At 38.1% G+C, this 67,925-nt stretch overlaps 3 protein-coding genes across 9 annotated transcripts; 1 reads left to right on the top strand and 2 right to left on the bottom strand.

Annotated features, from left to right (window-relative positions):
* Positions 1–7,309: 7,309 nt before the first annotated feature.
* Positions 7,310–22,396, bottom strand: IDH2_1 (NAD-dependent isocitrate dehydrogenase). Of its 3 annotated transcripts, XM_051210044.1 has the most exons (8): positions 22,300–22,396; positions 22,158–22,264; positions 21,764–22,122; positions 15,804–15,947; positions 13,119–13,255; positions 11,927–12,078; positions 10,057–10,267; positions 7,310–7,906 (listed from the first exon to the last, which is right to left on the bottom strand). In XM_051210044.1, exons 3-8 carry the CDS (start codon positions 21,905–21,907, stop codon positions 7,729–7,731), a joined length of 966 nt encoding a protein of 321 aa, XP_051075530.1. In that variant the 5' UTR covers positions 21,908–22,122; positions 22,158–22,264; positions 22,300–22,396; the 3' UTR covers positions 7,310–7,728. The 3 variants fall into 3 exon arrangements, with proteins under 3 accessions (XP_051075530.1, XP_051075529.1, XP_051075531.1); XM_051210043.1 differs by having other exon boundaries at positions 7,310–10,267; positions 21,764–21,924; positions 21,957–22,264; XM_051210045.1 differs by having other exon boundaries at positions 11,888–12,078; positions 21,764–22,264; positions 22,300–22,386.
* Positions 22,397–30,791: 8,395 nt separating this feature from the next.
* Positions 30,792–53,291, top strand: TRAM2_1 (Translocating chain-associated membrane protein 2). 2 transcript variants are annotated; one of them, XM_051210041.1, is made up of 11 exons: positions 30,792–31,201; positions 31,240–31,297; positions 31,333–31,445; positions 31,481–31,687; positions 31,718–31,771; positions 31,807–31,877; positions 31,917–32,024; positions 32,056–32,127; positions 32,161–32,232; positions 42,468–42,631; positions 51,415–53,291. In XM_051210041.1, exons 1-11 carry the CDS (start codon positions 31,073–31,075, stop codon positions 51,516–51,518), a joined length of 1,152 nt encoding a protein of 383 aa, XP_051075527.1. In that variant the 5' UTR covers positions 30,792–31,072; the 3' UTR covers positions 51,519–53,291. The 2 variants fall into 2 exon arrangements, with proteins under 2 accessions (XP_051075527.1, XP_051075528.1); XM_051210042.1 differs by having other exon boundaries at positions 31,481–31,771; positions 31,917–32,127; positions 51,415–51,873.
* Positions 53,292–53,301: 10 nt separating this feature from the next.
* On the bottom strand, positions 53,302–65,732 carry STT3A_1 (Dolichyl-diphosphooligosaccharide--protein glycosyltransferase subunit stt3a). 4 transcript variants are annotated; one of them, XM_051210037.1, is made up of 15 exons: positions 65,565–65,732; positions 64,968–65,055; positions 64,752–64,934; positions 64,618–64,720; positions 64,347–64,587; positions 64,202–64,312; positions 64,087–64,167; positions 63,897–64,050; positions 62,633–62,788; positions 62,493–62,575; positions 58,876–59,106; positions 55,607–55,795; positions 55,178–55,397; positions 53,748–53,936; positions 53,302–53,493 (listed from the first exon to the last, which is right to left on the bottom strand). In XM_051210037.1, the coding sequence occupies exons 2-15, from the start codon at positions 65,053–65,055 to the stop codon at positions 53,345–53,347; spliced, it is 2,178 nt and encodes a 725-aa protein (XP_051075523.1). In that variant the 5' UTR covers positions 65,565–65,732; the 3' UTR covers positions 53,302–53,344. The 4 variants fall into 4 exon arrangements, with proteins under 4 accessions (XP_051075523.1, XP_051075526.1, XP_051075525.1 ...); XM_051210040.1 differs by having other exon boundaries at positions 64,347–64,720; positions 64,752–65,055; positions 65,565–65,728; XM_051210039.1 differs by having other exon boundaries at positions 63,897–64,167; positions 64,347–64,720; positions 64,752–65,055; positions 65,565–65,731.
* Positions 65,733–67,925: the final 2,193 nt, after the last annotated feature.

Genomic DNA, 67,925 nt, shown 5'->3' with positions numbered 1-67,925 from the left:
ACAATAGTCACACGGACCGCAATCAAGTAGTCTGCATCTCCCAATATGGCTCAGACTAGAAGTTAGTGACTTCATGGGTTGGTGCCACGTTTTGATTTGGCTGCTCCTAACTTTCTTCCAACCATCTCCAACACCGGTTAGCATTGTAGGTCGTGGTAATCGGTGTTCAGGCATACGTAACACGTAGCCCAACCATCTCAGTTGATGAAGATTCACAACCTCATCAACTAATTGACCATCATTACCTAATACCCTCCGCCTAACCTCACTATTACTTACCCGGTGATCCCAGCAGACGCCAGAAATATTTCTAAGGAATCTGTGGTCAAATACTAGTAGCTTACGAGTGTTTTCTACTCTTAATGGCCATGTTTCGCTGCGGTAAATTAAAACAGAACGAACTGCCGCGCAGTATACTCGTCCTTTTATTGATAGACGGATACCTCGCCTTTGCTATAGGTGACTTAAGTTGGTGAAAGCCAAACAGGCTTTTCGAATCCGTGCTGAGATTTCGTCAGACACCAACCCATTAGGGCTGATCAGACTTCCAAGATAAGTGAAGTTGTCAACGCGTTCGACTACTTCACTCTCTATCCTGAGTTCAGGTGTTGACGCAGACCAGTAATATAATAGTATTATTAGTGTCAAAATTATTATCAAGGAATTTGAATCATTTTAATATACTAAATCTAGTAGAGCATTTAACCTCAATCTCCATATGATATGGGAATTTTAGCGAAACCAAAGTTACATGACTTGGAGAAGAATATTTTACTACTTGTTGTCTAGTGTCTAATTCTGGATCACACCATCGAAAGCACAATCAAATAAACACTATATCTTTCAAATAATGCATTTGGAATCGAATTACAACATCAAGTATGGACCCTAATATAGTAGCGGTGTACACATGAAAAACCTTTGGAAAGTGCTTCAGTCAATAGTAGGAATGAATATTGAAATAAAAGTACAAATGAATTTTGAGATGGTGGAGAAGATTTGCAGCTCAGGTGGATAATTATCGTGGAGTTTCGTTCTCTCGGCTTAGATTGTAGATGAATGGCACAAGTGGCTCATTGTGAAAGAATCTATTAGCCATATGTATGCAAGTGGTTGAAAATAAATCAAACTACTGTAAACTATAAAGTAGTGTCGAGTAAAATACAACAAAGTTGAGCAAACAATAACCAAAATCAAAAGAGGAAACTGATTCATCAGGATAATCTTTATACCATAAAATGGTTACATGAAAAATTCATCCTCCGCACAAGCTAATCGGACGAATTCATGGCATTTTTCATGAGACGTTTAGTAACATACAGTGAACAAATCAAAAGTGAACGTACTATTGAAGGATAAATATATGACAAATCAGTAAACCAAAACGGATGAATTGCAGGAAATGAGATGAGTCTTTGTGTAGAATTCAAGCGTGATACAATATGATTAAACGGTCACATTGCCTATAACAATGGGTGATGATAATCCCCATAGAAATGATAGGGAAAGAAGAAAGATGTTACCAACCAATCAAACGATAACCTTTCAACTAAACACACTGTCTGACCCGAAATAAATTCAGTTTTAGGCAAAAAGCAATGAATCTTATTTAAGACATGATTGTACTAACTAGATGGCTGATAAGTCTTACGGATTGAACGCTATATTCGTCTCCTAAGCTATTCGTTAACTCCCGAGCTAGAACTATACAGCGACCTGAACATGAGAGAGAAGACGCAAAGTATGCTAGTAGTTTACTCTAAGGTTCCTTTCAACACAGAAAATACAGAGTTTTAATAATATTTTAAATGTCCTTGGGTTGCTAGAGTATTCTGGAATGCTACTAAACATAGTAGCAGTGTAGCAATCAGTCAATCAGAACCTCTGCATGTGACGTTTCGCTTCCTTGATATTTTTGGCTAAGACTTCAAGTGAACGCTGATTGGATGAAACGCTTCTTAGTGTTTCCTGATACTTGCTTGTCTTTTGCAAGCAATTTTCTGGATCACCCCAACAATAGCTAATTTAGTTTTTTTCACTAAGATCAACTTCACTTTATTTACTCCCAGTAGAATCCACGTTTAAGTGAATTCCGTACTGAAACATATTGCTCCCTTGGTAAGCCTCTTAACGCCTACCCAATAACAACTGAAAAGGATTACCCAGGACAGAGTTCGATGGAAAATGCTGATAGGCGGTCTATGTTCCTCCACGAAGGGTAACAAATGTAATTAAGGAAATATATGCCCCTATGACTCATACTACTTATGTCGGCAGACGTAAGTAGTATGGAACACCGGTCAGAAGTGTATTGCCCGTCAAAAGAAGTTTGAGACTGAACTGTACAAAACAGAAAGACAAAGGAATTGAGGAATGGCAAAATCATGAAAGATGTAAAGGACAATTGATGGGAGATTTGCAAATAAAGTAATTTATTATGTGGATTTCACATTTGACGAAAGATTTTTGTAGTTTTGCATTAAATAATAAATTAGTCTTCCCTATTTGAGTTTTCGTTCACTACACACCATCTTCTAATGCAGAAAACCACCCGTCGAACTGTGATTATTTAGCTTCAGTGTCTGTACATCTCGGATTCGGTTATGTTTTGGTAAGCCCAACCCTAGCAACAGTTTTCCGGAAAATACCAGTCCCATCAAGATTTATAAGGCATGTGTATGGATAACCTAAAGATAGTTCTTTTCGACTTACTATCACTATGCCACGACAGGTTAATAAGAACTCTGACTGTTACAAAATTAGCAAAACATCACAATTTACTACAGCTTTACTCACGAGCATAATATCAACTATAGAGATAGGTTTCCAAAGGCTTGAAATTTTTACAATAGCTCGCTCCCCCAACCTAACGGAATCTCTGCTTACAGAATCGTTGAAGAGATTTCAGATTGGCAGTATCGAATCTTGGTAAACATCATCGCGATTGTCCGAAATGTCTATTTCAAGTAGTGAAGCTGATGATATTTTCAAAGAGATGTTGTTGGCACAGGAACTCTGAAGCTTATGTGAATGAGACTTTTCGTTATTTTGTAATACGAAGTCATCAAAACCCAAATTAGTATACAGAGTGAAGGTTCGTTTTCAGAGATTGAATTTTCAAATGACACGAAGGTTGTAAATGTGAATTTAATGCATTTATGAGGCTGATAGAAAGCTCTCATAAAGTACCTAGATGGTTAATGTTTCATAATCAAGAGTTGCTGTGTTTTGCTGATGAGAAAGACCCTCGTCTTTTGTTTTTCGGCTCACCCGAAGAGTACTATTCGGCTTTTATTGATTTCCGGAGAAACAACTTTTATTGTCATCATTTTTCTGTATGAAACCTACAGAAAGAAAATGGTTACCCAAGACACTGTCTATGTGCGAAAAAGTCTATTTGAAAAGTCGGAACTTACTGGTGGGTTTGAATTATACTATGCACTTTACTTGGTAAGTGATTTTGAAACGTTAGTTGCATATATCATCAATCTTGGGGGTGCAGATATACTGAAATGTAAACGGTAATCTAGAGTGCTAACTTTTTTCAACACAAGATTAGAAAAATGTAGCACGTCGATTCTCGGATGTCGTAGGCATTGATGTCATCCTTAATTTAATATGATGAAATGTCAGTAGTCATACGCATGGTGGTGGTGTGAGTGATGAGATCAATGCACGTATAGTGAAAGCCAGAGCGGCTTATGCCAATCTGGGGCATCTTTGGCGCCATCGTGATGTTAGTCTGGCTGTAAAAGGTCGGATCTACAACACATCGGTGAGAGCAGTTCTGCTTTATGCTTGTGAAACCTGGCCTCTCCGAGTTGAGGATGTGTGGTGGTTGAATTAATTAATGATATCTTTGTACTTGTTGAATGCTCGTTTTCGAATTCCAAATGCAATACATTCGTTTGTGCTTGTGTCGTAGTTCTTGATTCAATTGCGTTAATTCTGGGGTTCCTAGTTCATATGATAATTCAAATACTTTCAAACATTATAGGATCTTAGACGACTCTGTGTTTGGTCATCGCTGTCTCCGAAGGATTGCTGACATCCGGTGGCAACACCATGTTATTAATGCAGAGGTTCGGCATCGTGTGTTCGGGCACAGAGACGATAATTCAATTGGTGTCACCATCCTGAAACATCGACTTCGGTGGCTTGGATATGTTCTCCGAATGTCGTCCCAGAGAATTCCACGTCGTCCATTCTTTGCCGACTCTGGGACTGGTTGGAAGAAGCGGAGAGGTGGTCAGTATATGACATGGTGTCGTGGTATGAAGGAAAGCTGCAAAGGACTGGCTTCTGTCGGTCCTTCTCGACTTCCTGACTGGGGTCCTAGTGATGGTGCGACACAGTGGCTAGAGACGTTATTAGATATGGCTCAGAATAGAAACCAGTGGCGATCCTGCTGTAACCTTCTTTTACTTTCTTCATAAAAAGTGGTTGTAATTTCCTTAACTGAGAGAATTCTTTCTGGTTGTACCTTACCGTCCCCCCCCCATTATTATTATTACACCACCATACACTAATCTGTGGTCGTTATTGTTTTTTGTCTCTTATACGCGCCTTACTTTCTTTTTCTTTTCCCATTCTCTTTGTTATTGTGTGGCACATATATATCTGATGCCCACTTGAACCAATATTTATGTGTTCAAAGAAATAAATGAAGTCATACGATGAAGCAAACTATCCGGAGTATATAAGAATGATTAATATACGTAACTTCCTAAACTACCAGACTAGGTCAACTGAAATAAAGCGGCTACATTGTCCTAATGAACTTTTGTCACGTAAATATGAGGGCATATCTGGAGCTTTGAGTTACTTGACACTGACAATGGTTAATTAACTGACATTTCGTACATTGTCTATTCATCCATTATAAAACCAAGTATTTTGTCTCTAATTATCATGTGAAGAGTGATTTGAAAATTAAGTAACTGCAAAGATGATGAATAGATTGTCCGAATGTCACAAATGTAAACAGCAAGAAATGCAAGCCTGTTGACGAGAAGGTAAAAGGTTACATTTTTTTACAAATAACACAAGTATACGTTAGTTCATTCGCATATAGGTATATTTATCCACTGTTTAATCTAAGGTCGATAGACCTTATGGAATGACAACCGGAATTTAGCTGACGTGACCATATATCAAACTTCCATTCTCTTTGTTAAGTATTTAGTTGAAGAAAAAACGAAGAGTGAAGACGGTTATCAATTAGAAATCCTGGATCTAGGTTTCGGCATTAAGCACTTGAGATGAACGACATTAGTGACTGCTCAGTAACTAATCAATCGTTAATACATCTCAATGCTATAAGAACTCAGATGCCCTCTGGATAGGTATGTGAAGCCAGATGATATGGAATGGAACCCTTCAGAAAGCAACAGTCCTCTCAAGATCGCAGGTACCACTTACTAATGATTGCCAGTAGCACGAAACCCAAGTGCAGAATTTTATCTCGACTACCTCCAACCACCGCTGTATATACCCAAACAGTTAATTTAGGCTTTATATTTTCTGAGACAAATCATGGTAAACACCGATTCTTTTCCTATTGGTGAGTGTCAATTAATGCATCTTCGTAATTTTTGTGTCAAGAAAGTGGATACTTAGTTTATTTTTCATCATAAAATTACACAGAACTGCTGGATGACATTTGCAGAAAGTAATTCAAATTACATTTATTATCATAAAACGAGTTATATGGACAACGATAAAACTAATTTTCTATGTATCATTATAGAAGAGAATTCAAGTACTTAAGGAAAACATACAAAGACCACGACATGTCTAAGATATTTTAGCAATCCATCCACAGCAAAACATTGACCAGTTTCTAAAACGGTAAATCCTCACCATTTCAAGTTCAATATATATTTGTGTTATATATGACTTAATGATCTATGTTGCATACAACACATGGAGGTTATTTGGTTTTAAAATCAAATAAATAGAATTGAAGGAAAAAATTAATTCATATCAGAAGGGTTTTTGTGGATATAATAGTAATTTCAATGGTTGACATGAGTCAATGTAAAGCCTGGACAGCCGTTTTCAATTGACTCATGATCTCAACCACTGAAAAAACTAATTTCGATGGTTAAGATCATGAGTCAGTTGAAGCTAGACCACCATGGAGAACCTGGAAGCACTGGACAGCCGTTTCTTCCTATTGTGAGACTCCTCAGAAGTGCGCATCCACGACCTCGACCACTGCGAGATCCGAACCCAGGACCTACTGGTTTTGCGCGCGAGCAGTTAACCACTAGACCACTGAGTCGGCATTGTTTAGAATAACTAAAACACGTAAAATTTTAATGCTAGATAATCATATCAACATGTTTTGTTTTACGGTTTTTCCAGTCTGCCACTAATATCAAGCTTTCTATACTTGAGGCCAAACTAGTTATTTAATTGAAAAAACCAATAATGAGAAGATTTATTGACTAGGGGAACTGATTCTAGAATATATGTACAGTCATTCATGAATACATATCTCCCACCTTGAGAAAATAAAGTTACATTTTGCAATCAATCATTTTCATCGCTTTCCCTAGAAAATAGAGTCAAATCTTGGCGAGTAAATTACGCTCATCTATTGGTCTAATTTTGATTGATCACTACTAGTTTTCCATGAGGTAATCGAATATTCCAGTAATAACGATGATTCGACTAATACATGAGTTTATGTCAAATATTTGAAGTAGTATATAAATCCATTGTGTATCTATTCCTTTTAACATCAAACCGCACTTTACTGGATAGTAATGATGGTCATTATCATTTGATATATTATGTGATTTTCGAAAAAACTATCATTGATAATTAAAAATAGACAAGAAATGTTTTATATGTATCGAAATGATAGGTCATTATTATTTGTTCCAGACATAGGTTAAATGAAAATCTAGACAAGGTTAAGGTTAGTCTAAAGTGTAGACTGACACAGTCAAACAAAGAAATAATTCATAGCTTTTCTCAATGATATCAGATAGGTAGGTAATTGTTCACCTTTGTATCGATTATTTAAATATTTGAAAAGTATTGAAAACAATATATAAGAACTCCTTTTCTTCGTGGATTGGTTGAGGTTAGACACTAACACCATTGGATGCCGGCTCAGTGGTCTGGTTGTTTAAGCGCCTGGCGCGAGACCGATAGGTCCTGGGTTCGAACGCCGCGGGGTGCGGGATCGTGGATGCGCACTGCTGAAGATTCCCATATTAGGACGAAACGGCCGTCCAGTGCTTCCAGGTTCTCCATGGTGATCTAGCTTCAATTGACTCATGATTTTAACAAGTGTATTACATTCGCTAACTAATGGATCAGTTCCCTAAATATTAGAATGATAAGTATATATAAATATCCGTGCATTTCATTCGGTAGTCCTTTACACTTCCATTCTCACTCTTGTGTTCTCGTTTAAGTAGTCAGTTTGGAGATTAACACATATAACACACCGTATATCAGTATCTGATTTTGGACACCATAGGCCATCACAACAAAAATCTTTTGAGATGATGAAAATATTCTTTATTTGATATGAATTACAAAAAAATAATAATAATAATAATAACGAAGTACAAACTTATCAATAGTATTAAACAATCAAAAAAAATTCACCATGACAGAAGAAGTGTTTACATTGATCAATTTTTGTCATTAAAACTTAGTAGGAAATGAGGGAGGGAGGAAGGAAACAAACCCAGTAAAATAAATAAACTATTTCAAATTGATTTGTTTTTTAAATCGATCAACAATTGCATCTAAGAAATCCATCGTTGTTAAATAATGTTCTAATTTCACATTTTTACTACCATAGATACAAATAGCTAAATCTTTTGTCATTCTACCTGATTCTACAGTATTAATACAAGCTTTTTCTAGATGATGACAAAATCTGTGAATCAAATGAAAATAAATAAATACAAATTTTAGAAAGAATAATTTACAATAATTTTAATTTGGAATCAAATTGAAAACATGATCAGTATATATTTGATTATAATAAAATTCTATAGTCCGCTACAACGTAGGATCAGGTACATATATGCATCGATCCAAGTTGCCATACCTCATAAACACAACAAGATGAACACCGAATTCATAGAAGTAGTTAAATCAGTGGTCGTAATATATAGAAGAAAGAATGCATATAAAGACAGTACAGGAAGAAAGAATTGGTTTGTAGAAATAAAGATATGAAGCGAATTTAATCTCATAGTTTAAGGGAAGACAGAGAGTGTATACACCCACACCATTGTGATCGATTCTAAGCCATGTCACCAAGAGTCTACAACCATTGATTACGATAGTCACACGGACCCCAACCAAGTAGTCCAGTAGTATCTAACAACATAGCTCAGACTAGAAGTTAGTGACTTCAAGTATTGATGCCACGTTTTGGTTTGACCGCCACTAACTTTCCTCCAACCATCTCCAACACTAGTCAGCATCACGCGTTGTGGTAATCGGTGTTCAAGTATATGCAACACGTGTCTCAACCATCTCAGTCGATAAAAATTCACAATTTCATCAACTGATTTACCATCATTCCCTAATACCCTGTGTCTAACCTCACTATTCTATAGTAGAAATATTCCATCAATCTTTTAACAATCAGAACCAACTAATTGTCTATCTAGAGCATTTAATCAATTTCGTTCGAAATACTAAGTAATGTCGAGCATCAAAATTACACTAACAATAACTGTAAGACGACTAAGAATTAATTTTAATCTGAAGAAAGCTACTGTCAACTATTCGCATTATTTCATTCATGACCAACAAGTTCATATGAACCATTTAAATTATATCAAAATGTCCTACTCATAAATTCAAGTTTCACACTAAAACTACTGTACATATTTGTTGAACGTGTTTTAGCCAGCCCATTAATTTGATGATAGAATTCACTTTTGATTGCTATTTAGGACCCAATAGGTTACGATGCAACTACTACGATTTAATTACAGTGAATATTTTTACTTAAGTAATACAAAGAAGAATATTAATGCAGACTCAATCGAGTTTGTTCAATGTAAATGTGGAGCTTAGTGCAACACTACTTAGGACCGATGTCAGCGATAAATGAACGAGCGTAAAATATTTTTTGAATTACCGTTCGAACAGATACTTCTATGCTGACTACTGTTGGAAATTGTTGGAAGAAAGTTAGGGGTGGCCAAACCAAAACGTGACACCAGTCCATAAAAGCACTACCTCCTAGTCTGAACCATGTCGATAGATGCAGACTACTCGGTTGGGGTCCGCGTAACTATAGTAACCAGTGGTTGGAGACTCTGGGTGACATGGCTCAAAATCGATCACAATGGGGTAAGTGTATACAGTGCTTGTCTTCTTTTAAACCATGAAATTGAAATTGCTTTATACCTTTATTTCTACAAACTAATTATTTCTTCCTTAAATAAAATCTTTCTTTTATATATTACTACCATTGAAGTGACTACTTCTATGAATTTGGTGTTCATCTTGTTGTGCTAACGCGGTATGACAATTTGGATCGACGCATATATGTACCTGCTTCTACGGTATAGATGACTGACTGATAATAAAGCAAAAACATGTGTTCCCAAAGTTTTCGATAACAGTTAATCTCTACCTTGTATCACTAGTTTAATATCGTGAAGTTATCTCTTGATTATACTCTATCGTTTCATCTACTGATCGGTACTCTATACACTCCTTGTAATAATCCTCAAAACAATGGTTTAATTTCCAAATTCCTAATGTATAAAATTGATTCATTGCTTCAAAGTTCGTCAGCTTATTTACAGTATTATTTTAGAACAACCATACAACAGTATTCTTCTCAACCTCATCCATGTCAGATTGTTCGAAAACATACATTAATCCAGAAATCATCTCACATAACAATAGCATATTTTTTACCTACATGATTTCATAATCTAAGTATTACATAATGAACAAGTCAATAGTTTGACTAAGTCACTATATTACGAATGATTAATAAAAACATAACAGAGATTTTTCATTAGGTTACTTTTTATACAAATAAATAAAACTTACTCAATTAACTGATTATTTCCATCTAATTTGCCTCTATGTTCCAAACCCCTAGTCCATGCAAATATAGAAGCAATTGGATTTGTACTAGTTGGAAGACCTTTTTGATGCTCTCTATAATGACGTGTAACAGTTCCATGAGCTGCTTCAGATTCAATAGTTTTTCCATCAGGACACATTAATACAGATGTCATAAGACCTAATGATCCATAACCTTAAAAATATACAATTTTATATGAAACAAATATCATATACAATTTGAGACTCATTTTAGATTGATAATTTTGTCATTAAAAAACAACTACATGACTGTAGAATTTAAACCACAATAGTATATCCTTTCACATTAAACTATAGACTACTTAGAAGAGCATAAACTTGTTCATTAACAGAGATGGGATAAAAATGACAGACACTTTGTTATTATTAAAAAGGTAGCACAACTAAAATGATTTAGCAAGTATGGTACCACTAAAAATCAATGGCAATCCTTCTTAATTGTAATTTGATTTGTTCAAAAACAAGTAGCTGAAACTATGAGCATAAGAAAAGTTAAAGACTCTATTGAAAGGATTGAAAATCAATATTTCTGACGAATATTAAACTAATAGAAATACTAAATTGCTAAATAAAATACATTTTTGAAGAAATAAATTTTCAAATTCACATACTGACCCAAAGTATGTTCTGTTATTGATTAAGATCACTAACCGATTGATGTTAGACCACCTTTGGAAACCTGGAAGTACTGGGCGGCCGCTTCGTTCTATTGTGGGACTCCTCAGCAGTGCGCATTCACGGTCCCGCTTGCGGGCTTCAAACTCAGGGCCTTCAGTTTCTCGCGCGCGAACGCTTAATCTACTGGACCCCTGAGCCGGCATCCAAAGGTGATAGTGTCCAACACCAACCAATCCACGAAATTGCGCGACCATCTTCTGATGTACTGAGGTGGATACCTGTCTCTACCCGACATGGATTAGCTCCACTGGTCACAGCTTCTCACTGTACTGTTAATTGACTTTCAGTGCATTTCATTCGTATTAATTTATTGAGTACAAAGTTAGGTTATTTGATTTCTAGTAGATTTTCGCTGTATTTATTAGCTTATCATGATCTAGCGTTGGTGGATATGGAAGATTGACCTAGGGGAGTTGGAAAACCCTGATTCCAAACCAGTTAGTTGTGCACATGGGCTCCAGGATCCTGAAGGAACAAATGGCTACCATGAGACTGCATCTCCTGACGTTGATTCACTGCCCGGTGGATCAGACTTTTAGGTCCAATGCTCCGGGTGTGTTCCCCTAAGAAAACCACCTGATTCGGTCTGGGCACCCTGTCAGTATTACAACCCACACACAAATCAAGTGACTTGTGTGACGCATACGTATTCGGTGCTCCTTTGTACTAATATTAATCTGTTCAAATAAATAATAATAAATAAATAAGTAATTTAAAGAGAAAATCCACATTTCATAATAGGTTAATGGAGATTTTTCAAAATTCCGAGTTATGTCAGGATGCAGATAATAAATGACTAGACCAGACCGATTACGTATCGATTAAACTAGTTTGTTGATCACAGTAAAATACTGGACCTTTCGACAATCAAATTTCAGATTATTTGGTAAAGCATTAGGCCAATTATCGCAAAAAATCCATTGATTCAGATCTGTTTGTGACATTAATATTTTGCCAATTTCAAATCTAATCAAATTTAAGGATATTTTGGGCCTTAATGACAAAGGTACATCAGCTACTGATTTTCATGCAGTCTGTGATTGAAAACATGTAAACTGTAAGTCAATATAGATCAGACAGAAATCAATTATCTTACTTGTACTCTAAAAATCATAGTTAAGAAGGTTGAAATTACCCTGAGCAATAACATCACTTTGAACATCACCATCATAATTTTTACAAGCCCAAACAAAACCGCCATCTGATTTAAGTGTTTGTGCCACCATATCATCAATTAATCGATGTTCATACCAGATTTTATTATTTTCAAACTTCTTTTGATAATCCCTTATAAGATAGATATATAAAGAAAATGATAATAGCGCACTGAACATCTACCTAAGAATTTTTTATGTACGACCTAATTGTTGAAAGGGGTATGTATTACTATAAACGAGATGTATTGAAATACTATCAAATGCATATGGACAGTCATCAATTCCTGATTGCCAAACCGTTGAACGATACTTCTTCCTTAAGTGAATAGGTTAGCAGTGAACTTGGTGACCACTTACCCAATATTCAAACATGAACTATATAAAATAATTCCACGGAAATGGTAGGAAAGAATAAATGAATAAGATGGAGAGTTAAAGTAAAACAACTATTTCGACATTTGACAATTTACTCATTGAAAGAAATATATAACACTTCTGCCTTCTGTAAGTCACAAAAAGAAAAAGTTTGCTAGATTAGTGCTAAGTGGCAGCCTACAACTTCCTGGTCGGAGTCCGAAAAATTGTGCAACCCAGTAGATTTTACCACATATGGCTGTAGTCTTATGTCGTATTATTGGTAAACCGTAAGACCTAACTTTAAGCTGAATGAAATCACTTGAGTTCTTGTTTGAAATTTATCTTTTTAATGTTTCATATTGCCTTTAATATTATCACTAACATTACTGACTTTTTCCTTTTGTTTTTCTAACAGAAGATTCTCATTATAAAAGGTTTAGAAGTTCCCGTCGTTAATATTTAGAACTGGAATTCATCACTTTCTATTGTTATATGTGTATTAAAAGCGGAAAGTGCTGGGTTCAAGTCTCAATGTGAACATCAACGCTAATATGCAAGTACATTTAGTAAATAAATCTTATATAGGACGGAATAGACATCTTGGATTCCCCTATTAACCATACACCACAATACACTAAAGTAACGTTATTATATTTAGTATAGTGCTTTTGTCTGTCCTTGATCGTGCTATAGACTACGTCACAATTAAATAATTAAAAAATTTGATAATCATCACTTCGATTGTACATACATTTATAAAATAGTTGAAGAAAGTATATTACTAATAAATGAGTTAAAAATCAAGTTTCTTACTGGCTATACACCTCTTGAAATATATCTTTGAATCTACCATCATATTGTTTCAAGATAGTGTTCTTAGTACTCAAATATAAAGGCCAATTTTTATTTAATGCATATTCGAAACAGCTACGTGCAAAACCATAAATACTCTAAATAAATAAATAAAAACTTTAATATTGAAAAATTATCAGGATAAAGGAAACTAGTATGTTTAATAAATTATCATTATTTATTTGAACAGATTAATATTAGTACAAAGGAGCACCGAATACGTATGCGTCACACAAGTCACCTGATTTGTGTGTGGGTTGTGATACTGACAGGGTGCCCAGACCGAATCAGGTGGTTTTCTTAGGAGACCACACTCGGAGCATTGGACCTAAAAGTCTGATTCACCGGGCAGTGAATCAACGTCAGGAGATGCAGTCTCATGGTAGCCATTTGTTCCTTCAGGATCCTGGAGCCCATGTGCACAACTAACTGGTTTGGAATCAGGGTTTTCCAACTCCCCTAGGTCAATCTTCCATACCCACCAACCCGATTAAAGCGATGGACATTCGCTATCAAGTTCGTAAACGACACCGCTGCCTTGAGAAGCCAATGAGTAGGACTTGCCTGGCAGTGGCTGTATACGCGTGGCCATATGAGAGCATTTCGAGAGGGAGAGCAGACTCTCCCTACCCTCGGTTGTATCAGGGCAGTTGCGGGCTTATTATGGTATAAGCTGTGCATAAAATTACTAAATGAGCAAATAACTATGGAAAAGTCTATGAAATTTAGTAACTATTTAATAATTAATATAAAAAGAGAAACTAAAAGTACAATGAGTTTGACAGGTTGAAATTAGTCATAATGAGAATAATAATTTAACATTATGAGTGGAAACATTTTTTTTCAATGAAACAAAAATGTATGGACACTATGTAAAGATCAAGTAAAATAAAATTAGATAAATAGAGATACATCATTAAATATTCTGTATACAACTTATGCCTTAAACTATAGGTAATTAAAGCTTCTGAATTGTGAAGCAGGTTTGAGCCTAGACCTCTAAGAATTGTTGGATGGATCTTGTGGGTGATAAAAACAGAAGGATTTGAAGTTGAATATCATGATTATACTAAATACTTTGTTACTATTCACTACAATATATTGACAGATGTGCTCACATGTGAAGAATAGTTTGATATCGAAGCTTAGAGAGCACATTTTAAAACTTTCAGCTGTGGTAACTTTTGCTTTATCCAAAAAAATGACTATGGTTTGCTATCAGGTGGTTTGGCAAACAAAATGTATTTTGAATCAACCAATTCAACAGAGCTTCCAAAAGTATAACACACAACATGTCTCTTAATTTCAAGGTTGGATGGAAATATGGAAATAAGATAAGCATAATTTGTAAATAAATTTCATTAATGCTTCCCTTCTATTCAATTCAATTTAATTTCTACGTCTTTCAGTACTGATTGTAAAAATCTGATGTGAATACATTTCGTGAATTGGTTATCACTTTTAAGTATACCGTAATTATTAATCCACTCTTCGCTCTCAAATAAACTTTTAACCGTCTACTAGGCATGTGTTAGCGCTTAAACTAATGATATTTAATGAAGTAGTTCAGTGTATTGCCCTCTTAACTTGAGAGTCGCATCAGTCCTGATAGACAGGTGTCTGACAAAATTTCGGCACGATTGGCTTCTACCGACTTTCGTCATTTGTGGAATGAACTCGTTCAGAAGTACTTTTTGACTGATCCCACCTAATATTCTTGTGTTGTTCCTTTTTAGTATTTAAACTTGGATTAATTTTGATTAGGTTATTTATTCTCTGAAGAAGTGGTTTACACTGAGTCACAAAACGTCAGAAAATCTAATTTTTCTATTCATAAGGGATATGATAAATATATTATTTAATTTATAGTCATTATATTTGAAATCACCTTGGAACTATGAATTTGTGAAGTCTGGATCGTTCCAATCAGAATCAAATCAAAACTCTTAAGTAACTGTTTGCTATAAATATTTACTTTTAATATAGTTATGATACTTGATTATATATTCTTTAATGGTATATAACCTAGAAATTTAACCAATTATTCACCCAATTTGATTTTCAACACATAATCTCTTAACTGATTCGGTTTGGGTACCTGGGCAGTATCACAGCCCTCACACATATCAAATGAGGTCTGTATGACGCATATGTATTTGGTGCCTCCTTGGACCAATATCTATATGTTAAAATAAATTAATTAATAAACTGTCCCACCATTTTTGATTAGTCAATCATCAAGAAATGGAATTTCAGAGTGAAATATTGTAAACTTGAATGATTAGTGGTAAATATGGAAATAAGATTATTTGCATATCATACTTCATGTTGAACATGACAAATGTGTTGAAGGAATTTAATATAAAGTTGGTTTATCAATCCTTGAATTGAGATTGCAACAGACTTTATAACTATGACTCACCATGTTTTATTTGTTTACGACAGACAATTTGTTCTTAAACCATAGATAAACTTGGCGGCACAAATTCACCACTTAAGCTAAAATGACTTACTGAATATATGTGAACCAAAATAGGATTTCGCGGAACGTAATTGGAACATTAGACGTTGTTTTTTTTAAACATAATATAGAGGTAAATGACAAACATTAATCAAACCATAAAGTAAAAACCGCTATTTACATACTTCATCTGTATTGTACATACTAAGGCCTATTCCACCTCCGTTGAAGTCGAAAACTTTCACACGTTTTTCAAGTCCAGACGATTTGGGTGTAAATACAAGTTCCAAAACACCTTGTTCTTTAATGACCATATCTGTAGCTTTGTACTTGTAAAATCAAATTGAAATATACGGATCATCAATTATATAATACTCATACAGGAAAATAATTAAGACAATGGAAAGCGTGAAAAAAATGAAGTTAATTAGTAACCACTACATAAGTGAGAGAATAAGATAGATAAATGAGGATAGAAATGTAGGGCAAACAGTATATACCCGTATGAATTCTCACGATCTACAATACGATGCATCAACTATAAAACAATGCATGGGTAAGCAGTGTAATTGCTCTTTCGTATAAATCTCACTTGTGCCAAATGTGGAGAAAGTAAACAAAAGCAAGACATTTTTATGAATGTGCCGAAATTTTGTGAACAGGTATCAAGTGACAAAATAATACATAGTAAAAACACTATTCCCCACTATGAAGCGCATATCATAGGCAGTGAGATTTTTGAAATAGAACAGTGTGATATTGCAAAGGTAAGAAACAAATAAGAGTTTAAAAAAGATAACTTAGTGAGGGAATTATGAATCAATAAAAGCTAGAGTTAAGGAAGAATTTTAGTCAGTGGCACATGGTTACTCAGATCGCAGGCGCACACATATTTATGTAACCCGGGAATAATGTGTGTACTAATTATATTGACATAATTAGTATATGATGTTAGTTGTGAACAGAATGTCTGGCAGCATATAGACAAGAAGATCGAACAGTGAAGAATGAAAACAGAATGCAATTTGTATGAAAATGAAAGAACAATGAAGTCTGAGTCATTATGAGACAATTGATGGACATTTTGCAAATTATGTATTTACTATTTGATTATTAGATTTTATTAACAAGTCCTGTAATTTTGTGTTAAATACATTCGATTGTCCCCACTGGTGTTCTTGTTCACTACAAAAACACTGAAAAATCTGTACTACACACGATATTCGGGTATCACAATTATAACAATGGTGAATACGCAGAAAACACAAACCATCTGATTTTCTAATCTTTATGGAGTTAGTCGGCAAACTACCTTACTTCTCACCATAATGAATGTGATGTCCAGTTACATAGACTAGTGCCCATATTGCAACTTGATCAGTAACATTCGATCGACACTAAGGATTCGAAAAATAGAACACTAGTCACTACTAAGTGATTAGTCAATTGTAAACTTCCTTATTTCGAATTTTTTTATCAACTTAGTGGCATTTTTACTAATTACGTACTTACTCCTCGTGGAGGAGCATAGGCTGCCCATTAACATTCTCTATCCAATCCAATCCTTGACTAACCGTTCCAATTGCTATTCATCCTTTTGATGTCTGTTCCCAATACTTGACGTATTGTGTTCTTTGGTCTGTCATTTTTTCGTTTCCCATCACGATTCAAAGTTAGCGCTTGCTTCGTGATGCAAATTGATGATTTCCGCAATATATATATCTTATTAATTTCCAAGGTCTAATTTCTAATTTCCTCTTCAGATGGAAGCTGCTTTGTTCTCTCCTACAGTAAGCTGTGGCTGATAGTATCCGGCCAACGGACACTGAGTATCTTGTATAGAAAATTGTCTAGAAATACTTGTACGTTTTGACGATGGTTGTGGAAGTTCTCCAAGTTTCAGTCTCATACAGTAGAACTGTCTTGACGTTCGTATTGAAGATTCTGACTTTGGTATTGGTTGAAAGTTGTTTTTAGTTCCATATGTTCTTCAATTGTAGGAATGCGGCCCTTGCTTTACCAATCCTCGCCTTTACGTCTGCATCCAAATCCTTCTCGTTTATCGATGATGCTTCCCAGGTATGTGAAGGATTCTACATATTCCAGAGTTTCGCCACTAAGTGTGATTGGATTGCTTTTCTCCGTGTTGTATTTCAAGACTTTGGTTTTCCCCTTGTGTATGTTGAGACCTACTGATGCAGAGACTGCTGCTACACTTGCTATCTTTATCTGCACTTGTTCGTGTGTATGCAATAGGAGGGCTAGGTCATCTGCGAAGTCCAAATCGTCTAATTGATTCTGAGCTGTTCATTGTATTCCGTGTTTTCCTTCAGATGTCAAGGTCTTCATAATCCAGTCAACCACCAGAAGAAAGAGAAAGAGGGAGAGTAAGCAGCCTTGTCTTACTCCGGTCCTTACCTGGAACGCATCTGTCAGTTGTCCTCCATTCACGACTTGTAGTGTAATCCATCGCATGAATTCCGTGTGATGTTGACGATTTTCTCAGCTACTCATAAAAGTGTCCAAGAAGGTTCCATAAGTTCCTCCTATACACACTGTGGTATCGAAGTAATTTGAAAATCTCTGACTGATGACTCGGAAATGCAAAAGAAGCAACCGTCAACACTCAGGCTGTGGATACCCTGTGGAGTAGCGTGCAGCGCAATGAGGGCAAATAATAGTACCACAAAGTTTGCACGAATCTAACGCCTGCTGCTTTCAAACGATTTGGTAAAAATGGATGCTGCTCGGATGCAAACAACTTGCAATGGTGAACGCTGCTTAACGGCATATTAGCAAGCGCAACCGAAATGGATGTAATGATGTTCTATCTGTCGATACACAATCGGTGTGCACTCGTCCCAAACAGGTTCAGAGTTGATTGAACTACATGGCCCAACGCAGGAAGAACTGAATTCAAAGTGGTCTGTTGGGGACGAAAATTCAAGAAAGGAGGTTCATTATGTGTCCCGCCCTATTGTAGATCTCATATTGACCCACAGTAAATCCTGTCTTCAAAATGGGTACAAAACACAAGACTGGGGACTATCGACCCATAAGCCTAACCAGCGTAGTTGCTAAATTTAAAAAAACATTATTCGGAATTATTTCGACGAAAACTGGATTCATTTTGAAAAGCAGAACGGCTTTAAAACAAGTTATTCATGTCTCATAATCTTATTAGTAGCTCATGAGAGTTGGTGCACTCTCAAAGATCAAAATTTATCGACAGATGTAGCCTACATTGAATTTAGTAAGGCTTTCAACAAAGTTCCTCACAACCAGCTGTCCTCTAAGTTAAGCAATATCGAGATTGGAGGCGATTTATTTAAGTGTACGGGTTAACTACGAGCTGTCTAGCTGGGAAACTGTGCTTAGCGAGGTATCTCAAAGCACAGTTTTGGGGCCAATGTTGTTCCTCCTGTTTGTATATAAACTTCCTAGTCTCTTACCACCAGTGCTGAAGATATCAAGATATGGAGAGCGATAAAAAGTAAAAGTGATAGTTTAGAGCTTCAAAACGACCTAGATAAGACATATGAATAGTCTAGAATTTGGCAGTTGCAGATGAATGCTTTCAAGTTCATTGTGATTAATATTGGTCACCAAGGTACAGATACATACACGGTAAATAACACAGAGATGCCCGTTGTTCAGACAAAATGACCTGAAACTCATCGTTAGCCAAGACATAAAAACTACTACACACTACCGTGTGATAGCCAAAAAAAGTATCAAAACCCCATGGCCTATACGTAAAGCCATCAGCCATGTCGATGCTAAAAATCTTTTTGACTTTGTATACAGTGTTCGTTCAAAGAACCACAACTAAGTTAATTCCCGGAATTTCAAAGCTCCGGTATAATGGCGAACTGGCTAAACCAAACCTACTTCCTTTGTCACATTGAAGGGCCAGATGTGACTTGATTGCAGTTTTTTAATTACTTAATGATAAATTAACATCCGATATGTCCTGTATTCTCCTCTTGCAAAACAGAGAATTTACGGAGATATCATAAAATGGTCTACAATCCCAGAACAAATTACTTGTCAGCTGTCAGTCAGCTACAACGTGTGACCAGGCACATATGTGTATCAGTCCAAGTTACCATACCTCATTAGCACAACAAGATGAACACCGGATTCATAGAAGTAGTTAATTCAGTGGTGGTAATTTATAAGAGAAAGATTGCGTATAAAGGCATGGTACAGGAAGAAAGAATTAGTACGTAGAAAGTTTAAGAGAGGACAGAGAATGTACACACCTACGCCATTGTGATCGATTCTGAGCCATGACACCCAGTCTCAAACTATTGGTTACGATTGTCACGCGGACCCCAACCTAGTAGTCTGCATCTACCAACATGGCTCAGACTAGAAGTTAGTGACTTCAGGCACTGATGCCACGTTTTGGTTTGGCCGCCCCTAACTTTCTTCCAACCATCCTCAACACTAGTCAGCATTGTGCTTTGTGGTAATCGGTGTTCAAGTATACGTAACACGTGTTTCAACCATCTCAGTCCATAAAAATTCACAACCTCATCAACTGATTTACCATCATTCCCTAATACCCTGTCTGACCTCACTATTACTTACCCCGTGATCCCAGAAGATACAAGCAATATTTCTAAGACATCTGTGATCAAGTAGTAGTAACTTACGAGTATTTTCTACTCTTAATGGCCACGTTTCGCAGCCGTACAGTAGAACAGAACCGGCTTCGTTTTGGGCACCTGGGCAGTATAACAGTCCACACACAAATCAAGTGACTTAGGTGGCGCATATGTATTCGGTGCTCCTTTGTACCAATATTAGTGTTCAGATAAATAAATAATTTCACCAAACAGAACTATGTCATCTGCGTATTCTAAGTGGACCTCCTGGAAGGAGACCAATGTCCGAGAATTCAGTCGACGAGAACGTTATTTCCATCATTATGTCTATGATGAGGTTGGAAAAAAATGGAGATATTGGACAACCTTGACGGACACCACTGAAGGTTGCAAATTCAGGTGACAGTTCGCCATAAGCTCTGGCTCAACTAGTAGCGTTCGAGTAAAGAGCCTTAACTTGTCAGCTAACTATCGACTTTCCAATCGCATCATCAACGAATGGAATTCATTACTTCAAAACGTGACTGAAGCTCCATCCGTTAATCCATTCGATGGTTAGGTCAACTGGAAGATTACTATTGTCATGACTAACACAGGCCACTCAGCCTCCTTTTCTTTCCAAACTCAAGCTGAAACTTTCCAAACCTATCTAGTTCACTAGTATTGTTACAAGTTGGGACAGTGAACAGACAGGTTTAGTCGTCTCAACAATACATTTGAATTGACATTGTGTGCCCTAACAACAGTAAATGAAGTTATGAAGTAATATTTAAAAACTAACAATTCTTATCTGGAACTGTAGGCGGTTTCACATTCTGTGCAAAGTTATGAAAATATAGTGTTTGACAAAATAACAAGCGACACTATGTCATCAAAGACAGGATGCCTTATGCAGAATAAGATTACGTAAATCATGAACAGAAACTATGATAAAGCAATCAAACTGCAAGTACCGATGTCAGCTAACGAAAGGAAGTTCATTTTTGAATAATAACCCTTTTAATTGTAATAGAAATTGATTTTCATCGTCTGAAGAACCTACCCACAGACGAATGAGAACACGAAAATATGGTGTCACAGGAATAAACGGAAACTCACAAGTTTGTTACTCGGATACCTTGGGTTTTCAATAACAATAATGAGTTTAAAATGTATGAAAACAATGGAAGTGTTAGTCATATATGGCGCACATGAAAATGAGCAATGAAACATTGGTTCTATTATAAACAATGTTAGGCGAAAACGTTACTACTGTAAGAGACAAATTTCCATTGGTTTACATAATGACAGTCATAGTGATTCGAAACAAAAATAATAAGATAAACTTAAAAATCAAGATCACAAGACGAGGAGTGAATACATGAATACAGGGTGAGACGAACGCGGCTAGGGCAAAGCGAAGTCAGTCGTAAACCTAGGCCTAAGTATTCCACCCTCATATATTTCTGATCTTAATAAACGCAGTATTTTATAATATTTGACTTTCGGCTAAGAATTATATCGTTTATTTGCATTTAAACAAGTTAAGTTACTTGATCTCCATGAGCATGACGGCCAATCACAATCGGTTTTGTCCATCCAGGAACAAGTCGAGGAACGTTTGCACATAAAATAGGTTCGCGGAAAACAGTACCACCAAGGATATTACGAATAGTCCCGTTTGGAGACAGCCACATCTCTTTTAAATTAAACTCTGAAAATCACCGATGATCCAAAATAACAAACCTTTTACACGTTCTTCATCAGGAGTTATGGTCGCACACTTGATCCCCACATTATATTGTTTAATAGCATGTGCTGCCTCAATCGTTACTTGATCATTAGTTCGGTCACGATTGGGAAGTCCCAGGTCGTAATATTTACACTCAACGTCCACGAACGGAAATATAAGCTACTATGTATCCGATAAATATCATTTTTAGTTACAGTGGATTTGATTTTATCCCAGATTATATGAGTCATTTCGTCTCCATCCAAATCAACAACTGGATTCGCTACTCTGATTCGCGCGTGATGTAGACACCTAACTACACCTTAGCGCAAGTGAAAAAACAAACGACTAACGTACTTCCAGAACTCAAGCTAAGAGTCTTCTTAAAATATGACAAAAGATGGGACGTACCAACCATCTTACAGTCAGGATTTTCGAAAATCTGCTGAACTACATAGCGTAACTCTTGTTGATGAATTCAAACAACAAATACAGTATAATTTCACATTTGTGTAGTAGGAACGGAAGGTATTCAGCTTATGTTATTCGTTTTCTAGTAGGCTTCTGAGAGTGTCTGGTCTCTTCTTAAATGAGTCAATTGAAGGTACGATCACAGCGTGTAACAGGTTCCAAGAACTTGTGGTGTTAGTCATTAGTTTTAGCCCATAATATATCTTATTCTAGTTTCCGGACATTCCATTCCATTCATTCTACTTGAGTCATATTTTGACCTTGTTAATTATTCGCTTATTAGCCTTGACTGTTTTCATATGAGCGTATATGTGTGTACACTTCATGTCCCATGACTCATCACATGTCTGTAGTTTATTTTGTCTGCCTATAAATATTGAGTAATGCCCGGCTTGAAATGGAGTTGGCTTTCCAGCCATTTTCCCTGCGTGTCATTTTGCTTTGCTGTTTCATTCTCTTCATGTACAAAATATATGTATTCACAATTCCATTCTCGTTATTCGACTTATTTAATTCCGTTATTGGATAACGCGATTTAAGTCGACGATGATATACGAGAATAGGCGATAACAAACATTTATACGATCTTGGAGTCAGATCCTCGGGCCACCAAAAACTGACGACTCTCTATGAAAACCTGAATGCAACTGGTATTTTGTTCATTTCTGGTTCTTCTGCTTGTCTTATATGTCCTCTGAGTTGTTTTAATATGCTAGGAAGAAAAATTGAGGTTATCTCAGGTCCAATATCATTTCATAGTATTTCATACATTGAAATCAGATCTACGGTAATACATAGTTAAGTGGTTAACCACTCTTTATACAATAAACCTCGGAATCCTGGATCTACACGAGTATTTGATCTTTGTACTTCCTCCAGGATATCCGAATCGCCTTTTAAACAGGGTTTTGCAGCCTTAGTTTTCAATTTTAAACCTCACTAAATGTCTATTTTAAAGTCCAAGAGGTTTTACACCCTTTTGCTGTGATCTCACGGCAATGAGTCATGGTCCTAAAGTTTCTTTCTTCAGCAGAAGAAAAAGTAACTTTTAAGGGGTAGCTCTCCAGAGTACTTTCAGAATCTCTCTCTTGTTTTGTTCTGTAAAGCTTATGAATGCTAAACACTGCCACTATTTCTGGAAGCAGCTTGCCTATTGAGAACTTAATATGGCTTAGATAGTGTTCAAATCTAGCCTTTGGTTCCTTTAAACAGTGCCTATTCTTCTGAATCTCAGTCCAAGTTTGAAGAAAGTTAGTTTTGTCGGAGGAAGGTTATTAACCCGTACCGCAAATATGGTCTGGGTCTGGAAATGCCCACTTATATAGCATTCCTGTGCTCGTCAGTCCTAACACTTTTCACTCAGTGTTGGCTGGAAACCGGGTTGAACCATTTACTAAAGTCTAACGTTGATGAGAAGCGTAGATAAAATGCTGATCATTGATGTCTTGTTTATTCATGAGGAGTTATCAATCGCTTTCTGAAACACGTTAGATTTTGTTCGTGTTTGGACGTTGTTTGATTAGTTGCTGTGTTAAAATAAAGTGGTACCAGGGGGTTAAATAAGTTGGTGTAATCGCTTCATTATTTCTCTTTTAGACCTCTAAATATAATGGTTTTGAGAGATGGTTGTGTTGGATGTGTTTACCAGTAGTTGATAGTGCTGCTGAGTAGTGGCTTCGTAATTAATTCGTCGGATGTGTCAGAAATTTTAATTGAGTTATGTCCAGTATCATCACTTCGATGTCAGTCACTAATTTGGTTCACAATGTCATGATTCTATTCAGGAAATAAATAATTTAACTCACACCTTCAGATTCCACTACCTACTTCAATCTTTTTTATTTATATGTTGGGTCAACAACTGTAGTGCGACTGGAGTACAACCACCTCAGATAGTTCCATGTTTGCCTTTTTGATATCTCGTAATCAATTCGAATTGAGTACACAATACGTTCAGCCAAAGGAATATACAAAGTTTATAAAGACCCTGTACAATTTGTGTTTGACGGCATCGTGCTGAGAATTATAAATTGTACCTAAACATAATATTGAATAAAGCCACCAATAATAATAATAATAATAAATTGTCAGACTTTCTGATCACTTGTTATTATTGACTGCTGACACATCTAATTATCAATGTGAAGTCCTGGCAGTCAACGTTAGGTGATTAGGAGATAACTGACAACATACTAATATAACAAACACTATGGAAAAAAGTTACTTCCTTATTTTGCATAGACATAACATGTCCTATTTTATTCCACTGACCGACAGGATGTTTGTGCATTTAAATTTTTGTATCATGTTGCCTACTTGCTCCACTCTTTGCATAATAAAAGGTACGAATTTGTAACAGCTTAGGTTGATTGGTTAAGAATTCACCTCAAACAACTAAGCATATGTCAAAACAATATAGTTCAAGTATTCATTCACTTCCTTATTTTGTATAGGCATTATATTTCCTATTATCTTATATTGAATGTTGAGAGGCTTTGTTTGTCTGAACAAATAATCCCACGCTCTACTGTGACTGATCTAAAGTAAGATCTAAAATAAAGACCTATTCACTACTTGTCTGGTTTCTTCCATCAGTAGAACGAGGGTTACATACAGACACGAAATTGGTGATCCCGACGTGATAGTTATGTTTTCCCATTGCAACAATTGCTTTAAAACGGGTTCTCTGGACAACACAAGTCTGCTTTTGAACTGGAATGTTTTTGAGGACTTCATCTTTTAAACTTGAACCCAATATGGTATCTATAATTTCACACTCCTTAATTGGAAGGCTGAACATGTATATTCCTTCTAATATAGTGATTTTCCCGTCGAATACCAGACGTCCCAACTGAGTAACGGGCTTCCATTCTTTTGTTGTAACGGATCTAGGAGTATTGGTATACTATGATCTGAAGTCTTGTGTTGGCTGCAACAAAAATACCTCTCGAGTAAATTTTATGATTGTAACGTTGTGGAGCATTTTCGGCCAATTCGACGCAGAAGTTCTCACCTGATCTTCAACAGTTTTATTCGACCCTGTTTAGAGTATAGAAACGTAGTGTTTCCTGATTCACTTCATAAGGATGAAAACAGACTGAAGCATGTCCGGAGAAGAATCACGAAATCAGCTCACGAACTTAAATTTAAGACTTATGAACATCACCTTTAATCACTGAACCTTTACTCATCAGACTAAAGGTGGCTTTAAGGTCACCTGGTGACTTACAGCATCTTGAACACCTCTGAGAATCCCCCAAACCAACTACCTAAGATTAGTTCTAATGTGAACCTTGAGAGTTACATCCGGAAACTGGAGACAGTACAGCAGAACGGACTGTGGACATACCTTCTACTTCATAAGAGTAGTCAAATGCTATCTGAGGTAGTCCAAGTGACTCCGCAAGAACTTTTTAAGGTGAATCTTGACATATTCTCAATAACTAAGGACAGTACATCGTTATAATTCGGTAAATTTTATTGTTTTGATCGTTCATTACGCATCAAGACTACTGTTTTCACTTTAATTGAATTTATTTCAGTTAAAGTATTCGATTAGAGTATCGTTTCCGTTTCTAAATTAGTTTGTTGTCGGTGTTTCAAAAAGTACAGTGACTTTGTACTTGTTGTGACTATTGCATCAAAAAAATTCTTGGTCTAAATCAAAGTACATTGGTTAAGGTTTGAAATCTTGCTAAAGTTTGTCTTGTGGTGCCCTTTTGCTCGTTGACTGACACTGTGTTCATATTGTGTTTTGCACCTTAATCTGACTAGAATGGTTGGTAGTACTCACAAATATGGACAACCGAACTGTTTCTTCCCCGTGGAAGAAGGAATGCAGTGTGATGAATGCAAAAATTGGTTCCTTAAGATGTGCACCCTTTTAAGTCCCACCGCACACAAAATATGTTCAAAGCATAACTCAAATTGGCTCTGCATGTTTTTCTGTGCAAATAAGACGTTACTAATGCATGAGGCTATGGGCTTATTGGCTTTGGCCTGTAAGAAGAAAGATGGCACATGCGCTGATAACACGGGCACCGACAGTGACGAATGTGTCAGTGTACTTGCTGTTACGCGACGCCTCAAACAACCGACTCTGACCGACGTAAAAGTGAAATCTCCGTTGACATTAACAGGGGGAGTAGTACCACCTGGTTCTGACATTGTTAATAATGCACCTTTAGTGGGAACCGAAGATCTGGATAAAACCGTCACTGTTAAAAATAGTCCCAGTGCCCTAGGGGTGAAAAATGAACTACAGTACGGAGAAAACAAAACGAAAAAAAAGCTGTAAGTAGTACCCAGGTGGTTAGCAAGTCACTGGTGGACTCTTATTGTAAGTTACTAAATGCGCTACCAAAATCTGATAGTAAGACAGAAACTCACCCTGGTATGACTGAGAAGAAGAATCTAATCTCATCGAATATTATTGTGAGCAAATTGCTGGAGTCGAACGACCCTGATCTCAAAATTAGACACGCGCATGATTTAGAGAAGCTGAGAGAATATATTCGTAGTATCTTACCAGATAACTCTGAGTTCAGGTAAAAAAAAACTGGCTAGAATAGGTAAGAGGACTGAGGACAATGTTGAACCCCGTCCATGCAGACTCCTTAAAGTAATCCTAGGATGCATTTCATCTTATGCATCCTATGCAAACCATCCCATGCAAACCAAAAGATGAAATAACAAAGGAAAACAAATCAAACATCATCTACAAAATAAATTGTGTCAACTGCGAAAAACACTACATCGGACAAAGCAAACGCCCCCTTCACCTGCGCATACATGAACATCAATTAGCGGTCAAACGCCATGATATTTCGTCACTTATATCAATACACGTGGATAACTACGGACAATCATTCGCTTGGAAAAATGTAGAAATCTTAGACAGAGGAAACTCTAAAAACACCAGAGAATTTTTAGAAGCCTGGCACTCAGGTCAATCAGCAATCAACAAGCATATTGAAATCAACCCAATTTATCAACCAATCAGAAAAATCATGCACAAACATAAGGACAAAAATCAAAACAATGGGAGACACAACCAAAACAAAGAAGTAAACAACGACGAATTTAAGGTCAATAAGAACCAATCAACATCGAGGTGCACAGAACAAGCTTTGAAACACATATGGAGAAATTCGAACACTTCACTTCTATTTGAAGTTTGTGCTGATGATGTCGTTCAGAAGGACGATGAAAGTTCCACGACCAAACCATCCAGCTCACAGAACAAAACTCCACCAAAATCATCCACTTGAGCTACAAATCTTCTCCACCATCTTAGAAGCATTAGTGGACAGATTAAAGCCATTCATCGTAGCAGTGAGAGAAACTTGGTTAGTCCATGACTTAGACATTACTCCAGAATTATCCGGATACCATTACCTCAGGAGTGATAGACATAGATGTAGAGAAAGAGGTGGCGTCCCGTTATATATAGCCAATAATATAAATATCCGCTCCTCTACTAGCGAATCCCATGATAGCGGTACTTGTGAAGTCATTAGCTGCAAATCGGCTATCGGATGTAGTACATTTAGGCTCGGTGCCATCTATCGCAGCCCGATCTGCTTAGCTGATGACTTTATTTTAGAGCACATTCATCTTTGGAGTGAAAATACCAGATGCTTGATAATAGGAGACTTTAACGCACCTGATATTAGTTGGACCGATATGACCACAGAAGGATCTATAAACTCCTTTGATAGTAGGTTCCTGATAACAATAATGGAGCATGCACTAGTGCAGCATGTATCCCAACCCACACGTTTTGGTGTTAACCAGGGTTCTTCTCTGCTGGACTTGGTAATCACTCATGAGACTGAGGATATTGTCGACTTGAATATTCTCCCACCGTTAGTGAACAGCGATCACGCTGTTTTGTTATTCGCGTTTAGAACTAGGGACATGTTATACAATCAGGTTACAGCTCGCCCAAATGTATGGAAAGCTAACATATCAGCCATCCAGGAATGCGCTGCTGAGACAGATTGGTTTGTAGATACTAGCTCATCAGTTGAAGAAGCATGGTCTGTTTTAAAGTTTAGTTTAGTTACGTCCCCGTTCATACCATATCTGGTACCGCGAAGACCAAATAAAAGTCCACCATGGATAACTAAACCAGCCAGGAAACTTCTTAGGAAAAGGAAGAAGCACTGGAATATGTTCATCTCTACTGGCTTAGAACAATACAGATCCAGTTATTGTAAGATTAGGAATGCCTGTAAAGCGTTAATAAGCAAGACTAGAATATCATACGAAAAACATTTGGTTAGGGATTCTAGATATAGTCCGAAACGGTTATTCTCGTATTTAAAAAGGCGAACTCGGAGAAGCGATGGAATTCCATCAATTTTGATACAATAAATTCCGTCAATCTTGGCCGAAAATGATGCTGAAAAAGCTGAAGCTTTATCGGAATATTTCAGTAAAGTGTATTCTGTCGGTAATGAGGGACGACCAACGATTCATTGTGATCGTGGCGGCTCGCTGATGGACCCTGTAGTCATAGAGGAAGGCCTGTTTTAAGGCTACTTCGGCATCTCCAACCTGATAAGTCCAGTGGTCCTGATGATATTCATCCTAGGATTATGAAAGCCATATCAGATGAAATCGCTGAACCATTAACGATACTATTTGACATGTCTCTGAGACAGTCCAGACTGCCTAGAGACTGGAAAGACGCTATAATAATTCCGGTGTATAAGGCTGGGAGTAGGGATTTAGTTAGTATCTATAGACCCATTAGCTTAACTAGTGCAGTTGTAAAACTGATGGAGAAATCATTCGGATATCTTTTATAAACTATGTTGAAGGACAATCTTTTCTCTAGGGAAGAACATGGTTTTCGGAGAGGCCTGTCATGCTTGATAAATCTCGTTGCAAGCGAAGATTGGGCTGCTGCAAAAGATCGGAATGTTCCTGTGGATGTGATCTTCATAGACCTAAGTAAGGCCTTCGATAAGGTCTCCCACTCTGGTCTTAACTTCAAACTGGAACGTTTTGGAATCCATTATACAGTCGTCGATTAGATAAGTAACTTTCTCCATGACAGAAGACAAAGGGTGAGGGTAAATGGGGCTCCCTCCTCGTGGGTACCTGTAAAAAGTGGAGTTCCCCAAGATAAAGTCCTCGGTCCTCTTCTCTTTTTACTTTATGTGAGTGAATCACCAACTACAGCAAAATCATTCGCCCTACTCTTCACTGATGACATAAAAATTTGGAGACCCATACATAGTATGTCAGATAGGATATTATTACAGAATTATCTTAGCTCATTAGTGGCATGGTTGGACAGGTGGTCACTAGAAGTAAATCCTAATAAAAGTGTAGTGATGCAGTTAAATGACTCTGATGAATCGTATCACTATACACTACGTGGATTCGTGCTACCCAAAGTAAGAAACCAAAGATTTAGGAGTCATATTAAGCAGTGATCTCGAAACCACTAGTCACTGTAAGGCTGCTGCTGCGAAAGGCCTTAGGGTATTATGGTCTATTCCTAGGTCTTTCCAGTATTTAGATGATGAAATGTTTAGATTATTATACCCGATTTATGTGCGACCACATTTAGAATATGGGATTCAAGCAGAGAGTCCTTAAGGACTCGAAACAATCGTCTCAAGTATGAAGCAGATGTGCTGGAAAGAGTCCAACGACGAGGTACTAAGATGGCACAAGGTCTATCTGGCCTGTCTTATGAAGACAGACAGAGACACCTTAACTTATTTCCTTTATCTTACCGTAGAGCACGGGGTGATCTAATAATGGCTTTGGTATTAACATGTCTTATCTTTTACTTCCGTCTAGGACTGATCATTTGAGAGGACATTCGAAGAAAGTTCAAAAACCGAGATCAAATCGTTTACATCTGGAGTTCCGTGTCTCGCACCGAGTAGCGAATTACTAGAATTCTCTACCGGAACACGTAATGACAGCACCTTCTGTTAATATATTCAAAACGAGATTGAACCTCCACAGTATTACAAACTGTAAGGATTAATATAGGTCGATAGACCTCCTATCCTTATTACTGAAGACTAATTTGTTTTTCTCTCTTTTATCGTTAAATATACCTAGGTTCTTACCTAGAGGCATTAATGGTCCACTGCTACTATATTCGGAAGCCCGTTAAGCGATAGCTTCTTCTATTCCGTCCTGAACTATAACGGGATAGCTACTGGTTCTATTAATTCTATTGACTTAGAACTAGTAAGACCTATATGTACTCATGACATGTAAACCTCCAAAAACTGTCGAATTTACTAGATATAGTGTGACCGAATTGATAAGATATTAACATTCGACGACAGTGAAAACATGAAGTTGTACACTAAGGTCAAGAAGCGAGAACAAATAAATGAACGGGTTCTTGTCACGAAATACTGAATGTCAGATAATTGAACATATTCTTTGGATACGGATACATCCGGTCTCTTTTAGGTTACTACTTAGGGTAATAAATGATTCATCACTATTGGACACAGAGGCCTACGAAGGGGGAAGGCTTTTCGATTTTATCCATAACAGTTTGAAACTACTAGTTATTGGAGGTTGAACTGCTTTAAACAATGGATTTTTAGCCACATCTTAAGGTCTTCGTGTTACTGCGCTGACATCAATTTCTCATCTACGTTGCAGTAAAGTGATGAACAGCAGGTTCGGGCGCAAAAAGACTAAAAATCCCCCCTACTTTTCTCATGAATTCATTATTACAAATCATGGGGACATTGTCAGTGTTTTGGCGATGCTAATCATCGTTGGTTTGCTGCACAAGGTTTGCCAAAGCAAATAAATTACGTTCATTTAACCTAGGGAACCCATGTTTTATCTTCATCTTTCATATTCATCCAGTACAACAACACCGACGAAAGTAGGTCATTGTGGATTTTAAGCCTGAATCTTCAGACCAAGAAAATGCCTTATTATACAGCCCAGGAGGAAAAGATTTATGCGTAATATTTTTTTACACTCTTATATGTATCGTGTCACATGCTGTACTTCAAGAGTATCTCTTTGACGTAAGTTTTTAAAATCAATAACATTTGTCATTCAGAAAGTGACTCGAAAGTTAAGTTTGACAAAGGTTCGGCTAGCTAAATTCAACGAATCTGCCCACCTTGCATGCTTTTATGCTTTGTCCACAGTTTGGGCCGCTTACAGTATTATTAACGAAGGTTTTATAGAAAATTTGAGTAGTTTGTGGGATAATTATCCACAGAGATGGTTGCCATTCTGGATCAAATTGTTTTTCATCACTCAAGTAAGATATTTTATCAACTATCACTTCCAGATTTGCTACTGGCTTCATGACTATCCAGAGCTTTATTTTCAGCGTGTAAAAAAAGTAAGTTATGTGTTTGAAAACTGAATCCTTGGCAGGAACTCATACCTGCACGACTGTTTCATGCAACAATGTATCTTCTCGGCATATCTTTGGCTTATGTTGGAGGGTAAGTATTAAAAAATATGTCGATAGACTTTAATTTTAGATTAACTAAATTATGTATGGTAGTTCTTGTTCTTCACTACGGTACTGATTTCTTCTTGCATGTTTCTCGGGCATTGCACCTTGCGGAGTATAAGTTTGCATCCATTGGGTAGGTGTTTAGTGTTATTTACGTTGTTAAGTTTCACAATATGGAATTTGACTTTTATACCAGTGCGGATGGCATGCGTAATCCTTGGTTTTCTCACTTTGCAGTAAGTTACTTTTAGTTGATTGTTTTTCTTTAGTCATGGCTTAGGAAAATATTCTGTTACGTTGGTGAGAATCGCCGATGGGAATTTCAATACTCCATCCATAAGGTATGTCATTTGTTTAGTAAACGCCCAAAACATCTCAGATACATATTTGTTACTGCTTTTTAAGCCAACATTTGTATATTCTTATCCCCAACAATTAGACTAAATGAATACAAGGTTTCGCAGTAAAATGCAATATTATTTTTCCTAAAATATTGAAAGCCCCTATGTAATATAATTAAGTTAGCATTAGTTTTCATTCCAGCCTGAGTCACATGTCCAAAATATTATTGATAATATAAAGTTAACATCTTGCTACTGATGTTTAAGAGGATTGTTATTTCAATCCCCTTCGGTGGATTTCGGAAATGTAGACGAAGTTGTGTATGATTCAAACGCTCATTATTATTATACCGTGTTTCTTACTAAGTCATCAGCAACGTAAAACCTGCATTCATTTTAGTTGTCACCGCTTCAGCACAATTAGATCTAAGTATCAAGATGAATATCTGACTAGTAGTATCAGTAACAATAACGAACACTCATAATCGGAAATATGACTCAAGGAGAGTAACTAAATTCTTGGAATTAAAGGTCTAGAGTTATTTGAAGTACGGGTTTTGAGAGGTCAAAAATTAATGCACCTCCGGGATTCCTACCGATTCTAAGATGTCACAACGTTTTCAATCATTAGTTACAATATTTGGCTAGATTCATTTATTCCCGACCGTTGTTGCTACTTTGACGTGGTGGTCAGGCTTGCCTATCGTGATGAAGCAACCGAGCTATACTGGCTGGAACAACCGTTCCTCAAGGTCCTACCATGTCCGGTAAGACTAAAAGCAACAAACCCAAGGTCCGAAGGCGAAATCGTACTGCTGACTGTACAGAGGTGTGACAGCAGTAAGGTGTTTCCTTCAGACAACCAGCATGACAGCGATGCTGCCTTCCCACAAGGAGGGGTGGGATTAGAAAAGGTCGACCCTAAAAATGCACACCTCGCCTTATCCCACGGATATCCGTCTCCGGCGGTAAGGTCTCAACAAGTACGGAGCTAACACAAAAATTACCCATAAAAAGGTCGTGTGTGACCGACCTCAAGCAGTTGTCCCTTGGGCACTGCGGCCACGATCTCAGGTCACTAAGACCACCTCTAATCCAATTTCCTTTTCAGGTACCTCCAGAACAACCCTTCCATGGTGTGGGCAACCGGGAAGTGATAACCGCCCTCATACCTCTAACAGCACTCAAGATCACTGTATTCCTAATCAACCTCCGTCTTCACTTCCTATTATTGCTCCTACATCGACTTTCACCTCTAAACTTCCTTTTTCGGCTTCCTCCTCAAATGTCACCATAGCCAACGATTCTAGTGCTCAAACCACTGTCCCAGGTCTACTGAAACCTCGTTCCAAACTACACATTGGAGCCTTCAACGTACGCACCCTATGTCAAGTCGGTCAACAGGCTTCATTGGCTAGAACCCTAGAATCTCGTACCATTGATGTATGCTGTGTCTCTGAAACACGCATACAGGATCCCAGTGTGGTCATTCACTTGACCTCACCTCGGCAAAACGGAGAGCCAACGAGATACACCCTCGTAAGGTTCTATGGCAGTGTTTGTCACTGAAAGGAGTACCAAAGAAGTACATTAACCTTATACAGGCTCTCTACTCGAACACAACTGGTAGAGTGAGAGCTTATGGCGAACTGTCATCAGAATTGATTACCTCAAGTGGTGTTCGTCAGGGATGTCCACTCTCTCCATTCTTGTTCAACTTCGTCGTCGACGTACTTTTAGAGATAACACTTTCCTCGTCTAGATTTCCAGGGTTGAACTTCTACTAGGAGGTTCACTTGTTGACTTAGAATATGCTGATGACATAGTTTTATTTGGCGAAGACGCTGACAAAATGCAGTCTTCTGACCACTCTAAGCAACAATGCAAGCATGTTCGGGATGCGATTCTCCCCCTCGAAATGCAAAATGTTGCTTCAGGATTGGGTTACATTGACACCTGAACTAATGATAGGGAGTGAAGTAATTGAGCGTGTCGATCGCTCCACTTATCTTGGAAGTCTCATCAGCCCTTGTGGTTTAGTGTGTGACGAAATCTCAGCACGGATACAGAAGGCTCGACTAGCTTTTACCAACTTGCGTCATTTATGGCATAGGCGAGATATCCGTCTATCTACCAAAGCATGTGTTTACTGCGCAGCAGTTCGTTCCGTCCTACTTTATGGCAGTGAAACGTGGCCGGTAAGAGTAGAGGATATTCGTAGGTTACTAGTATTTGATCATAGGTGTCTTCGAAATATTGCTCGTATATCGTGGGACCATCGAGTAAGTAACACAGTTGTTAGGAAACGGGTACTAGGTAAGGATGGCAAATCAATTGATGAAGTAGTGAAACTTCATCAGTTGAGATGGCTTGGACACGTGTTACGTATGCCCAACGACTGACTGCCTCGACGTGCGATGTTCAGTGGTATAGGAGTAGGTTGGAAGAAAGCTAGAGGCGGCCAGACCAAAAAATGGCACAAGTCCATGAAGTCACTGACAAGTGGACAGAGTGAGTCATGTTGGTAGGTGTAGACTACCTGGTTGGGGACCGTGAGATGATAGCAACCGATGGTTAGAGACCCTGAATGACATGGCTCAAAATCGTTTGCAATGGCGCAGGTGCATACACTCTTTGTATTCTCCCAAATTTTGATCTTATTCCTCCTTGTCTTTTTTTCTCTTCCCAAATTTATTTCACTGGATTATACTCTTTAAATAACATCTCCAAACCCTAATCTTCCCGATTACTGCTTATGCTCATATTACCTCTACCATTACGGGATTTGAATCGACCACTGCATCTCTGTGCTAATGTGGTGTGGCAACTCGAACTGATGTACGTACGTACGAAGTTCTAAGTTGTTACTGACTGACTGACTGACTGACACCCTCCGTGTATCTAGTGTCCCGATGGCCAGCTCTCGTGGACTGGCAGGAGTAGGCATAGCACTTATTATTATTATTATTATTATTATTATTATTATTTGGACACATGAATATTGGTACAAGAGAGCGCCAATACATATGCGCCACACAAAACAATGAAAATTCGAGAGGAATACAAAGAAAGAAAGAAAAAAGCTAAGGAGCGCAACAAAAAAAAGAGAGAACAACAACGAAGAGATTGGTGTAAGGTAATGTGCTAGTAGTCAGGGAACGCAAAGGTACAATCGGAAGAAATCTTTCAGGTAAGGGAGACAGAACCACATTTTATGAAGAAAGTAAAAGAAGGTTACAGCAGGATCGCCACTGGCTTCTATTCTGAGCCATATCTAATAACGTCTCTAGCCACTGTGTCGCACTATCACTAGGACCCCAGTCAGGAAGTCGAGAATAACCAACACAAGCCAGTCCTTTGCAGCTTTCTTTCATGCCACGACACCATGTCATGCACTGACCACCTCTCCGCTTTTTCAACCAGTCCCAGAGTCGGCAAATAATGCACGACGTGGAATCCTCTGGGACGACATTCGGAGAACATGTCCAAGCCACCGAAGTCGGTGTTTCAAGATGGTGACACCAATTGAATTATCGTCTCTGTGCCCGAACACACGATGCCGAACCTCTGCATTACTGACATGGTGTTGCCACTGAATGTCAGCAATCCTTCGGAGACAGCGATGATCGAACACAGAGAGTCGTCTAACGTCCTCAACTCGGAGAGGCCAGGTTTCACAAGCATAGAGCAAAACTGCTCTCACCGACGCGTTGTAGATCCGACCTTTTACGGCCAGACTAACATCACGAAGGCGACATAGATGGCCCAGATTGGCATAAGCCGCTCTGGCTTTCACTATACGTGCATTGATCTCATCACTCACACCCCCACCAGCACTTATGCAGCTACCCAGATACACGAACTTCTCGACTACGTCTATCTGCTCACCATTCAGGGTGAGTACAGGATTGGAATCCTGCCAGTCTTGTAGGAGTACTTTGCACTTCGAAGGTGCAAAGCACATACCATACCTACGGACACTGATTGCCAACTGATTAAGTGCGGATTGCATGCCTTGGGCATTATCGCACAGTAAGACAATATCGTCCGCATACTCAAGGTCGAGAAGTCTTTCTCCAGGCAACAGATCCACACCACCATTACTTACATTCATCAGAGCTGTTTCCAGAATGTCATCGATGGCAAAGTTGAAGAGGAATGGTGAGATTGGGCAACCCTGCCTAACCCCACTGCTCGAATGGAACAATGGAGAGAGGTGGTTGTATGCCCTCACTCTGCCTGAGGTGTTTTTATACAGGGCTTTCAGGATGTTAATAAACTTCTCAGGCACACACTTCTTCAATAGACAATCCCAGAGAACAGTCCTATCCAACGAATCGAAGGCAGCCCTGATGTCAAGAAACACTACGATTGTTGGCCTTTGAAAAGTATGGCGGTGTTCTAACATTTGGCGGAGGGTGAAGATATGATCAATACATCCTCGACCAGAACGAAACCCAGGCATAGCACTAAGCATGAGGGCGGAACAAACACTGTTAGAAAGGATCCCCGTTAACAGTCGTTTATATGCTGTTCGGCTAAACGGCTCTGTAAGAACTCGGAAGGATAGGGACACACGTCGTTGCCTTTTCGTCGTTTCTGCCTACGCTCCCACTGACTGAAGCTCAGATGAAGTGAAGGATGAATTTTACAGAATGCTGTCCGAACTTCTTCAGAAAGCTAAACGCTCAGACATAGTAATCGTAGCAGGTGACTTTAATGCTCAGATAGGTCGTTTAAACCAAACAGAAAGGCATTTAGGTGGATATTTTAGCATTCCGGCACAGCGAACAGATAATGGTGATCGTCTGCTGCAACTGTGCTCAGACAATCGCTTATTCTTAGCAAACACAAATTTTAGGCATTAGGAGAGACATCGTCTAACATGGAGACCCCCTACACCAAACCAACAGTGGACTCAAATAGGCCATATGGCCACCATTCATCGTTGGAGAGGGTCGGTAGAAGATTGTCGCTCATTCTGGAGTACCTGCTTTGACTCCGACCATGCCCTAATACGGACACGCATCTGCTTGCGCCTCACTGGACGCAAAAAGCCTCAGTAAAAAGACCCATTAGAACTGAATTGAGTAACGAGAAAACCAAAAATAGGTTCCAAGAACAACTGAGTTCACACTTAGGTAGTTCTGAAGACGAGGCTGACCCAGATGTTGCTTGGAAGGACATACAAGCAGCTGTGGAAGCAGCAGTGACATCTATTAGCGACTTAAACCACAGAGTTACAAAGAACCAGTGGATTTCTTCAAAGTCTATCACACTGATGGATTCTCGCAAACTCGTCCCATCAGGTTCCGAACATGATGAAGAGCGACAACAAATCAGATCTATGTTAAGAAAAAGTCTAAGGAACGACCGTGAGCAGTGGTGGGCAATGAAAGCAAAACAGATGGAAAAGGCGGCGACTATAGGGAACACAAGACAGCTTTACAGACTAATAAAAGAAACTGGAATTAATAAGTCAAGTGTAAGTGAGATTATATCGGAAACAGGCGATACTCTCATCTGCTCCCAGTCCAGACGTTTAGAACGATGGGCGGAACATTTCAGAGAACAGTTCAGCTGGCCTTCAGCTACTCTACAACTACCCTCCATTCCCAGACAGCGTGAATGGAACATTGAAGTAGGTCCCCCAACTCTCGCTGAAGTTCAAAAGGCCATAGTTAATCTGAAACGAGGAAGGGCAGTTGGTCCAGATGGACTGGCTCCAGAAGTCTTTAAGGATGGTGGTCCAATTTTAGCGACTAGGTTGACTACTATTTTAGCTAAAATCTGGGAGTTAGACGTTATCCCACCTAACTGGTCACAATCACTTATCGTCCCAATATATAAGAAAGGGTCAAAATCATCCTGTGACAACCACAGAGGGATTAGTTTAACTAATATAATATCTAAAATACTAGCCTCGATAATTATCAGACGCCTAACTAAGACTCGTGAACTGCAAACACGAGAAAATCAAGCTGCCTTCAGACCTGGTCGTGGCTGCATCGACCACATATTCACCATTCGTCAGATTCTAGAACACAGGCATACTTATCGTCGTCCGACAATGGTGGTCTTTCTCGACTTAAAAGCATCATTTGACTCTGTAGATCGAGTGTTTCTGTGGCAGTGTCTGTCATTAAAAGGCGTACCTCAGAAGTACATAAACCTTGTGAAGGCTCTTTACTCGAACACTACTAGTCGAGTCAGAGCTTATGGCGAACTGTCATCTACCTTTGCAACCTCGAGTGGTGTCCGTCAAGGATGTCCACTTTCCCCATTTTTGTTTAACTTCATCATAGATCTACTGATGGAAATAACATTCTCGTCGACTGAATTCTCGGGTATTGATCTCCTTCCAGGAGGTCCACTTATCGACTTAGAATACGCGGATAACATAGTCCTGTTTGGTAAAGACGCTGATAAAATGCAGAGTCTTTTGGTAGCACTAAGCAACGATGCCAGAATATCTGGAATGCGCTTCTCTCCCTCTAAATGCAAGTTGTTGCTTCAGGACTGGTCTGCGTCAACACCTGAACTAAGGATAGGGACTGAAGTAGTCGAACGCGTTGACAACTTCACTTATCTTGGAAGTTTGATCAGCCCTAATGGGTTGGTGTCTGACGAAATCTCAGCACGGATTCGAAAAGCTCGCTTGACTTTTGCCAACTTACGTCACCTATGGCGAAGGTGAGATATCCGTCTATCAATAAAAGGACGAGTATACTGCGCGGCAGTTCGTTCTGTTCTACTTTACGGCAGCGAAACATGGCCATTAAGAGTAGAAGACACTCGTAAGCTACTAGTATTTGACCACAGATGCCTTAGAAATATTGCTGGCGTCTGCTGGGATCACTGGGTAAGTAATAGCCAGGTTAGACGTAGGGTATTAGGGAATGATGATGGTAAATCAGTTGATGAGGTTGTGAATCTTCATCGACTGAGATGGTTGGGCCACGTGTTACGTATGCCCGAACACCGATGACAATGACGTGCAATGCTAACCGGTGCTGGAGATGGTTGGAAGAAAGTTAGGGGCTGCCAAACCAAAACGTGGCATCAGTGCCTGAAGTCACTAACTTCTAGTCTGAGCCATGTTGGTAGATGCAGACTGCTTGGTTGGGGTCTGCGTGACTATCGTAACCAATGGTTGGAGATTGTGGATGAAATGGCCCAGAACTGATCACAATGGCGTAGGTGTATATACTCTCTATCTTCCCTTCAACTAAGAGACTAAAATTGCTTCATATCTTTCTTTCTACGAACTAATTCTTTCTTGTTGTACTATATCCTTATATGCAATCTTTCTTTTATATATTACCACCTTTGACATAACCACTGCTATGAATCCGGTGTTCATCTTGTTGTGCTGATGCGGTATGGCAACCTGGACCGATGCACATATGTGCCTGGTCCTACGTTGTTGCTGACTGACTGACTGACTGAGATTCATTTATTCACTTATTTATTTGAACACAAGGGAGCAACAAATACATATGCGCCACACAATAACAATTAGGGCAGTAGCAGTTATCATTGGTTCGTTTGAGAACTGTGATACTGTCCGGGTGCCCAAACCGAAGCAGGTGGTTTTCCTAAGGGGCCACACCGCAAGCCTTCGACCTGAAGGTCTAATCCACAAGGCAGTGGAGCAACGTAAGGAGATGCAGTCCCATGGTAGCCGGTGACCAACGATTGGTTCATACGCCACTTGTTTCCTCAGGATACTGGAGCCCATGTGCACCATTGGTTTGAGTCATGGTTTTCCAACTCCCCTAGGTGGACTCTCCATGTCCACCAACCCGGTTAAAGCGCCAGACATTCGCTATCAATTTTGTAAACGACACCGCCACCTTGAGGAGTCAGTGAGTAGGACTTTCCCGGAAGTGGCTGTATACGCGTGGCCATGTATGAGCATTTCGAGAGGGGGAGCTGACTCTCCCCACCCTCGATCGTACCAGTATACCCTAAATTTTAAGGGGTTTTCCTGTTGTGAATTTTTCGTGTTCAGTGAAACAGGGAAACGCATACTCACCAGGACGTAAAGTCTAAATATGTACTTCAGCACTAGTTGTAGTACTTCAGTCGAGCTCCATTGACGCCTGATATTAGGATGGCCTATTTGCATGTACCTTTTAGTTAATATTGTAAGTCGCCGTCTCAGACAATATGCGTTTCTATAGGTAAAATTTGTGCTTGTTATAAATAAACGACTGTGATGATACTAATAACAGACAGTTGCAGTAATCCGGAACACTAATATATTCAGTCATGTCTCTTTCATCTTGTCTTAAATTACCTACGTGAGCATTAAAATCGCCTACTACGATTATTACGTTTTAACAGCAGGAATCTGTTTTGTGAAACTAATTTTTTCCATCCAAATTGCAGTCTATGGGAGCGCAAGCAGAGACAATGTAAGGGGATCGGTTTGTCTCCTTACTATATCATTTAATCGGACAGTGCACAAGCGACTACTCATCGTAATACAAACCAGAAGAACCTGTTCTGATTTTGAAGTTAATACTATACCTACACCAGCGAGACTACGAGAAGTAGCATTGAAGTCTCAAAGTACACAAGTGGTAAATCGCACTAGTCCTTTATATTGCGTGGCTAAGGTCGAATGAATGACTACATTGGATCCTGTACATAAAAATCGAAGATGTGTTACAGATCAATTGGATGAGTTTTCAGACTCCTAGATAATGATGCCTGTTCAATTTCACATAAGGTTCCCACGTTAAAAGCCCTAATATTCAGTTTGGAGTACAGTTTTAGCGGACCAGAAACAATACTTAGTGAACTGAAATAATTTGCAAAGGTGGCAATTATGGATACAGATGAAGCCATAGGGTAAGGGTTGATATTAGGGTTAGAAAAACGTATTAAGTGATAAATGTATTTGGTCGTGAACAAGATGATTTCATGTACTGTAAGAGCCCCCAAATGCCCTGGGGAGAGTCAGCTTTCCATCTCGAAATGCTCTCACATGGTTTTCCGTATACAACCACTTCCGGGGAAGTTCTACTCACTGCCTTCTCGTTGTCGGGGTGTTTACAAAATTTATGGGACGAAAAGCGGATGTCCGTCCCTTTAACCGGGTTGGTGGATACGGAAGATTCACCTAGGGGAGTTGGAAAGTTAGTTACAACGTTAGACCAGGCACATATATGTATCGGTCTAAGTTGCCACAACTCATTAGCACAACAAGATGAACACCGGATTCATAGCAGTCACTTCAATGGTAGTAATATATAAAAGAAAGACTGCTTATAAGGAAGAATTAGTTCGTAGAATGGAAGATATAAGGCAATTTTAATCTCACGGTTTAGGGAAAGATAGAGAGAATATACACCTACGCCATTGTGATCAGTTCTGGACCATTTCATCCACAATCTCCAACCATTGGTTACGATAGTCACGCAGACCCCAACCAAGCAGTCTGCATCTACCAACATGGCTCAGACTAGAAGTTAGTGACTTCAGGCACTGATGCCACGTTTTGGTTTGGCAGCCCCTAACTTTCTTCCAACCATCTCCAGCACCGGTTAGCATTGCACGTCATTGTCATCGGTGTTCGGGCATACGTAACACGTGGCCCAACCATCTCAGTCGATGAAGATTCACAACCTCATCAACTGATTTACCATCATCATTCCCTAATACCCTACGTCTAACCTGGCTATTACTTACCCAGTGATCCCAGCAGACGCCAGCAATATTTCTAAGGCATCTGTGGTCAAATACTAGTAGCTTACGAGTGTCTTCTACTCTTAATGGCCATGTTTCGCTGCCGTAAAGTAGAACAGAACGAACTGCCGCGCAGTATACTCGTCCTTTTATTGATAGACGGATATCTCACCTTCGCCATAGGTGACGTAAGTTGGCAAAAGTCAAGCGAGCTTTTCGAATCCGTGCTGAGATTTCGTCAGACACCAACCCATTAGGGCTGATCAAACTTCCAGGATAAGTGAAGATGATAAGACTAGATTTTTATCGATTGATGTGGTTGTAACATTTTAATCATGTCAAATCACTGTTTGGTGTACTATTCTAAATATTCTTAGAGCATGTCGAACGAAAGTTAAGGAGAGCAAACCATGTTATTTAACTGATTTCTAGAGTCAATATGGACTGATACAGTTTTTACCGAGTCTTTTGTTTTATTTTGTTTGCATAAGTGTACTTTATTCCATTCAATACTCGTGTGAATGTACTTATTATTACAGAATTGCTGCAATGCTATTTTTCTTCACTACACAAGCTTTAATGGTATGGAATTTCATAACCTTCCATCAACGGCATCGTAGAGACAAGCAACAATCACATACTTCTAAGAGTTGGTTCTTTACTAGTCAAGATTCTGGACAGCGGAAAAAGGAGAAGAGAAAAGGTACATTCATAATTTCTGTGACAATTCAGTATGACAAATTTGTGTTCGAATATGTTTATTTCTCTGTTCCAACAACTACGTAGTCACGTCCACCCTAGCTAGCCTAACTAGGCTAAGCGGCAGATGCTTAGTGTAATCACACAGGTAACAATACTATTTACTTTCAAAATCTAACGTACCTCAGTAGTTTAAAATGTTAGGTGGTTGTAGGCAGTTGGCTAGGAACCACCAACTCCCCTGGTACGGCCGAGAGTCCGCTCTCCCTCTCGAAATGCTCTCACATGGCCACTCGTATATAGCCTCTGCCAGGGAAGTCCTACTCATTGCCTTATCGTGACACTACAAAATTGAGAGGACGAAAAGCGAATGTCTGGCGCTTTAACCGGGTTGGTGGACATGGAGAGTCCACCTAGGGGAGTTGGAAAACCATGACTCAAACCAATGGTGCACATGGGCTCCAGTATCCTGAGGAAACAAGTGGCGTATGAACCAATCGTTGGTCACCGGCTACCATGGGACTGCATCTCCTTACGTTGCTCCACTGCCTTGTGGATTAGACCTTCAGGTCGAAGGCTTGCGGTGTGGCCCCTTAGGAAAACCACCTGCTTCGGTTTGGGCACCCGGACAGTATCACAGCCCTCACACATATCAAATGAGATTTGTGTGGCGCATATGTATTTGGTGCCTCCTTGTACCAATATCTATGTGTTCAAATAATAATATAATAATAGAAACCTCGGAACTAAGAGCTGTGCTGGTTGGTACGCTGCAAAAAGGGGCACCTGCAGTTTGGTAGTGTAAGATGTTCTATTCAAAATTAGAAAGATTTTAAGAGTCACCGTTTCAAAACACTGAGGAAACTGTTATCTAGGCATGAACTGTTAAAACTTGGATTGCTACGAAAAGTCAACTTTGGGGACTTAGGTGAATATACTTGTAATGCTATAGAATAAAGGCTGGAAGAGATTTTTAGTTAAGAGCCTCATCAACACAGACGTGTCGCACTTATCAAAATGTCAGTGCTCTCAGGTGATGTACTGACATGGATCATTGACTGGTAAAAATAAAATTTACCCACTCAGTCATCAGTGTTACAAATTTCCCTCTACCCAATAAAGTGGCTGTCATTATTCACAGTTTTACACAAGTGTGTTATGATCAGGAATCATTTAGTTTGTCTTATCACATAACACTAAACATGGTTTTACGTTTGTTAGTGAGGATCTAAATTCAGATTCTTTATAATCAATACATGGAAACGGTGGTTCATAAGTGTAAGTTAATAAGAGCGATAATTTCTAATAAGCCCATTGTTCTTTTTTATTATTTGTCGACGTGCTGTAATTTAGACAATCGACTATGTAAAGGTGTGTTAGTCTGATTGAACGTATAGCTATCTGCACCTTAATCTTTATATATCCTACCATCGGTTGTAGACACACAATAGTTTATCCACGATCGTTTCACACTCAAATATATATGGATTTTTCAATTTTCGTTTCCCAGTGTGCTCGCCTTTTGAATGCTTGCAAACTTTATTAATTATTGACAATAAACTCTCCCAACAACTGGTGTTCTGGCTTTTAAATATTCTTGAGTACATTAATAGTACTACTTGACTTGTTTCAATACTCAGTAAGTGGGATATCATCTATTGGAGTCAAGTTAAGGGAAATTAAGCCCTAGAAATTTGAAGTGGAAAAGGTCCAGCATTTTGTGAAACATTTCTCAGTGACAAATAAAACCACGTGACCTATTTGTGAAGTGTTCACTCACGCTGTCCCCAGATTACTTTATTTATACATCAAAAGGTAATGATTAGCCGCCTAAATGGAGATTTGTAGCTCAGGTGGATTATTTTGATGGACTTTCGTTCTCTGAGCTGCATGGTTTAACCGTGGAGCTTTCATCGTTCTTCTGAACGACATCATCAGCACAAACTTCAGGTAGAAGTGAAGTTCCCGAATTTCTCTACATGTGGTTCACCCGACCGTTGTTGCTACCTTGACGTGGTGGTCAGGCTTGCCTATCGTGATGAAGCAACCGAGCTATACTGGCTGGAACAACCGTTCCTCAAGGTCCTACCATGTCCGGTAAGACTAAAAGCAACAAACCCAAGGTCCGAAGGCGAAATCGTACTGCTGACTGTACAGAGGTGTGACAGCAGTAAGGTGTTTCCTTCAGACAACCAGCATGACAGCGATGCTGCCTTCCCACAAGGAGGGGTGGGATTAGAAAAGGTCGACCCTAAAAATGCACACCTCGCCTTATCCCACGGATATCCGTCTCCGGCGGTAAGGTCTCAACAAGTACGGAGCTAACACAAAAATCACCCATAAAAAGGTCGTGTGTGACCGACCTCAAGCAGCTGTCCCTTGGGCACTGCGGCCACGATCTCAGGTCACTAAGACCACCTCTAATCCAATTTCCTTTTCAGGTACCTCCAGAACAACCCTTCCATGGTGTGGGCAACCGGGAAGTGATAACCGCCCTCATACCTCTAACAGCACTCAAGATCACTGTATTCCTAATCAACCTCCGTCTTCACTTCCTATTATTGCTCCTACATCGACTTTCACCTCTAAACTTCCTTTTTCGGCTTCCTCCTCAAATGTCACCATAGCCAACGATTCTAGTGCTCAAACCACTGTCCCAGGTCTACTGAAACCTCGTTCCAAACTACACATTGGAGCCTTCAACGTACGCACCCTATGTCAAGTCGGTCAACAGGCTTCATTGGCTAGAACCCTAGAATCTCGTACCATTGATGTATGCTGTGTCTCTGAAACACGCATACAGGATCCCAGTGTGGTCATTCACTTGACCTCACCTCGGCAAAACGGAGAGCCAACGAGATACACCCTACGTGTATCTGGTGACCCGATGGCCAGTTCTCGTGGACTGGCAGGTGTAGGGATAGCACTAAGCATGAGGGCGGAACAAGCACTGCTAGAGTGGATCCTCGTCAACAGTCGTCTATGTGCTGTTCGGCTAAACGGCTCCGTAAGAACTCGGAAGGATAGGGACACACGTCGTTGCCTTTTCGTCGTTTCTGCCTACGCTCCCACTGACCGAAGCTCAGATGAAGTGAAGGATGAATTTTACAGAATGCTGTCCGAACTTCTTCAGAAAGCTAAACGCTCAGACATAGTAATCGTAGCAGGTGACTTTAATGCTCAGATAGGTCGTTTAAACCAAACAGAAAGGCATTTAGGTGGATATTTTAGCATTCCGGCACAGCGAACAGATAATGGTGATCGTCTGCTGCAACTGTGCTCAGACAATCGCTTATTCTTAGCAAACACAAATTTTAGGCATTAGGAGAGACATCGTCTAACATGGAGACCCCTACACCAAACCAACAGTGGACTCAAATAGGCCATATGGCCACCATTCATCGTTGGAGAGGGTCGGTAGAAGATTGTCGCTCATTCTGGAGTACCTGCTTTGACTCCGACCATGCCCTAATACGGACACGCATCTGCTTGCGCCTCACTGGACGCAAAAAAGCCTCAGTAAAAAGACCCATTAGAACTGAATTGAGTAACGAGAAAACCAAAAATAGGTTCCAAGAACAACTGAGTTCACACTTAGGTAGTTCTGAAGACGAGGCTGACCCAGATGTTGCTTGGAAGGACATACAAGCAGCTGTGGAAGCAGCAGTGACATCTATTAGCGACTTAAACCACAGAGTTACAAAGAACCAGTGGATTTCTTCAAAGTCTATCACACTGATGGATTCTCGCAAACTCGTCCCATCAGGTTCCGAACATGATGAAGAGCGACAACAAATCAGATCTATGTTAAGAAAAAGTCTAAGGAACGACCGTGAGCAGTGGTGGGCAATGAAAGCAAAACAGATGGAAAAGGCGGCGACTATAGGGAACACAAGACAGCTTTACAGACTAATAAAAGAAACTGGAATTAATAAGTCAAGTGTAAGTGAGATTATATCGGAAACAGGCGATACTCTCATCTGCTCCCAGTCCAGACGTTTAGAACGATGGGCGGAACATTTCAGAGAACAGTTCAGCTGGCCTTCAGCTACTCTACAACTACCCTCCATTCCCAGACAGCGTGAATGGAACATTGAAGTAGGTCCCCCAACTCTCGCTGAAGTTCAAAAGGCCATAGTTAATCTGAAACGAGGAAGGGCAGTTGGTCCAGATGGACTGGCTCCAGAAGTCTTTAAGGATGGTGGTCCAATTTTAGCGACTAGGTTGACTACTATTTTAGCTAAAATCTGGGAGTTAGACGTTATCCCACCTAACTGGTCACAATCACTTATCGTCCCAATATATAAGAAAGGGTCAAAATCATCCTGTGACAACCACAGAGGGATTAGTTTAACTAATATAATATCTAAAATACTAGCCTCGATAATTATCAGACGCCTAACTAAGACTCGTGAACTGCAAACACGAGAAAATCAAGCTGCCTTCAGACCTGGTCGTGGCTGCATCGACCACATATTCACCATTCGTCAGATTCTAGAACACAGGCATACTTATCGTCGTCCGACAATGGTGGTCTTTCTCGACTTAAAAGCATCATTTGACTCTGTAGATCGAGTGTTTCTGTGGCAGTGTCTGTCATTAAAAGGCGTACCTCAGAAGTACATAAACCTTGTGAAGGCTCTTTACTCGAACACTACTAGTCGAGTCAGAGCTTATGGCGAACTGTCATCTACCTTTGCAACCTCGAGTGGTGTCCGTCAAGGATGTCCACTTTCCCCATTTTTGTTTAACTTCATCATAGATCTACTGATGGAAATAACATTCTCGTCGACTGAATTCTCGGGTATTGATCTCCTTCCAGGAGGTCCACTTATCGACTTAGAATACGCGGATAACATAGTCCTGTTTGGTAAAGACGCTGATAAAATGCAGAGTCTTTTGGTAGCACTAAGCAACGATGCCAGAATATCTGGAATGCGCTTCTCTCCCTCTAAATGCAAGTTGTTGCTTCAGGACTGGTCTGCGTCAACACCTGAACTAAGGATAGGGACTGAAGTAGTCGAACGCGTTGACAACTTCACTTATCTTGGAAGTTTGATCAGCCCTAATGGGTTGGTGTCTGACGAAATCTCAGCACGGATTCGAAAAGCTCGCTTGACTTTTGCCAACTTACGTCACCTATGGCGAAGGTGAGATATCCGTCTATCAATAAAAGGACGAGTATACTGCGCGGCAGTTCGTTCTGTTCTACTTTACGGCAGCGAAACATGGCCATTAAGAGTAGAAGACACTCGTAAGCTACTAGTATTTGACCACAGATGCCTTAGAAATATTGCTGGCGTCTGCTGGGATCACTGGGTAAGTAATAGCCAGGTTAGACGTAGGGTATTAGGGAATGATGATGGTAAATCAGTTGATGAGGTTGTGAATCTTCATCGACTGAGATGGTTGGGCCACGTGTTACGTATGCCCGAACACCGATGACAATGACGTGCAATGCTAACCGGTGCTGGAGATGGTTGGAAGAAAGTTAGGGGCTGCCAAACCAAAACGTGGCATCAGTGCCTGAAGTCACTAACTTCTAGTCTGAGCCATGTTGGTAGATGCAGACTGCTTGGTTGGGGTCTGCGTGACTATCGTAACCAATGGTTGGAGATTGTGGATGAAATGGCCCAGAACTGATCACAATGGCGTAGGTGTATATACTCTCTATCTTCCCTTCAACTAAGAGACTAAAATTGCTTCATATCTTTCTTTCTACGAACTAATTCTTTCTTGTTGTACTATATCCTTATATGCAATCTTTCTTTTATATATTACCACCTTTGACATAACCACTGCTATGAATCCGGTGTTCATCTTGTTGTGCTGATGCGGTATGGCAACCTGGACCGATGCACATATGTGCCTGGTCCTACGTTGTTGCTGACTGACTGACTGACATGTGGTTCACAGCTTGTCCTGTGCACTTCGATGTTGATTGGTTCTTGTTGACCTTAAAATTGTCATTGTTTACTTCTTTGCCTTGGTTGTATCTCGCATTGGTTTGATTTTTGTCCCTATGTTTGTACATAATTTTCCTGCTTGGTTGATAAATTGGGTCGGTTTCAATGTGTTTGTTTGTTGCTGATCGACCTGAGTGACAAGCTTCTAGAAATTCTCTGGTGATTTTGGAATTGCCTCTATCCGAAATCTCTACAGGTTTTCAGCAGTCTCGTTGTCGTTTCTGATATGTCTTTTATGTATGGTAGAGTGATCCTTTTGCCAAGCGCAGAAATCAACAAAAGGAAACCTTCGGAATAGGTGTTGCGCACAAAACAAAATCCCTACAATCAACCCTATGCAAACCAAAGGATGAAATGACAAAAGAAGTTAAACCAAACATCATCTACAAAATAAATTGTGCCAACTGCGAAAAAACACTACATCGGACAAAGCGGACGCTTTCTTCCTCTTCGTCTGCATGAACATCAATTAGCAGTCAAACGCCATGACATGTCCTCACTTCTATCACATGGACAACTGCGGACACACATTAGACTGGAAAAATGTGGAGATTTCAGATAGAGGCAATTCCGAAAACACCAGAGAATTTCTAGAAGCTTGTCACTCAGGTCGATCAGCAACAAACAAACACATTGAAACCGACCCATTTTATCAACCAAGCAGGAAAATTATGTACAAACATAGGGACAAAAATCAAACCAATGCGAGATACAACCAAGGCAAAGAAGTAAACAATGACAATTTTAAGGTCAACAAGAACCAATCAACATCGAAGTGCACAGGACAAGCTGTGAACCACATGTATAGAAATTCGGGAACTTCACTTCTACCTGAAGTTTGTGTTGATGATGTCGTTCAGAAGAACGATGAAAGCTCCACGGCTAAACCATGCAGCTCAGAGAACAAAACTCCATCAAAACCTCTTAAGTATTATAAGAATATAGGAGTCAGTAAATTAAAATGTATTGCAAAAATGCTTAAAATGTGGAAATTCATTTGCAAGCTTTGATTTCTGGAGAATTCGGACAAGACCTACTGAAGAGGGTAGATCCTCCAAAGCTACCTCTGAACAAACACTTTCTTCAGGCCATTTTTAGCTTCTAAATTGACCTTGGTAACATGATAAACATATCTTTGGGATATCTTCGAATGCAGCTCCAAGAGGTATTCCTCTTGCAACCTTTTTGCTCCTAACAGGATCCAAATTAACGTCTTCCTGCAACAGAGTTTAGTCGAAGTCCAGATGTGTTTTCCAGAAAAAAACCATAATTATTTGAACCTCTTCAACGTAACAAAGATATTGTGTGTTCATTGTAAAATTAATGTTGCAAGTCACCGGATCAAACAGTGCCTGTGCCTATCCTTAAAGTTGACTCTTGTCAGAAATAAATGGTTGTTCGAGCGTATTCATAGCAGTCAGCCACTCTTATTTGTTCACTGAATTGAGGCATCAAAAGGCCGTCTCAAATATAATTCATTTCGACTTAGCTTGAGCATTGAACTCACTTGTCTCAATTACTACGCATAGTATGTTGCTTTATGGAGGTAAAAGATCTTTTGGTGGAAATAATTTTTGAATTCATTTGATCTGCACTTAATGGAAACATACATATAGAGGATTACTAAAAGGCAACAACGTTTATTTCTATCCCGACTTCCCAGTTTCATTTAATAGTACAGCGCACAAGCGACTATTCGCTGAGATGCAACCCAAAAGTGCATACTGAAACACAAGTAGTTACTGTCGATGCTGGTTCTCTACCATGGCTAGGAACGATCAATTAAATAATCGGAGATACGGTATACATCAGTATCCTCACTAACTAGTTCTGTTTAAAAAAATCTTATTGTGTTATATTCAGTTGGCTATTCTGTATGTGTAGGAAAATGAGTCGTTTCAATGAATATATTATGATACACATGTATAATTGAATTAAGATTATATTCCATCATATTACAGCGTTGGATCACTAAGTTTAAATTATAGAATACGTTAAAATATAGGCCCAAAATGTTTACTTTTCTCTTTGAATAAACTACGCTTTAGTTGGATATGTTGAAATGAATCTGACCGTTTTGTTAGTTTGAGCACAACCTTTTTTGAATAGTTTCGTAATTGCTAAATGCAACTCTTCATCAATCTGTAAATTCCATCATAAATTGAGACTATGATAATTATTAATATTCTCTTGATTTGTTCGTGGATCCAGGTAAGTGGCAATTACATGCAATAATAAGTTAGATTTCAATACTAAAATGTCTTCGTATTTTGTTGTGACTTTCTGAAGTGCTTGTTATCACGTAATCTATTCGGCAATGAAAACACGACTTATTCGCTCTTATACTGCACTAAACCAATGACGTTCGATCGGTCTGATCAGCCTAGCGTCCTATTGGTTCGTTGCTCGCCTAGCCGGTTCAGCTGAGACCAGAATGCCAATAACAGCCTCCACTATGCGAATCATCTATTTTAGACATACTGGGTTTATATACTAAACAAACAGACCCCAACCCAGCATAAAATAGGAAATAACACTCGTACAAAATATAGCCAAAAGTGGTTGTGAACGTGGGAGGCGCAGTAGTCAATAAACTGAACATAGCTTAAGAACCGTAAACCGTACAATAATAAATTGTAGGTCAAAATAAAGCTTATAACAAAGGGAATATAGATATACATAATCTAGTTACCGAATATTTATACCATGAGAATATATAAATAATAGGTCTCAGGACATTACTCGTAATGTAATCTTCACTAGGATATAACATATTTTGTAATATAATTTTTGTGAATTCTATATTCTTCATATGTTAAAGTTAAACGGGAAGACGAAGACACTAGCGATCAAACGGAAACTGATCAGAATCCACAACAAAAGGAATTAAAACGACGAAAGCCGATCAAAGTGCGTTCACAGTAACCTACAAAGCTACGTGTATGATCTTCTTTCTACTTTCATTGAAAGTTTTCTAAGTTGTTTCCGCTAATTTTATCTACTTGTTTTCCTCTTGTAAATCTAGACTACTTTCATATTAAGAATAAAAGTCCTTTTTCTTGTTTAACTGAACAATAGGAATGCTTATTTTTAATGTCAAGTTGTTACCACAAATTAAAATATTTTACAGTTTAATTGACGATTTTGTTTTTCAACATCTCTGTTGCTTTACTCTAGCCAATTTTCCTTTTCTTTTTTTTGAGAAGCTTTGTATGTGCTAGTAAATTAATCCAACAATTGTATAATATTTATAGTTCGAGTATACGTTACACTTTTGGTATTTATTCTTTCTTGTAATACAGGCCATGATTAGTATGATAGGGGACTAAAACTGAATCACAAGAAGTGAGATGATATCAACTTGGCGATGGTAAAATTATTTAGGCAATAAACGAGTAAACATAGTCGAATGTAGGCTAAGTTAAAACATAACCATAATAAACTTCTCTCAGTTAAATGGGATATTCAACTGTTCAAAATAAGATCATAAATAACTCCCTTACTAAATCATCCAACAACACATGAAGCTATTGTTTTACGCAATATACGAGACCCCATCAATGGATTCTAATTCGTAAGGCTGTTTTTCTAACTGACCGCCTCTCCTACCTAGTCCCAGCGTTGGTAAAAGTAATGCACAAGTGTACGATGCTTAAACGTTGCTAGGGCTCAATATTGTTAACACAGTATTGGCGACAGGTGTGAATTATCCACCGTAGCGACTGCAGGTACAGACTATTGATAATGTAGTGTCGGTTACTATGTTAAACCCATGTAACTTACTGTAGCTCCTGGACAGGCCAATTTATCCACTCTTCTTGAGTCACGTTTTGACCTTGTTAATTATTCACTTATCAACTCTGACTTTCTATATGAGCGTATGTGTGTGTACACTTCTTATCCTATTCATCATATGTCTCTAGCTTACTTTTGTGTGACTATAAGTATTGGTTAATGCTTGGCTAAGTGAAGTTGGCTCACAGGCCTTCCCCACCGTGCGTTATTTCGCTTCGCTTCTCCGATTTTTTGTCTGGATCAACGATTATATGAAATATAATTACTCGGAATTCATTCTCATATTTGATCAATGCGATTTAAGTCGATAATTACATACAAGGATAGCCTACATGTGTATTTCGATAGCAATCAGTCATACAATGTTACTGGAGTCAGATAAAGGTCCACAAAAGTGGTGAGCCTATCGACAACATCGTTCGATCTAATTGACGTCTAAATGTATGATCCCACTAAAATAAGGCAAAGTAGAAGCCATATTTACGGATGTTTCACGCTAACTTATTGAGTTTCGTTTAAGTAGACTAAATCACATAACAAGACCTTTACGTACTTGAGAGCTAAGCATTCGGAAACATAATTACAACTCAAGTGAAATCCCACACTGGGTTTGTTGCAATAGCATCAGACAAAAAGTTGGAAAAAACGGCGACATAGGGTTACCCCGTCTTATTTCACTGTTGTTCTCGATGATCGCAGAGATATGACTGTAACTTTGTGATCTTCCTAATGTATCTTTGCACAAGGCCTATAATATTTGAGTAAATATTTCCAGAGTACAGTGCTAACTAATGAATTGACGGTTTATCCTTTATCGAAACTTCATAAACGGCTTTTTTAATGCATATGGGATAGATGGCCAGGAACCGAACGATAATTATTCCACAATTTAGAGAAATTCACCGCTAATTATCCTTTATATATAAACATATATTTTGAAAAAGAAAATACAAAAATTAGTTAACTCCTCGATTTGCATATGATTTTACCCGGAATATTCGTACAAGCCAACTGGAAGAAGTAAATGCTTCCTCTAAACCATGTAGTTCATAATTTCGATGCCCAATTACTTGACCACGTACACGATCAAATCCAGGTGGCTTAGCTTTAAAAAAATTTAAAGAATGGATTCAGATGGTAACAAAGTAAAGGAGATCACAATTCTTCAATATTAAAAATAATGGAGACAACGTATTGTTATATATTTAGCTTAGTGTCTAATCACTGGCCACGACTATAATGCAGAGGAATAAATTCTTGCTCCGCGTTATATCTAGAGAATGATAATGATACATGTAAATGTGGAAAACCGGGCGTTATAACACTAGGATAAAAGTTAAATCACGTAAAATGACTTACTTTTATCAGTTTTCATTTCCCAGAATCGATAATAACTAAGTTTGTACAGTAAACAGTTCTGCATGGTAGGACTAGCTCTATCATCTACACGCATTTCACCTTGCGGTGAATAGTAATCATTCTCATGTACATGACGACCTTTTTCTGTACTACCAGCTATACGTACCATCCAGATAAATTTATTGATATCTATTATGAAAGAATATAGTCAAACGCATGTTTTTGTAAACGACAATAAATGGTCTTTAAATATGACAAAGTGTGATAAAGTCAATAACAGTATATTGTTTGATAATCTCTTAGATGATAATTTTTAGTGTCCTCACTATGTTTGACACGTACTATAAACTATGAACACGAACCAATGAGTGAGGGTACCTGGCCAGAATTATTAATATCCATTCACATGTAGTATTACCATTCTTACTAGTAAACACCGGTAGGACGTAACAAGAAATATCCATTCATAGTGTGAGCAACGGTGAGAAGATGACCGCCTTTGTACCATTGATAACACTCGAGACTAATTGACTGACTGAAAAGAGTGTAGTTTAGGTACTCAATTTCTAAATCCAAAGTATTCGATTCTAGATAGTACAATAAAAATGATCATCGTTTATATTTGCTTGTGCGAAAGGATCTATGATCCATGTACGATAAGGTGTTACGTCAGACCAATACAACGAGAACACCTTACTTAACCTGTTCCTGTTGAGGTTTATATAGCATATCAATCATTTAGACCTTTTTCGTTTCACCCAAGAACATACTATTGATATAACTGGACAAAGTGGAATGTAGACTGATTTTTTTCCAGCAGCATGTAGATTTGGGACAATCAAACTAAGGCTCTTTATTTGGTAACGTTTAATCAATCATTCTCAAAGGTCTACACCTGAGTTTACTTTATATGACAGAAGCCTTGTTTATTTAAAACCCTGTTCAATTTGTAAATTTCTAGATTACTTAATACAACAACCTTGGACGAATCGTATTTTTAAGTCCTACTCATTGCCTTCTCGTGGCGGGGGTGTTGTTTACGAAAATGAGAGGACGAAAAGCGAATGTCCGGCGCTTTAACCGGATCCCAAACCAATGGTGCATATGGGCTCCAGTATCCTGCGGGAACAAATGGCGTATGAACCAATCGTTAGTCACCGGCTTCCATGGGACTGCATCTCCTCACGATGCTCCACTGCCTTGTGGGTCAGACTTTCAGGTCGAAGGCTCAGGGAGTGGCCCCCTAAGAAAACCACCTGCTTCGGTTCGGGCACCCGGGCAGTATCACAGCCCTCACACATATCAAATGAGATTTGTGTGGCGCATATGTATTCGGTCCGTCCTTGTACCAATATCTATGTGTTAAAATAAAAATAATTTAAGTAAAGCTTGTATGAATGTTCACAAAAATTATGATTTAAACTACTTACCATCAGAACTGTACCCCAGTACACCACCGAAAATAACCAGTACATAGTCAACATCTAATTCTTTCATAATTTCATAAGCTTCCTCTTCAGATGATGCCATAGCTTGACCTACACGACCAATATGAGTATTATTCCATGTATTATTGTCCACAAGCACAGTTCGATTAGCTATAGCAGTAATCTGATAGCCATAATCCCACCAAGACATAACTTTAGCATCCTAAGCAATAAAAGTAATTAGCATAAACATGTCATTAAATGAAACGAAGACACTTCGACAAACTGTTAAAAAGGATGGGACAACAGAGAACAAACTCAATCCATCTTCTTTATGTCGTCCCAACTAATAGTACCAATAATGTCATAGGAGGATTTAATTTAAAAACAAAACAAGAGAAATACGAAAACAATTTCTATTAAACAACTTACAGCCTTTGTATTCTCTCTAAGCCAATAATATGCTTCTCTATAATCATCTAATATATGACGATTACCAAAACCATCTACAGTTTCTAACACAATCGATGGATGAGAATATGACGACGATATAACCCATATACAATGCCTAGTGAATAGTATTAACAGAAATAATATAAGCAGAACCATAAATGAAGCTACCTGTAAGAATTGAGAAAAAAAGCACGGAAGATATGCTGATTTACATTTTTAGAAAAAAATTCTATAACACATAAACTACAAAATGACAAATTATTATTACACTACATAAACATTCTTTTTTGAAAGGACCAAAGATATCCATTATGTCATTGTTATTGAATCGATATTTCCGTTACAAATATTGAAAGTATCATTTAAATGTTTTGTAAAGATGGAAACTATCAATGGTGGATCTAAACAGAGTTTTCATGATTGACTGTGAAACAATCAGCTAAAAGTAGGTCGAACGGTGATCTCCTTTCTACTCCATCTGTTTATCAATAAAAATCATTATTAAATGTAAACTGGATATTAAAAGTATATCAAAGAAGTAACTGATTCGGATAGTGTTTTGAGGCACTGAGATTTAGGTTGCTGTTTTCAACGTAGATTGTTTCAAGCCAGATTTTTTCGTGAGAGAAATATTTTCAGAGACAGAGAAAGAGGTGAAGCCTAATAAATCACTTTCATCCAGGTTACACTGATATCGGATATCAAATAAATAAAATCAAATGAATTGACAGAGATCTACCTATTGAGAAGACTTTTGACTGGCCGTAGCATGATTTGGAAAGTTATTCACGTTGACTATGAGGCTTACAGGGACGTCCTTTTTGTGTACTTTAAGTAGGTTATATAGTCGAAGAATAACAGATTCAGGGTGCTCATTGCAATCGATTTGGGATATCACTTGTAACCAAGTGATGTACTCATTGTAGTTTTCTAATTATGTTGCCGTGAGGTCAGGCATTTCAGGTATATTATTTTATGAGTTGCGTCATAATTGAATATAGTACACTAAAGAATCAATCTTTCTATATTAGTCTTCTAATTGGATACTGGGTTAAGAGCAGCTTGATAATTAATTAGCATTAAGGTATTGGTTGTTTTTCCTTGGCCGTTGCGTTATTTGGCAAAAAGATCATCGATCTTACAGGTACTATAACGGAAATAATCAATAGCCGAACAAGAGAATACAACTGTCAATGTAATAACGGGCTGAGTACACGGGCCACAATGTAGTCCAAGTATCTGTTCCTCTTTACGCCGTTGCATCATCAAAGAAAATGAATTAGACCTACAACACATCACCTGAACAATAGTTTTGTGTCGTGTGACACTTATCATCAAGGGTTATCTGCAACTGTTGCTATTCTATTAATTATAAGTTACTCCTTAGTGATCGTTTAAGATACACGTAACTGTACTACACTGTATCAGTAACCAGTCAGTCAGCTACAACGTAGGACCAACCACATACATACATCGGTCCAAATTGCCATACCGTGTTAGCACAACAAGATGAACACCAAATTCATAGTAGTTACATGAATTATAGTAATAAATAAAAAAGATTGTATGTAAGGATATGATACAGAGAGAAAGAATTGGTTAGCAGAAGGAAAGTTATAAAGCAATCTTAATCTCACGGTTTAAGGGAGGACAAAGAGTGTACACACCTACGCCATTGTGATCGATTCTGAGCCATATCACACAGTCTTCAACCATTGGCTACAATGGTCGCGCGGACCCCAACCAAGTAGTCTAGTAGTATCTACCAACATGGCTCAGACCAGAAGTTAGTGACTTCATGGATTGGTGCCACATTTTAGTTTGCCCCCCTCACACCTTTCTTCCAACCATCCCCTACACTAGTCATCATTGCGCGTTGTGGTAATCGGTGTTCAGCTATACGCAACACGTAACCCAACCATCTCAGTCGATGAAGATTTACAACTTCATCAACTAATTCACCATCATTCCCTAATAACCTGCGTCTAACCTCACTATTACTTACCCGGTGATCCCAGCAGATGTGAACAATATTTCTAAGACATCTGTGATCAAGTACTAGTAACTTACCAGTATATTCTACTATTAACGTCCATGTTTCGCAGCCATAAAGTAGAATAGGACGAACTGCCGCGCAGTATACTCGACTGGTACTATTCGAGTAAAGAGCCTTCACAAGGTTTATGTACTTCTAAGGTACACCTTTCAATGACAAACACTGCCACAGAAACACTCGATCTACAGAGTCAAATGATGCTTTCAAGTCAAGAAAAACTGTCATTGTCGTATGCCGATAAGCATGCCTGTGTTTTAAAACCTGACGAATGGTGAATATGTGGTCGATGCAGCCACGACCAGGTCTGAAGCCAGTCTGATTTTCTCGTGTTTGCAGTTCACGAGTCTTAGTTAGGCGTCCGATAACTATTAAGGTTAGTATGCTAGTCAAACTAATCCCTCTATGATTATCACAGGATGATTTTGACCCCTTTTTATACATTGGGACATTAAGTGATTGTGACCAGTCAGATGGAATTACATCCAGCTCCCAGATTTTAGCTAAAATATTAGTCAACGTAATCGATAAAATTGGACCACCATCCTTAAAAACCTCTGGAGCCAATCCATCTGGACCAACTGCCCTTCCTCGTTCCAGATTAGCTATAGCCTTTTGAACTTCAATTAGAGTCGGGGGACGTAATTCAATGTTCCATTCAGGCTATTTGAGGATGGTCGTAGATGAAGGCTAGCTGAACTGCTCTTTAAAGTGTTCCGCCCATCGTTCTAAACGTCTGGGTGAGAGCAGATAAGAGTGCCGTCTTTTTCGGCGATTGTCTCACTTACACTTGACTTCTTAATTCGTTTCCTTTATTAGTCTGAAAAGTTATCTGGTGTTACCCAAAACCACTGTCTTTTCCATCAGTTACCAAAAAAACAGGATCTAGCGCAAGTTTTAATTCGAGTTGTGATAGTTCACATTATTAAAGAGCGGATATTTACATGGTAAAAGGAGTTAACGGAATAACATCAAGTATAGTGGAAAACCACATAAAAATGAACGAGTGGCATGGAAATCAAAATTTATTATGATATTAAGAATGGGTACAAATGTAGTAATTCAAACGATCTTCAGACTACGACTCATAACGGTTACCCTAACGAAACTAGATGATATTGGATATGACTCAGTAAATGATAGTACTTTATTATCAGAATATGTTTTAACCAGAAACAAAGAGATATTAACTTACTGTATTTTTGAACGGATAAGTAGAGTCTTGGACTGTATTTTTATAAAGTTTATTACTATTTGGAATAGATGGATATCCATTAGCTGCGGTAAGTTTACTTGGTGTTTTCGTACTTTGACTATCTGGTACATTAAGATTAACTGAAAATGATTTCAAAATTCCAGAAACTCCAATTGCACCCAAAATACACATTATTGGTGCTAATACTAAGATAAGCCGAACCATAACACCCTAGAAAATTAGAGAACATATTTGAAAACAATCACATTATGTAAATTATAGTTCAGGAAACTAGGTTTTTTATTGGCTTATTACGTAATGCCAGGGTTAATAAAATTGGAAGAATGATTTAGCACAATTCGTTAAAACATACAGTGAATGCAATAGTTATTTATTAACAGGAAAATCACGGTTACAAATAAGCAATATGGGATAATATTTATAGTATATGAAGGTAGTGGTACAATGAATTATCATAAGAGTGCGCCGTATAGTGTCACAGAACGACCGGAGATGGAGAGAATTTAGTTTTCTTGTCCAAGTCCTATCATGAGGCTGAGGATTGACAGCCTTTCTCAGGAAAGTCCTACTTACTGCTAGTCTAGTATTTAGTGTTTGGATAGGATTGATAGGTACAGAGGGTTCACCTAAGAGTTTGGAAAACCATTATTCCAAATAAATGGGAATTATGAACTCTAGAATTCCAAAGAAGTTAATGAAAAGCAAACCTACTTAGGTTACTGGATCTTATAACACTGCTAGTGGACCAAACCCCTAAGTTAGAAGCTTGGGGGCAATCCCCTAAGATAACGACCTACTTTGTCTTGGATAGGGCATCTAGAAAATATTATAACCCACCCACAGATAGTGATTTTTGATGAATGAAATAATATTAAATGAATCGTACAAAATACATAGTTTTTAATAAAGCGACTATTGTCACTATGTTACTTCGTATAGCATCATACAATCACATTCTAATAAGTCACAAGCAAACGAACAATCTGGCCAAAACCTGGCTACGATCATAAATCCAGTTTGCAGTTCTACAGTTCTACATTAAATTTCTTAAAATACAAATTAATAAAATTTGTAATTTCGAATCAATCATCGTTTTTCCTCTCAAAACAATCTGTTTTCGGCGAATTCACTTTCAAAGCTGTACAATCGCAAATATATACTTGTTTTTCAAGATGATAATAATCACAATAGAAATGATAAGAAAATTTGTTAAATATGGTAACAGTGAGGTAGAATAAAAGAAAGCAATAAGACGTTTTTTTATCAGGGAAACTAACGATAGTTTTATTGTTAAGGGCTTGAATGTTCATCGTGAAGATAGGTAGGAAAATTATAATTGGGAAAGGATGGCTCAATGTAATAAGATAAATTGTTGAAATTGAGATGAAATGTAATCGGGAGGACTACAGAAACAGAAATAAACTAGTTGGGGGATAAAGTAATATAGAGAGAATAGAAGAGGAAGCAGATGGCTTTGAAAGAAAAAAGAAACTTATAAGACATTAAGACCATGGTAGAAAAAGAGGTTGCACCAATTTCTCTTGAACATAATTCTGATTTTTCTAGATGAATAGCTATTGCTTCGACAGTAATAAGATGCAATATAGCTGCCTGTGGAAGCCTTCTATTTACCTTGCGGTTGACGTTGAACGCTGACTCCGATTTGATTGATGGCCCTCACTTCATAAGGTATTCGACTATTGATCCGTTTCCGCCTCCTTTTATCCAAGCCGAGTAACGTTCTTGAATTCTTTTGGATAAAGTAGGCATCGAATGATCTGTATACCTGGCTTCACATGCCGAGGTAAAATGATAAATGGTTGGAAGAAAGTTAGGGGCTGTCAAACCAAAACGTGGTATCAGTGCTTGAAGTCACTAACTACTGGTCTGAGCCATGTTGGTAGATACTACTAGACTACTTGGTTGGGGTCCGCGTGATTATCGTAACCAATAGTTTGGGGACTGTGGGTGACATGGCTCAGAATCGATCACAATGGCGTAGGTGTATACACTTTTTGTCTTCCTTTAAATTATCACTTTAAAATCGCTTCATATCTTTCTTTCTACGAACTAATTATGCCTTCCTGTACTATATCCTTATATGCAATCTTTCTTCTATATATTACCACCACTGAATTAACTGCCAAGAATCCGGTGTTCATCTTGTTGTGCTAATGAGGTAATGTAACTTGGACCGATGCACATAATTGCCTGGTTCTACGTTGTAGCTGGCTGACTGACTGATAAATGCTCATAGAGTTGATCAGATGAGATAATTTATCTTTAAGATTACTGGTGAACACTGATCGGTCGGCGAACACTATTCCCAAAGTTGCAGCGAAGAACGTTCTTTTTAGAGAATCGGAAATTCTCCTCTTTAGAACGTCTATAACTACCACCCTCAAAATCGATGTTCATGTTGATTCAAACCAGAATTGTGTTCAAGAGAAATTGGTACAATCTTTTCTCTATACTTTTTTCTTTAAAAGCCATCTGCTTCCTCTTCTATTCTCTCTATATTACTTTTTGCCCCCAACTAGTTTATTTCTGTTTCTGTAGTCCTCCCGATTACATTTCATCTCAATTTCAACAATTTATCTTATTACATTGAGCCATCCTTTCCCAATTATAATTTTCCTACCTATCTTCACGATGAACATTCAAGCCCTTAACAATAAAACTATCGTTAGTTTCCCTGATAAAAAACGTCTTATTGCTTTCTTTTATTCTACCTCACTGTTACCATATTTAACAAATTTTCTTATCATTTCTATTGTGATTATTATCATCTTGAAAAACAAGTATATATTTGCGATTGTACAGCTTTAAAAGTGAATTCGCCGAAAATAGAACTCTTCACTGAACTAATCTTTCTTACTTTACGTCTTAATAGGTATATTCTGTTTACTTAAAAAATACGGAGTTTATCAAGGGTTTTTAATCAATTTATCATTCTAGACATGAGCGTAACCAAACTGGGTTGTTTAAGACATACATGGTTTAATTCAAGAAGTATACTGTACGAGCAATCATGGTCAAAGATCGTTTTACTGAACAAGTATATGTCACTAACTGGCCATATAAGTGAAAGTTGGATTAGAAATTAAGGAGTTTGACCTTCAATCACTAGGTTATAGGCTTGAGTAGCATTGGAGTATCATTTAACCTAACATAAGGTGTGGCTCAAACTACACGAATCTACACTTGGTAAATGAGTGTTATCATCATTAATCGGTTTAGAACACAAGATAATGGCTGATGAACCAGTTACAACAAAAAACAATTACGAATTCGCTTACATTTTATTTACACATGTTGTCGTCACTGCAACGAAATGACAATCGATCAATCACTATTGATTACTAAAAATAATAGTAATTCAGTTATAGTTCAGCAAAAGACATGATTATGATAGATAAAACAGTGGGTTCGTTGTTAAACTACCTAACCCTAACCGATAGATTGTAAGTTTGAACCCTAATTCCCTATTGTTCGAACAATCAAGTATTATCACTACCCTTACACCAGTGGGAAAAGTGCAACAAAAAACCAATAATTATGATACCTAATAATAACAAATAATTATTGTAACTAACCGAAAAGTAAACGCTTGTAACGCCATATATTATTGCAAAGATACTAGCATCTGTCAATTTCCGGAAGCAATAGTATAAACCCACTAAAAATCAAAAGAGAATTTTTATTAGCACGCCGAATGAAGTTTTTTTTAACTTACCAGGAAACATTACCGTTAAGAAATGAAGATCGAAATAATAACAACTCCAAGCGGTCGGCTGATGCTCAGCTACAGAAGCAATGATTGGGATATGATTCTTGGCATAAGTTGGGTCCAACAGAGAATAGAATCGTCCAGTCCAAGGTGATATTTTTCCTGGATTATATAAATAATTTAGCCATTAACTTTAGAAAATATAAGTATTTACAAAACTACAATATAAGTTTGTAAGCCCCTATATATATATATATATATATATATATATATATATATATATATATATATATATATATATATAATAAGCTCATGCCATGATCAAAATAGAATATTGAATCACCCAAAGTACAACCATTTTCTGTTTATCATAAAAGTCAAGATTACTAATGGATAGTGTTCCCGTTTACCACCATAATTTTAAACATACAATATCAACCTTAAATGCACTTTTCATACTGTAAGCTTTACACGATGCCAATTATTTTAATCTGATTGTAAACAACCTAGTAATGAAACCAGGCACAGGCTTTTTATGAGATTTAAAGCTGCACTCAACCAAGCTGAATAACGTCCACGGCGATGACGTAACCCCTAAAGGTCAAATTCTTTAGCCATTAAGCTAACATATAAAAGCTTACTATATCACATTCTACTACAAGAAAAGAAATTATTTTATTGAAACCTTAGAAATTCGTATGTTAATTGGAACTTTGCCTTTTTGAGGTCCTATCGTATTGTCGACATTTTCTTACCATTACCTTGTCTATTTGATCTGACAACCTGGACTGATGTAATGAGTGTGAGTAATGAAGAGTTTGGTCAACGATAAGACTTGAACACAGCTGTCTGGTCGTCCACTCACATGCCAGTTAAATATATCATGAGCGATTTTTCCAAAAATGTACTTATTAGTTGATGGCGGATGATCGATTGAACGTAAAGTACCCATTAGACTTAGTTAATATTGCTACACAAGAATAGACTTTTGTGATGAATTCCATTAATATGTTAGGGTTCCATTTCTAGTTGCTACATTTACCTGAACGATTTCTGACTAAATTAAGTTATTCCTAGTTTTTAATGTAAACGTTCATTTACATACACCATCATAAACCCTGGAAACTCATAAAGGACTAGTTGGTACACCATAAATTACTTTCTGATTACTGGTGATCGGCAACTAATTTTTTATTTATAAAAAAGTATGCAATAGATATGAACAGATGAAGTTCTCCACGGAGTAAGCTTAAGAAAAATCAATGCTCACCTGTAGCAGACAACACAGAACCACCAATCAACGATATACCAAACAATGATAAACCAAAAACACGCAAAACTATTGACAGTTGTTCAGAAGATAAAGCCCCACGAAGGTACGTATAAAAGGAGAAAAGTTGACATAATCCAAACACCCCGAGAGCCTAAAACTAAAGTGGCAACAAAAATGAAAAACTTACTCCTATATGTTCACTGGATATTATAGGAGCGAAGCCAACAAAACTAATCTGCATTGACAGTATAGTGCCTAGAACGTAGACCTATAAAAAAGCTCGTTTAAACAACTGAAATTACAGTAGAGTAGGCAGAGTAAACACGACTTGAAAATCTCCCAGTAAGCATGAGCATTAATACATGAATAGGTATGATGTTTATTAAAAATACGTAACCACCCCAGGAAGAAACCTAGAATCAGTAAACGTGAGAACAACCAACATACCATGTAAAAGTACGCTAAGCTGCAAGCGCAAGCCCAGAACAAGTAACCGGTTTTAACAGCTTTAATCCACAAATAGAACGTAAATATCATGCAGAATATGGCGATTCCTTCGTTATCATAAGAACCTGCAACTGATCGGCTAATGTAACCAGGTACAATTGCAACCAAAGCAGCAGCTATTAGGCCAGAACTAGTGTCCTGAATCTCACTTGTCAGTAAAAAGGTTGCTAAAGTTGTAAAACTGTGAAGATAAATTATTGTACAATCTCACCTTGAAAACAAAGGTGCCAAAAATACACATATGTTTCGTATATCCATGGTAACATTTATAGCATGAAGTAGTGAGTATATAAAAGACGATGTCATCATAAGACCTATGATATATCTTCAATATCTCAAACTTACCAGGATAAATTGTACCTCCAATAATCCTTCCAAGTGGATACCATGCCATATCATCGAACCAATTATGAAATTGGTAAAATCCATTCTCAGTCATAAAACGTGTAGTTCGATAATTAAAATAAGGATCAAATTCATGAATAACAGATTCGAAACGAATAACAGAGTACAATCTAACAGCAAAAGCTTGATCATAATTGGAAATCAACAAAAACCTACCTAAAATAGCAGCGACACACACCACAGACAGTTGCAAAAGGATAGCCTGTTTCTCATTGTTTAAGTGTAAAAGCTTAGCCACATCCATCTAAAACAAGTTTAGCACAGAGAGAGTTGTGACCAAGATCAATTAGTGCGACGAATATACATTTATTAAGGTAGAATGAAAGTAATGAAAATGAATTTATTGAAGACGGAAAAATTATTGAGGGTTAATTTATAAACCGACGAGTAACTTTCAAACGGTAAATGAATAAACTACAGCTAAACATATAAAAGCTAAAGTTTAAAAACACCAAAAAGATAACACAATTACGTATTTGTGGCACAAAATATTTTATGAGCGGATGATGTTACATCAAAAGCGTAGATAAGGGAAAAGCAACATATCAAAATAAATCCAAGGGGGACTATGATCACGATAAGTGACAGCTTCTGGAGTAATTCAACAAACAAAAAAAGCGAAAAATAACAGAGACTACCGTAGGACATATTTAATTAACCTGGTTTACTTCAGGAACCTATTTAAACTAGTTTAACTGGTAGTTAATTCGTGAATACGACCAAGTAGTTGCTAACACCAAACAGTCTACTAACTTTAAAATTGCTCTAAAGACGATCAAAAAAGGGTCGTGCCGGGATTATCAACCCCTTTGGATATAGTCTTCCCGTCAGTTTGGGATTGACTGAGAACACAAAGTTCCACGAATTTAAGACGAATAACAACTCGGAATGATGCCAAGGTCGACAATTCCGGAATTACCGCTTCTAACTTACGTCATCCGACTGGAACAGTTAAACACTATTGCGAATCTCCTCACTAACATTATTTTAATAACTCGAAATTTACATCATTCATTGTTAGTATCAAAGTGTATCAGGCTATTTGTATGGAGGATTTGGACGTACATTATTTTTCAACAGAATTTTACTACAAGTTCCAGAATGAATATCAACAATTCTGGTAAATAATTTATGATTTTAACCGACTTCTGAAAGTAAATAGCCCTGCAGACATTCCAGATCGGAGCCGAATTCGTTACAACACCCATATCAGAAGTTGATCAAACATCGTCATCTCCAAACACTTCTGTGAAAAGGTTCTGACATATGCAGTCACATTAGTAATCTCATGCACTTCTTGCCTGTAGCACCGTTCATTTGTATTGCTTGTCCTTACCATTGACATCTTCAGTTTTCAGTAGTAAGGATAGGAGGTCATTCGACCTACATAAATCCTTGCAATTTGTGGCATTGTGGAGATGCAGTCTGGCTTCGAATGTATCAACATAAAGCCCTGATATTACGTTTTCTTGCAAAGAATCCCATTAGTTCACCACTCAGTGCGAGAAACGTCACTCCAGACGTCAACATTTTATTCTCAGTTTCAGAACTTTCTTAGAATGTCTTCTAATGGTCAGTTCTATGTGGAAAGAAAAGAAAAGCATATTTATACGAAGATCATCGTTTAGTATATGGTAAGCTAGTGTTAGATAATCCTGTAATCTTCGGTAAGATGTCGAAGATAGATCTAGGTGTCTGAGACTGTCTTCATAAGATAGGCTGGGGAGACCTTTAATCATTTTGGTCCCTCGTCGTTCAACAAGTTCTAGCACGTCCACCTAATACTAGAAACAGGAACTCTCTACCCCAATCCTTTATTACAAACGCAGCCTAATAGAGGTCGGGTATGATACCTTATACATTTCTTCGTCTAAGTAGTGAAATAACTTATAAATGGCCCGTAACACCTTTAAGCCTTTATAGCTCTAGTCTTGCAGTTACTTTTAATTTTGAACTCGTTGCCTAGTATGACTCTGTAACAACCTAGGTTGATTGGTTGAAAGTTTGCCGCAAGCATCTAAGTAAATATTAGAACATTGAAGCTCAAGAATTTATTCACTTCCTTACTTTGCATAGGGATTATACTTCACATTATTTTACATTGAGTGTCGTAAAGATCTATATGTTTGAAAAGGTAACCTCACGCTCGAATTCACCTTCAAGAATTTTGAAACAAAAACCTATTCACTACTAGTATGGTTTCTTCTATTGGTAGAACGAGGAGTACCCCTTAACATAAATTTGAAAAGCTGTCGATATCTCGAGAAGCGACCGATCTAATCTGGCTAAAGGTTGTAAGGGATGCGTACCCATTATTGATGCGTGACCGAGCGTCTTCAGCTAGATATGTCTATCAAAACTAGTGACGTTAGCAACAAGTATCAAAGGCTAACAGAACTATTTATTTTGGGGATTTATTTTTCGCCACATATGTAGGCTGTAATGACATCACATACCTTATTTTGACGGATTCATTTATAGCTTCTGTTTGACCTAATGCTCACAACTTGATTGCATTCACAGTTATTTCTAACTCTCCATTTATCAACACTACTATGGATAAGGATGTTGACTTAGATTCAACCCGAATTAGTTGTGCTGATGAAGAATGGGATAACACAATCCAAACCCCTGTTATTGCAACACCCAGTTACAGTAACTGTGCAACGGATAACAGGAAAACTAATCATAACATTCATATAACTGACCACGCACTTAACGTTGATATATTCGAACCTCGCAAACCATCGCAAGTATGTTTAACAGTACACAATCCTCTCCAACTTATGAAGAAGCCGAAATCAACCACAAACCTTGGAAATAAACGTCTTAAACACGTTACCCATACGTCAGGTATAAATAGTTATCTGAATTGTAATTGGCCACTTGGTCACAACCATAAACCTGATAGCCTTCTTGGTCCGGCTCCCAATATGTACAGTATCCCCTTATCAGATGTTATATCCAATAGCAATGAAAAGAATTTTTTTGTAATTCCGCCGGCTTTCCTGCCGGCAACGGTAAACATATTTCACATGATGACAAAGTGGTTGAATCTATTTCCCCTCGCAACACGACTCTTACCTTAGCTAATCCTATGAGTATTCATGGAAC

This window comes from Schistosoma haematobium, chromosome 1, assembly GCF_000699445.3.
Source record: "Schistosoma haematobium chromosome 1, whole genome shotgun sequence".
NCBI classification, from domain to species: domain Eukaryota; kingdom Metazoa; phylum Platyhelminthes; class Trematoda; order Strigeidida; family Schistosomatidae; genus Schistosoma; species Schistosoma haematobium.
This window is presented reverse-complemented; position numbering and strand designations above follow the sequence as displayed.

What these genes read in the sequence shown, in the direction of transcription:
- STT3A_1 (XM_051210037.1), bottom strand. Translation starts at nt 65,055, where the DNA reads ATGGATGTGGCTAAGCTTTTACACTTAAACAATGAGAAACAGGCTATC. An exon ending in TGGAGGTACAATTTATCCTG is followed by an intron (nt 64,721 to 64,751) that starts GTAAGTTTGAGA and finishes GATATATCATAG; the next exon opens with GTCTTATGATGACATCGTCT. An exon ending in GGAAATGAAAACTGATAAAA is followed by an intron (nt 53,494 to 53,747) that starts GTAAGTCATTTT and finishes ATTTTTTTAAAG; the next exon opens with CTAAGCCACCTGGATTTGAT.
- IDH2_1 (XM_051210044.1), bottom strand. Translation starts at nt 21,907, where the DNA reads ATGTGGCTGTCTCCAAACGGGACTATTCGTAATATCCTTGGTGGTACT. An exon ending in GTCATGCTCATGGAGATCAA is followed by an intron (nt 15,948 to 21,763) that starts GTAACTTAACTT and finishes TGATTTTACAAG; the next exon opens with TACAAAGCTACAGATATGGT. An exon ending in GTATGTACAATACAGATGAA is followed by an intron (nt 13,256 to 15,803) that starts GTATGTAAATAG and finishes TTATTTATTTAG; the next exon opens with AGTATTTATGGTTTTGCACG.
- TRAM2_1 (XM_051210041.1), top strand. Translation starts at nt 31,073, where the DNA reads ATGAACAGCAGGTTCGGGCGCAAAAAGACTAAAAATCCCCCCTACTTT. An exon ending in CTTGGTTTTCTCACTTTGCA is followed by an intron (nt 32,128 to 32,160) that starts GTAAGTTACTTT and finishes GTTTTTCTTTAG; the next exon opens with TCATGGCTTAGGAAAATATT. An exon ending in GAAAAAGGAGAAGAGAAAAG is followed by an intron (nt 42,632 to 51,414) that starts GTACATTCATAA and finishes CATATGTTAAAG; the next exon opens with TTAAACGGGAAGACGAAGAC.